The 71,706-nt window shown below is 48.1% G+C and overlaps 3 protein-coding genes across 3 annotated transcripts; 1 reads left to right on the top strand and 2 right to left on the bottom strand.

Moving 5' to 3' along the window:
* Positions 1-18,848: 18,848 nt before the first annotated feature.
* On the bottom strand, positions 18,849-20,549 carry LOC149345906 (uncharacterized). The gene has a single exon (XM_089541219.1). The coding sequence runs from the start codon at positions 20,547-20,549 to the stop codon at positions 18,849-18,851; it is 1,701 nt and encodes a 566-aa protein (XP_089397345.1).
* Positions 20,550-46,048: 25,499 nt separating this feature from the next.
* Positions 46,049-48,323, bottom strand: LOC149345905 (uncharacterized). The gene is made up of 2 exons (XM_089541218.1): positions 46,923-48,323; positions 46,049-46,108 (listed from the first exon to the last, which is right to left on the bottom strand). Exons 1-2 carry the CDS (start codon positions 48,321-48,323, stop codon positions 46,049-46,051), a joined length of 1,461 nt encoding a protein of 486 aa, XP_089397344.1.
* Positions 48,324-66,099: 17,776 nt separating this feature from the next.
* Positions 66,100-66,817, top strand: LOC149345904 (uncharacterized). The gene has a single exon (XM_089585311.1). The coding sequence runs from the start codon at positions 66,208-66,210 to the stop codon at positions 66,652-66,654; it is 447 nt and encodes a 148-aa protein (XP_089441437.1). The 5' UTR covers positions 66,100-66,207; the 3' UTR covers positions 66,655-66,817.
* The last annotated feature ends 4,889 nt before the right edge of the window (positions 66,818-71,706 follow it).

The following is a 71,706-nucleotide window of genomic DNA, read 5'->3' as shown; positions in this document are numbered from 1 at the left end:
TCAAATACCTTATCGAAATATCTTGCAATAAAGATCTTGCCCAGCCTCCGCTGCATTTCTAGAAACTTCGCGAAGAAGACATGGAACATTAAATTAATTGTTGAATACTTCTCCGCTTCAGTCTTTCCTGGAAAACAATACTAAGAGGCTTGTATTAAGATTTCTGCACTCAACAATGAATGAAATGTTTCTACTGAACATGGTCTCAGATTCAAAAATCTCGTTCAAGATTACAGCGGCCCAACTACATTTCTTTATTCTTAGGAGAAAAGCATATCGATTAAGTTGTTACCAAACAATTCTACACAAACACGCATGAATAGCTGAGAAATTGTAGACAGCACATTTACCTCTTGCTGTCTCTCTCAGCTCGAACGTTCCGCATTTCTGTGCCGTTGGTTGGGTTAATCAGGCTCTTGAAAAAGTCAAGAGGCGCATCTGCCGCAAAATGGAATGTGAGCGGTGACGTAGCACGTGTTGCTCGTTTATCAAGCATATTTTGTTTGAAAAGCGTCTGTAAGAAAAAGGCAAAGCTTTATTTCCTTTTTATTCGTGACCGCTACATGCCTCGTAACACATTAAAACTTCGCTGACATGTCGACGACGGCGTGCTGCACTCGTCAACTGTGATAACTTGCGACTCAAAAGAGCAGTTAGTGGAGCCTAATGATTTGACAAAGCTAAAAAAGCCGGTTCAGGTAAGACACCTCATGCTGTGGGTTTCACAAAAAACCGGTATTAATGTTTAGAGAACGCTTTTAGAGCTTAAATGGATTTTTTTAACCATATCGTACTGTCACCGATGGCAGACAGAGAAAAAAAAAGTCAAGACGAGTTGAACAGAAATCTCGTTTACTAAAATGTAATAGTCAGCGCTTTATAACGGAAGGACGCATATCTCCCGCAAACGTGCGGTAGATACCTCGGACAATTATTGAGACATAGTTATGCACGGCTTCTCAAGCATAGCGATAAATGAATATGACTCCCGTATGGAGGCCTTAACGTCGTCTGCAGTTTAGGTTTGCACACCGGGCCAGACGAGATTCCGTCTCACCTTTTATTGGAAGACGGCTGTATATCATGGCAGTTCGATCGGAAAATCGGAAAGTAGTGTCTCGCTTATACTAATATCGCGGGGAATTACCGAATAGCGTGCGCATTTAATCGTACTTGGCCGCTGAGAAAAGAAATACCAGCATAATGGTGATAATCCATCCAGGTATACCTATGCCGCAGGGATACACTGAGTGAGCAGAAATCGTTGTGCAAAAAAAGGCAAAAAGAAACCCAAGAACTTGTTGGGAAATAACATTGTGAACAGTTCAACTTAAACCACCTGATTTCGCGGAGGGCCTGCAGTATAACCAGAATTCTGACGCATGTCGACATTAATACGAAGGAAAGATCTCCATATCTGTATGCGGCTACTGGTTGGTTGGACATAATGCAAAGACGAAATGCTATGATAAGTGCTAATATAGTTATATTTACGCGACAGCGTTAAAGGGAAACTGCGTAGGTTTTAGATATCAACGAGCCTAAGAGGGTCGAACGTGTGAAACTTGGAGGTGAAGCATGCGAAGTCTTCTTGGGCTAGCACTTCAAATAGTGAAGTAATCGCCGATTACAATCCAGACGCCCTTCAAGCTTCTCCGGGGCGTACAACGCCAAGTGGGGGGGAGGGAGGGGGAGGGGCGCATGATGACGTCATTGAAGGTATCGGTGCATTTCCAACGTACAAATGCCTGCTGTGAAGAAAAAAAAACGTCACCGAAGGCGAACCCTGCCGAGAGGTGTTTGGCAGCGCCAGGGCAGGGTGTGGCTGAGTACAGCGATAATTTGAAATAATACCTTCCATGACGTCATGCTGAGTTTTTCTGCACTACTCCGGCGCGTTGAGGAGAAGCGCAGAATTCGATCGTCGATTACGTTACTATTTTAAATGATAGTGCAAAAACACTTGGCATACTTTACCTACAGCCTACAGAGATTTGAATCCTTGAATATCGCGAAATTCTCAAAAAATTGCTGCAGTTGCCCTTTAAATGCCCCGATCCCTAGCATATCGGGTGTAGGCGTGGGCGTTGTCTGCGTCGGTGTTGTGAGCTAAAAATCACTAGAATCGCTTTGGAAAAAGGTCCGCAGAGAGCTACTTAGGAGGCTGGTGGGCACCTAGGTCACGTGAGCTTGCGGCCTCACTCCATCCTACCCACAGTGATCAAAATGCCCACCGTGGCACGTGGTAAAATTAATGATTGGTGGCTCAGGAAAAGCAACCTGGTTTACAAAAGGCCCCACCGCTGGGAGCACCTGTCGTCGCAGGGCAGTGGCGCATCCCTTAACCGCTGCACCACTGCGCCAGGAGGGGTATGAGGGCTCCAAGGGATCTATTAATGTAAAGCAGAGAATGATGTTCTGAATATGTGCGAAATACTCATTACGCTATCGCGTCATGCTGTCGCGTTGTAGTGACGGCAGTCCAGCGGTGAGGAAGACACCAACCAGTCTTGCAAACGAAGCTCTTTATTTGGGCTGACTTGCGCCCGCAAAAGAACTGAATCACTCGGCGGCGGCGTAAGCAACAAACGTGCTCGTCAGTCCTCGAACTACGAATGCCCGCTGCTCGCGGCATCGCTCAATTTAAAGCCGGCAAGGAAACTTCGAGATAACAGGTCGAGATTATCTAGAGTAATCTGGAAACACGTAGATGCAGCTCTTCATGGCTGTGATCAATCGAGATTAGTCCGGTCGCTTCTCGCGTCACGAACAAAAATGATAACACCCCTTTCCTGCGGCCTTGCGCGAACGAACGGACACTACAATGATGCGTGGCAATACTATTAAGGCACCTGCTGAAGTGTACCATTTTTTAAAATTTATATTATGCTGCAACGTGATTGCTGTAGATTGAGCACACCTTAGTGTGCTTTTTATTAACTGTTTTAATTGTTGTGCATAAGAAAATGTATCTTCTTTTAAATGTTTCTAACAAACAGGCTGTACCCTTTGGAAGCCCGAAAGCAAGATAAACGAGGAGAACCCGTGCTGCGAGTTTATCTACGACCTGCTCTGCGGTACATCGCCGAAGTACCATATCTCTAAGAATTGTAACAGAAGTTCTTCTGTGCGTTTGCCGTCGCGACAAGTTAATAGAGAGAGAAAGGAATTTTAATCAGCGGAAAGAAGGAGAGGTCGGCCGATGGTAACATGGCCCTGGCCAGCTACTTCACAGCTACGCGAATGTGCTCGACATTTTTAAAAAGAAGTCTCTTTGGAAATTTGCCCCCGCATTGATATTTAAAGTATTGCTGAGCACAATTCTAAAAAAGTCACTTATTGTCTACAAGCTAAGAGCACACTTTAAAAAGTTATGCAGGTAACTTATGTTTCAATGGCATTCAATAAAATATATTCTAAGCATGCTGAAAACGAATAACGATTTTGTAGCATAACATTAGAACTTTGCTGACGGCAGTAATCTAACGCGCATTGTTATTTCTCCAGAAGCAAAGCAATTCGTTACTATTGTAGAATTACTCACCGTTAAACGGTGCAGATGTGGCAAACATGAAATATTTATTGCGCAGAAATAACCATCGTGCAGCGGTGGTAAAAAACTTTATTGAATGCACTGTGGTGGGTTGAAGAAGGAGAGTGGAGGTTTTGATAGCTCCCTTGCCTGGGTGGTAGACCTTATTGCGGGACACCTTTGGCGGGATTTCTTTTGTGGTTTTCGAGAAAATAAATTTGTGCTTTCCAGAAGAGTTCCTATGTTGTCGATGCTTTTGTCTTCTGTGAATTAAAATCTCGAAACACCGCATGCTGTCACCTTCGTAGCTGCTTTGCGCCCCCTGCTGGTGGCAGCGTTAGCTTGGGGAGATTTTCGAATCAGGGAGAAAATAGGCATTTTAACGTGCTATGTTCAGAACGCTGAAAATGTCGGCAGAACAAATATGCCGTAAAATAAATGCAGCTAATTTTCACGTAGTACATCAATACCATCACAAATATACGAAAATAAATGTATTTTTTAATGATTAGGGGATAATTTCTAATGCAACCTTCTACCACGAGCCTGTCACAACTTTGAGTCGTTTTTGAAAGTGGCGCACCTGTAGAAAGACTCACGTTACTTGAATAATTTTGCATAACAGCAGTCAACCAGCAAACAGACAGAGGCTTATTCGTCAACCCATCTCTTGAAGCTGGCAGTTGAATGTTTTTGAATGTGGAAGCTGTACGATGGTATTTTTTTCCGCAGAGTTAGTTGCTGGGCTAGTTGGTATTCTCGAATTAAGTTCATGTGTTCGTCTTCCTTCCTGTCGTTCTTCTCTCTTTCTATCTTTGGCCTTGTGCCTTTGCGCTGTTTACTCTGAACTTAATGGTAGATTTTCCTACGCAGTTTTAAAACAAGGGGGTTTAGTTTGGAATCCGATAATTTTAAGGTTGTCTGACATGGGGAAACGGGTACGCAACAAGCACTAGGCACGCATAAGGCTTTCTCACTACTGTGTGCTTGGACTTCCCTCCTTCTCTCAGTGCTTTTTCTCAATACCTCCTCAATGTTTTACGCAAGTTGGTTGGCAAAGACTCCGGCTGTGATTTGATATAAAGAAGGGTTATCATGTCAGAATAGAGCCACTCAGAGCAGCAATTCGGAGGCTGAAGGAATTTTGCGAGCTGCAAAGTGAAGTTCTGAGAAAGTGGCGATAGTTATCTGTTGAGCAATTGTAACATTTCACACCAGTATCTGATGCTGGGATATGTTCATACGGCCCGCGTAATATGCCACGCCTTTCATGAGGCGTTCCGGCTCCTAGAGTTTTTGTAAACAGGCGTCGCTATGAGCAAAGCGCAGAGAGAACACCTCATACTCAAATGTGATTGTATCCATCCGGATGTCGATGCAGGCACAGTCACTCTTCCTGAGGCCCTAGGGTTTAAAGATAACAATGGTCATGTAAATAAATCTGCAGTGGAAGTTAGCAAAAAGCGATTGGAGGATTGGTGGCTGAATAGCAGAGATGTGACATAAGGTTAGAAGTGTGGGAAACCGTAGTGAAAAAAGATGGCGAATCTTAATGAGAATTGACAAGACAGTTGAACAAAAATAAAGAAAGAAAAGCTGAGCATGGTGGCAATTACGACCACCCCGTTTCAAAGGGGGCGCTCGAGAGAGGATTTCGAGAGAGCTGCGTGTAGGCAAATCCTGCGATCATTGTGTGCAGGCCGGCTTTGACAAGCAGCTAGTGAGACTGGGTAACGCTGGCTACCCGTATCTGATGATAACAGCGATATGTAAATCTCTGCTACCAGGAATCAAGGTCACCTCTAGCGGTGATACGCAAAGCAAGCAGGAAGACAAGAGGCCTATGGTGGTAATACCGTACATGCATAAGATAGCGCACAATATCAAGAAGGTAGGGGGTCGATATGGTGTAAATGTGTTGTTTCAGCACCATGCAAGCTTGCAAAAATTTGCTCCATGATGAACAGACGACCCCGAAGATGCGCTATCAAACATCAGATACGGTTCACTGAATGCAAGTCCGAAGTCGTATATCGCATACCGCTTCCTACATTGGCCAGACTGGCCGGTGTTTCAACGAGAGAGCTAGCAAGCACAGAAGAACAATTAAAAACAATGACAGGGGCAACCTGCCGGATCACTGTAGGGAATGCAGAGATTGCGGACCGATGCTGGAACAGGCAACGTTTATCGGCAGAGGCAGGGAGCGATTTGAAAGAGAGATTATAGAAGCATATCATATACAGAAAGCTGGGTCTACGTGCATTAGCACTTCATCGATTAAACTTTGCCGCCAGGAGCTGGGTTTCTTAGACGGCCACGTGTAGTTCTAGATTCTGTTTTTTTTTTCGTTCGTGTAGCTTTTTCTTTTCTGCCGATGGTGTTTCGAAATGTGAATTCAAACCATGAATATGTGTTTTTTCTGCTTCCGGTTCGTGGTTGATATGGCTTGCCTTATAAAAGAGGGTGTTTCCGCAATAAACTCAGTTGGTAGTACGCGCTCTTTGTGTCATCCCCTATTTTTCCTGTGTGTGTGTCTTTTGCGCCATTCTTAACTTCAATCATGAACCAACTAGCCCCAAAGCAAGTTCTTCTGCAACGCATTTCAGGTGGGACGGTACAATACCACAGACATCCGGCTGAAGTGCAGGTTCCAAAACCTGATATTCGGGCCACCCAGACAGCTAGCTCTCTTTGAGCTTCGAACAATGAAATAAATAGTTCGCTTTCCTTTTAAAGGCATTTAATTTGACATCAATGGCCGCTAACAATAACGAACCCGAGCCGCTGAGCCTAAAAGCACGCTCATTGGAGATCTAGCAGGTATTTCCAATCGACATGTTTAATTTCGAGAACAAAATATGTAATAAAGGCAGTGCACCCAGAATAGCCTATTCAAGCTGAATTTTCGAAAAAAAACTTACCCTTTCCGAAAGAATGCCACAAAGCCACCTTCTAGGACAAGCCTAGTTTCCACAATTTTCGTAACCTAAACTTATGACCACTATAAAAGACACCTACTTGCACCGAGTTGTCGAGATATTTTTTTATCGACTCTCCATATAAAGTACAATCAGGCGATAAGTATGACTTTACCTCCTAGGATGGGTGTCACGTAAACAAAATGTAAGGACGCGATATTATGAAAAATGTTTAAAATAAGCAAAGTTTCCCCCCAAATTTCAGATGGCGAAACCTTATACCTTGAGATATCAATATGTGTTGTGTTGGAAATATCCGTACTCATCGCGGTGTGCCCGGCAGGATTTCTTACCGTCCGAAAATGGGGACTCTGTTATGCAAATAACACGAAAATGGAATAGAGTAAATGACACCTTCTTGGCATGCAACAAACTGATTTTCATGCTATTCCACTTTCGTGCGGGAAACAGTATGTTGGCCAGACGGGCAGATGCCTGAACTAGCGCCTGAGAGAACATAATATCACTGTTTATAATACTGTTAAAGGGCACCTCGGCATCCACTGCCGAGATTGCGAAAGCAAAACGTGCCAACCATTCTTCCAACAAACAAAAGTGTTAAGTAGACACCCCAATACGCTGACTCGAGAAATCATTGAAGCTGCTGAAATCGCCCGGCTAAATGACGCATGTATCAGTAGTCCCTCCTTATCGTTGTCAAAGAAAGAATTAGAATTTCTATCTGCAAGGGAGTAATGCTGCTGTATCTGTTTGGTATTTTTTTGTGTGCGTGGACAAGTGTGTATCAACCCTATGTGTTCTTTTTGTTGCTTAGAGCCTGATGTATTTATTTCCACGTTCCGAGCAATAAATCTTTAGTTGAAAGTCAGCGCTTGTCTTTGTGTATCTTCCTGTGGTCCTTGTCTTTTCGCGCTGTTCTTCTTGAACATGGCATACCAACTCGCCCAAGCATTAGTCCTAAAGAGCTCTTATTGGACACAGAAAAGTCGTATCCGTGGAGGCGTTATGCCTAATGAGCTAGGCAACCGGAAGGGTCACGCAGGACAACAAGCCAACACAGGGAGTGATGGTCGGTGATTACATTGAAGTGACAGCCCCGTGTAGTTGCGCTGGGCTTTCGTTAGCGTGCGGCTTGCGTAAGCGACGAGGTGCTGGGGGTCGTGCTGGAACTGGACGAGCAGCGCGCCGATGCCCACGCTGCTGGTGTCGGTATAAACCTTAGTGGTAGCAGCCGCATCCAATGGCCTAAAACGGGACCAGAGGTTAACAAGAACGCAGCGTCTTTTTGCAGCAGAGAAGTAAGCGGATGAGCGATTCGGGCGAATCGTTGAATGAAATGGCGGAAATGTCAACTTATGCCCTAAAAGGTTCGTAAATGCTTGACATTTTGAAGTTCTGGAAAGTCGCGCACCACAGCGACCTTTTGTACGCCGGGCCGAATACCGTCCTGGTCCAATCGGAATCCCAGCACTAGGGTCTGTCGCTCATCGAAGTGACACTTCTTTAAAATTCGACCGGCCTGTTGAATGCAATCCAACACAAGGGGAAGCCACTCATGAGGCTCAAGAAATGTCTTCCCATAAATGATTGCATCATCTTGGTAGCACATGCCTACCTCCTTCTTTAAGCCACGCCGGATGGTGTCCATAAATCGTTCGAACGTTGCTGGGGCATCGCACAGCCTGAAGGGCATCTCATTAAATTCGTAAAAGTTAACCAGGGTTCACAAACTTGTGTTTGCTCGGTCGGATAGATGTATCAGCATCTTCGAATAACCATACCGCAGGTCTACAGATGAAAAATACAAAGCGGATTGAAAGCAGCTCACGGCATCACCAATACGCGGAAGAGGGTAGGCGTCGTTCTTTGTAACGGAGTTTAACCGACAATAATCGACACAAAACCTCCACTAGTTATCTTTCTTCCTTACCAAGGTAACGGGGGCAACCAAAGGACTGGAGGACTCTCGTATAACCCCTTCCTTCAACAAGTCCAGGACCTATTCGTTGATTACCCGCCGCTCAGCCGAAGGCACTCTATAAAGCTTCTGCCTGATCGGAGTCGAGTCGCCGGTGTTAATCAGATGTGACGTACGTGAAGCTGGCGGCACAGAAAAAATCGGCTTTCTGGGCAAAATCGAACACAGATTTGTAATGTGTCAGAACTTCACGTAAGTCACGCTGGTTCGATTAGGAAAGGAATTTGTATATCATATGGCTAATAATTGGACTGTAGTCAGGACCCATGCGCGGGCACGCATGAGAAGCCACAGACTGAATGGTGGGAAATTCATAATCGCCGAATGTAGCCGACTTGAGGCCGCATAGTGAACAAACAGGCTCCGCCGAAAGATTCACAGTCCACACGAGGGCGCAATCATCCGCGGCCTCACCAACGCCACGGGCGTGAGCAAATTTTCCTTAGCGGGCTTGTTCGTGTCGGCTTCGATAAATACAGTTTGGATGCCTGCTCGGGTGACAGAACAGTGCACAGGCACAAACATTGCCGCCAGAACTGGTAATAACACATCGTCACTAGCATAAAATATTCCGTCACTAGAGTTAGGTGATTCTTACACAGATGCAGATAGAATATTGCGCTACAGAGAAATTTCGCCAGCTGCGTAATCGACTGTTGTTCCGCAGTAGCACAGAAGGACAATGCCGAGAATGATATCATGCGTAGCTGGTGCTAAAACTGCGAGCTCAACCTGAGAAGTTTTCCCAGCGATGGCGATTGACATGCAGCAGAGGCCCAAAGGGCCCATATTTTCTCCCCGAATACCGCGAAAGCTGGCACTGTGGTCCCGTGCAAACATTACCGTTGGTTCAAGGCGATTTTTTAATCAAAAACTGATTAGAAAGACTGTGGCACCGGTGTCCAATAAAGCGAAAGTATTTACACCATTTACACAAACATGCACTTTGTTCTGCAACATCACAACAGGCAGAGCAATTCGCGAAGATGACTGTTCCGCGACCTCACCTCCATCGGCCGCTCCTGCTAGTTTCCCGGCGGTGGCGAAGGCGAGCGGTGGCGCGGGGACAGGGACCAGCTTCTGTGCGGGGTTGGTGGTGTGAGGCTGCGCTCAGAACCGGGAGATTCACTCCGATAGGCTCCAGAGCGAGTTGGTTGCCGAGGAGATTGATTCCGCGCAGCGTTGTCCTGGAAACTTGGCGAAGGTCTAGTCCAAGAGCGTGCGGCCGGCTGCAGCCGGCACTGACAAACCTGCGGCGGCCGCAGTTGCAACAAATGGGTGAGTCACGAAGCAGGTAGGTGTCGGCTGGTGGAGCGGACGGTGGTCGATAGACGGAAGGAGCTGCAAGGTGCATGTTCGCGTGCCGTGAAAATCGGGTGCCCATAGGCTCAGAGGTGTTACCATAGCTGTAGGAGAAGCGCAGATGTTCTGGTTGGCAGGTCCACGAGGCTGAGGCTTCAGTGTGCGGTGGCTGAACAGAGCATTCGTAGTAGACAGGTGGTGCGCCTACACCTTGCAAGTGCTTAGTCAACTCCTCAGTGACAACTGTGCAGACAAGTGAGGCAAGATTCCCACGAACAGTATAGTCAACGCTAGCGACCATTGTAACGTTACAAAGGCGTCCAAATATGGGTCAAATCTCACCTTTTTCCAGCGCCTCACAAGTGCGGCACTGCTGAACGACATTCGTAGCACTGGCGAAGGTATCTTTTGAAATCACAAAATGATAAACATTTTAATCAATCCCCTATAAAAGCTGGCGAATCTTGTCGTCCTCGGACATGCGCCTGTTCGCGTTGCGGCAGGGCCACAAGACTTCCTCGATTAAGTCGTGCGCCTTTCTCCAGGTAGCTGCGCTCGTTGTTAAATTAAAATATTGGTATTAATTTGTTATTAATTTTGATACGCACTGTTCAGCTCTGCCTGTCAGCTCATTGATCATGCTTTGCAGTTCAACTTTTGAGTGACTAGCAAGGCAATGTGATCAGCGAATCGCTGGCTACTAAGGTATTCCCCGTTAACTCTGATCCCAAACTGTTCCCAAATCAGGCCTCTGAATAACTACTGCAAACAGGCAACGAATAGCATTCGTGATGTTATGTCTGCTTGCCTGACACCCTTCCTTATTGGAATTTATTGCTGATTTTATGGAAGACTGTTGTAGCTCTGCAGCCGTTGTAGATGTCTTCCAGTATTTTAACATACGGGTCTTATATACCTTGATTCGGCAATTCCTGCATGACTGCTGAGGTTTCGGCTCAGTCAAATGCTTTCTCATTATCTATGAGAGCTATATATAGGGATTGGTTATATTCCGCACATTTCTTTATCATCTGACCGGTAGTGTGAACACGGTCAATTGTCGAGTATCTTTTACGAAAAGCTGCGTGATCATATCGTTGATTGAAGTTTATGGTTGTTCTCACTCTATTAGCGATTACCTTGGTGAATACCTTGTAGGCAATGGACAATAAGCTGATCGGTCTGCAATTTTTCCTGTCCTTGACGTCTCTTTTCTTACTGATTAATATCGTGTTAGCGTTCTTCCAAGCTTCTGGTACGCTCCAAGTCATAAGGCATTGCATATACAGGCTGGCTAGTTTTTCTAGCACAATCTGACTTCAGTCCTTCAACAGATCTGCTGTTACCTGATTCTCACCAGCTGCTTGCTCTCTTTGCATTGTTCCTAAGGGGTTCTCCACTTCCTCTTTCTTCACAGGCGTGATATTTCATTGCTGTGTGATACTGCCTATCTTATTCACACCCTGATTACATTGGCTACTGCATAGATTTGGGTAGAACTCTCCGGCTACTTTAACTATCTGATCCATATAGCTAATGACATTGCCCCCTTTGTCTTTTAACGCTGTGGGCTTTTAATTTTTTACTTGGGGAGTGCAATACGTTCTCCTCTGATCAATCGCGCCTTACACAGTCCAAGACCGCCGGACCCCACCCCGCGATCGCGTAGGCCACCGAACGCCCGCCGACTACGGCGGGCCTTGCTCTGAGGGAACAAGGGAACGACATCCTTGCTCGCACAAACAGGCATTTATTGCCACAAGAATAATAACGCCAGCTAGCAACAAAATACGCTAGGTAATCGAAGTCGTCCCGCTCACCAGCACGGTTACGAGCGAGGGTTCGCCCACACCAGAGCAAGGGGGAAACTTCGAGACCGGACGGGACGAGCTGGCGGGAGAACATTCTCACCACGAGGCCTCGCACCGCTGGCGGACAGTGGAGTGCGCCAACACCTTCGTACGCAGCAAAATCCTGAGGAGAAAAGGGCCGTCTTCTCTGCGCGCGCGTGCGCAGCAGTCTCGCTGTCCGTGGTGCTCGCGTCGCTGCGGCACAGGCGCCCTCCCTTGTTAGTTAAGGCAACTAACTATGCTAGGGAGGGTGCATCGCGGAGAAGCTATCCACAGGGGACCGGCTGGGGCAGGTCCCCACGAAGCATACATCTCATTCTTGCCTATGTCTCGTTTCCTGTGTACCACTTCTTGGCTACCTCCGTTCTTAGAGCATGCTGTATTCTATGCACATTAAACTTACATTTTCCGTAATGATTGTGAGATTTTCGTTCATAGCTTTACCATTAAGGTCATCGTCCTCAGTTCTAAAGCGATAGCCTGAATTCTTCTACTTTGTCTCTTAACGTTAACTCGTTATGTGTTAGCGCTTGTGTTGTGTCCCGTCAATTTTGTGCGCTATGGATCCTCATGTTGACTACCCACTAGCCCGAACCCTGACCTTTCTAAGTTAACTCGTTAATGGGTCTCCTCTTCACTAGCTTCTTTCGTTCCTTCATCAAGTCTAAGCTAATTCGAGACTTCTATATCCTGCACGATGCCAGGGTGTGTGCAAGGTGAGGTCTATTTCGTTTTTAGTCTCAGCGCTGGGCCTCTTTCGTTTGCGGAAGAAGGTATTCATGATACGTAAATATTTCTATCGGCGAACTGCACTAATAACTCTCCCATCCCTGCTATTTCTAGAGCTCATGCCATAGTCGCCTACCGCCTTGTCTGCAGCCAGCTTCTTTCCTAGCTTGGTGTCGAGGTCACCCGTCAGTACACTGCAATGTGCTTTGCTTGCTTTTACTTTGCTCTTTGCCGATTCCACGTCTTTACAGAAGCTTCCGACCATTTGGTCATCATGTCTAGATGTAGGTGCGTAAGCCTGTACCACCTTCAGTTTGCACCTAATATTAAGCCTACTCGTAAATGCAGCAGCTGCAGCCCTCTCGTTAATTTTATAGACATCCTGTATGTTGCCAGCTATATCCAGATTTCTGATGAATCCCACTCCTAATTCTCGTATGTCTGCTAATATAAGATAGCATAGTATGTGCCGACTCGTTTGCACTGTAGACACCTCCTCGGTCCTCCTACCTAACTAAGCCCAATAACATCCCATTTAATACCCACTAGCCCATTGTACAGCACTGCTAGGCTAGCCTCACTGGACAAGATTCTAGCGTTAAACATTGTCAGGTTTAGTTTCCGATGGCGGCCTGTACGGAGCCAGAGGTTCTTATAGCAACCTCCGCTGCGTCACAGATCTGACCGCCGCCCTGGTCAGTTGCTGCGCAGCCGCTGTGGACTGAGAGCCGCGGGCTAATTGGTTTAGTGATATAGGAAATTGTAGGCAAGTACTACACCCGGGTGGCGAAATCCTGTTCTGATGAGAGAGCCCGCTGCTGGTTCTGGCCACCGAGATCAGGCCGCATCCCTGGCCTGGTTACGCAATTCCTTCGACACGCGTACTTTTTAAAAAAATCCGGTGCAGAATGGCGCAGCACCAGGATTCGAACCCTGATCCTCTTGCACGCGTGGCGGATGCCGTATCTCTACGCCATCCCTGCACTCCAAACGGGGATATAGGTGGCAGAATAGTTACAGAGGATGCCGGTTGTAATTAATGTTAATAAACGGTACAAACTCAATGAGGCACATGCCTGCGCGCCTGCACTGAGTTATGTTGACCAGACAGTTGGTACCTTTTATGAAAACAGGGAATCAGAAATGGGCAAAGTAAAAATACAGTGCACTGTACTGATGGGCATCTTCAGTACCAATGTATGAACGAAGCAGGCACGGGGCGCGCCAGTCGGTGACTGTAGTATAGGTTCTAGGACTGCAAGGGGGGAGGGGGGGGGGGGTGCGGCGTTCGGTATAGTGCGTATAGCTCGCAAAACAAAATTCTTTAAGGATCATTCAGACCTTCTGCTAACGGGACTACCGAAAATGGATGTGAAAGAGCCCTAATGACGACATTAAAAAGGAAAAGTTTTATATTGGGCCTTCACCCTGGTATCAAGACATCCTTGACCGTCGTTACATAGCTGATTGCCTTTTCTTTGATTTTTCTAAAGCCTTCAAAAAAGTCTCTCATAGGTTACTGCTTTTTATCTAAGCTGATTTAACCAATAATGTAAGATTTTAACTTGGCTTCAACATTTCCACTGTAACCGGTCACAGTTAGTCTCTGTTAACAGCTTGAACTACCCTCTAAAAGCTGTCCATTCCGGTGTTCCACAAGCTCTATTTTAGGCCCCCTGTAGTTCCTTATCTGCATCGACGACTTGACCGAAAGTGCGTCCACTAACATCCACTTGTTCGCGGATCAATGTGTTGTATTTCGCGAGAATAACCAGAACGACGTAATGGTACTCCAAAATGAAATTAAGCCGCCGCGGTGGCTCAGTGGTTATGGTGCTCGGCTGCTGACCCGAAAGACACGGGTTCGATCCCGGCCGCGGCGGCTGAATTTCTTTGGAGGAGAAATTCTAGAGGCCCGTGTACTGTGCGATGTCAGTGCACGTTAAAGAACCCCAGGTGGTCGAAATTTCAGGAGCCCTCCACTACGGCGTCTCTCATAGCCTTAATCGCTTTGGGACGTTAAACCCCATAAACCAACCAACCAAAATGAAATTAATAAGATTTCCTGTTTGTGAAACTTCTGGTAAAGGAACTAAACATTTTCAATTGTGAAGTAATGCGTGTCTCCCGCACCTCTGCTACTCCAATCGCTTACTTTCTCTGTAATAAGACCCTGCAAACCGTTTCTTCATATCGGTATATTAGTGTTTACATCACGTTTAGTCTTAATTGGTCCTCACGTATCCTCACATTAGACAGCAATGCTAACCGTATGCTAGAATACTTGCGTCGTAACTTTTGCACTGTCCATGAGTCACTACTGTTGTACTAATCACTAATCCGTAGCAAGCTTGCATACCGAACAAATCTGGGAAAACATTTTTGAGCGGTAAACCATTTATGAAATTAATTTTTTCATATAATGCAAGATACCGCTATAACAATCAATATATGTGCAGATCAATCAACGACAGTCTTGCATTTTTTTCTATTAATGTTATTGATATCCTCAAAAGCGTTCCCTATTGGCTTTCTATGCTAGCCTTAACTGTTCGATGCGATTGATGGAAACATCTTAAAGAAATGTTTCGCTACATATAAGAAGAATGTACCGTTACTTTCAATATTTCTATAGGATGAAGTATTTTACGATTTTCCGGTTTCCAAAATTTTTCTCCCAGAACGTTGGACACGAAATGCCACGCCCATCTGGGACCGCAGCAGTATCAACTTGGTTTATTCCCTCGAATTAATACAAAATAAATCTGCTTATTTCGTCACCATCATCGCCATCATCAGCTTGACTATGCCCACTGCAGGGCGAAGGCCTCTCCCATGTCTCTCCAACCAACCCTGTCCTTTGCCAGCTGCGGCCACCGTGTCCCCGCAAACTTCTTAATAATGTTATCCGCCCACCCAACTTTCTGCCACCCCCTGCTAAGCTTCCCTTCTCTTGGAATCCCCTCCGTTACCCTTATGGATCAGCGGATCTTTCCTTCGCATTACATTCCCTGCTCAAGACCATTGCGTCCATTTGATTTCGACTAGGATGTCATTGACACGCATTTGTTCTCTGACCCACTCTGCCTGCATCCTGTCTCTTTACGTTACATCTATCATTTTTCTTTCCACGGCTGGTTGCGTTGTCATTATCTTAAGCTGATCCCTTTTTCTTAGCCTCCACATCTCTGCCCCGCAGATGAGTACCGGTTGAAATACAGCTCAACCGGTTGAAATACAAATTAATTTGGATATTCTCTATTAACTCTTATCCGCAACTGCTCTGAATCCAGGGTGCGTAATACCTCCTGTAAACAGGCGGTGAATATATTGGAAGGATCATGGCTCCCTGCCTGACACTTTTCATTAATAGACTTTTGTTGCTGATTTCATGAGGGACTATTGTAGCTGTGCAGTCGTTATAGATATGTTCCGGTATTTTCGCATAACTCTTCTACACCCTGGTTCCGCAATGCGTACATAACTGCTTAGTTTTCCACGGAGTCAAATGCTTTCTCGCTTGTCTCATTCTTCCTAGTTATAGTCACACCGCTATCGTAACTTCAATGATAAACTCAATGCAACATACATCTCCTGCCGAATATTTGCTACACTGTATATTTCAGAAATCTTTTTTACAACCCCGCTTTGGGTAGTGACATTCGTATTCCACCCTTGTATATCTTTCCTCACATTGATCATGCACAAAAATTTGACCTCACTTTTTATCACAGAAAAACTTCCCTTCGTTCATTGCTACCGCGTAGTTCACAGGACTGGAACTGCCTTCCCGGATCGTTCACCTCCGTTGTTGATCCTGCGCATTTTCCCAGTGCCTTAGCTAACATTGTATAATTAGGAATGTAACAAAGCTTCTAAGTTATTTTAGCTGATAATGTATAGCCAAGAAAAAGTCATGCTTGTAATTCTTCCTGTTCCTGTAATTGTTCATTTCATCATTCTATTCTTAATGCCTTTGGTTCTCAGGGTAATTCGAATAAATAAATAAAATGTGGAGGCTACTCGGCCAGGTAAACTTTATTCATTTCCAGTAATTAAAAAAACACATGGGGGCGGGGTGTTGAAGGAGAGGTTGGCTATAAGATTAACCGAAAAGTTCGATGGCGGTTTTGCAGCGGCTGGGCCTCCTCCAGTTTGTAGCGCTCACTCGACAGGCGTATCGAGCGAAGCGGCATTTCCGCATTGACAGAAGCGGGTTGCGTCGCTGGCTGCCACAACATTGCAAACAACACCAAGGGACACGATACAGCTGTTACACCCTACCAGGATGTGAGAACATCCTGTTACAGGCGCCACTTTTCTTCCCACTTGGTCCACCCAATGTCTGTGGCTGGCTGGCGCATGAATTTACTTCGTGATCATTTCAATGAAAGCACACCGCAGCTGGATGCCAGCACTGAACTTTAATATCAGCTTTGCAGGTGCACCTTCCTTCTCGCAAGCTCACGCTTTTGCTGGCATGGCCGGGTCAGCTTTGAGAGAAAGGAATAAGACTTTGTCATCCTAGACATTTATCGCCGTTTTTCGAAGGCTTCTGCCTGTCCAAACTTGCCTCTACGGTCGCAAGGTTTGACCAGTGGTCTTTTCACTCTTTCCAAAAACAATGATAGCGTCGATGTAAAACAAGACACCAGAACATCCTTGAAGAATTTGCGACATCATGCGTTGGAAGGCCGAGGGGGCGGAAGCTAATCCAAAGCATACACAAACACGGGAAGAAAGGTCATTTTACAAATTATAGGCCGATCGCAATACTGTCATCAATAGCACATATTATGGGAAAGCATGTTGCATATGTTATGGAATCCAAGCAATGCAGAAAGTTGGGCGAGTTGGTAATACATGTTGAACTTAGAAAAGCGCAATAAAAAGACAGGGACAAGAAGAAAAAGAAGCACGCAGGACAAACGCTTGTCCTGCGTGCTTCATTCTGTGAAAAATACTCTTTGAACAATGATGCGCAGTTTGGCTTCACAAAGAATAGAAGTACGACTACACTTCTTGAAGAATTTTCTGACTATGTTTGCAATGCGCTAGAAAATAATCACATCGTGTTAGCCTTATTTCTGGACGTAACTTAGGCATTTGACACAATAGACCATACATACACTACTACTCGAAAAATTAAGCTCACTTGGGTTCCGCGGTCATTTTAACAAGTTTTTTATCAATTATTTTCCAGGTAGATTGCAGTGTGTGATGCTTAATAATACGCACGGAGATTTAAAAAATGTTAAATTCGGTGTACCTCAAGGAAGTACACTTGGCCCACTACTATTTAACATATATGTATCCGATTTGGGTTTGTTACAGCTTAAGTCAAACGTTTTTCAATACGCTGACGACACAGCGCTAGCGCTTGAAGCTACTGATTATCGTATAGGCGTGGAGTCATTTCAAACAGATATAAGTGAAGTCGTTGGCTGGTTCTCGCAAAATTTCATTTTTTTAAACGTGAACAAAACAAAACTGACATGCTTTAAAAACCCTCATAAAATTGTTGCTTTCAACCAACCATTGTATCTTCATACATCCCATTGTTACCACTGTAATTGTAAAGCTATGCAAATAGAGCGAACAGTTCTGTATCTGGGCATCCACTTTGACCAACACCTTACATGGAGCGACCACATCGTCTACCTCTCTCGAAAGATAAGGGCCATTGCGGCTATGATGTATCACCTTCGTGGTAAAGCTCCGCTTCATCTTAGGCGACCGATCTATACAGCATTAGTAGAACCTGTTTTAAAGTACGGCATTACTCTATACGGTAACTGCTCCGAATACAAGAAAGAAGCATTAAATGTTATCCTAAAAAGAATAGTCAACACTACATCGTACGGCACAAAACTACACTCGGTTGACATGAAAGAGAGATACAATGAGTTAGGCATCCTTCAAATTCGTGAACTATTCCACTTTGTTGTGTTAGCACGGTATTATTATTCAAATGAACATAAGACTCCCGTAACAAAAAGATGCCACCTTGAGAAAAACGGAACGTTTTTTTAAGCCACGGGTTTACACAAACTATGGTAAAAAGATGCTCAGTTATTATGTACCGGCTCTATTTAATGAAATTCCCGATGATCTATGTATTGCAAGTAAGAAACGTAGGATGATGACTGACCTGAGAAATTGGTGTGCAAATGTATTTAATCCCTGTGTATAGCTTGAATGCTTTCGTATGTGCAATTTTGTGTTCAAAATTTTTTGTTTGTTTTTGTTTGTTTGTTTCTATGTTAGTATGAGTGTTTAGACAAGTAATGTATGCATACTGAGGTATTTCTCCACCTGCTGCCTGATCAGCCAACAAGCAAAATGTGCTTAGGCAGATCAGAATTTATGAATGTGTACGTATAAAGACGAATAAAATTTTGATTTTGATTTTTTTTATACATGCTTGAAGCGATAAAGTCCGTCGTGTGTTACAAAGGCTGTTGAATCACGGCTCTCTGGATGCAGCAAAACTTGATGATAAACAGATGCCAGATTTAACTTGGAAAAGTGTGTTGCACCCACAAGGCTGTGCAACAGTTCTTCAGTGTGGGGAAGCGGAAAATTTTCCGGCACGTCGGCCTTGTTGGCTCCTCGAAGGTCGACACACAGGCGAATCCCTCCATCTTATTTTTTTTTACCACGACGATAGGGGAGACCCTATCTGATGCGTTGACGCGCTCAATCACATCCGTCTCTTCCAGCCGACGAAGTTCTTCTGAGACAAAAGGCCGTAATGACAGTGGTAGGCGGCGAAGCTTAGATGCAGTGGGTTGGACGGATGGACGCGCTTTGACCTGGTGAACAAAAGTCTTAGCCAGACCAATGCCCTTTCCAAATAGACAATGGAACTCTTCTCTTAGGTAGCTGGGGAGCCCAGCATAACACGGATGCGTTTCTTTTACAGAACATCGTTCTTGGCCACCAGCTGCAGTGGCACTTGTCTCAAGGCAACAAAGGGATGAGCCCTCAATTCGTAGATTAAGAGCTCTAATCGCATCGATACCGAGAAGCGAAATGCCCAGATACACGACATAAAACAAAATGGATGCTGTACGAGCCATGTACGCAACCTCAGAGACAAAACATCCATGCACCGGTATGGGCTGTCTTGAATAGTCCAATAACTTAATTAGCGGGGCAGTACAGTGTGCTTTACTGGAGAAATGCTGGTTGAAGAAGCTGTACGACATAATGGAAACTGCTGATTCCGAATCAACTAAGAATGCTAAGCTGGTGTTTCCTACTAAGACATCAATATGAATACCAGGGTGAGTGGATGCGGCCACTACCAGAATGTTTGCAACGTCACTGCGTTCTTCGCTGATCAGTTCCCGAACAGAAGCAACGCGTCGATCCTTATTGCACACTGACCTGAAATGACCGACCCGACCGCAGCAATGGCAGCTTTTCCCTTTAGCCGGGCAGTGGAACGACGCAGCCGAATGCTGATCAGAACCGCAACGAAAGCAGTGGAACGGGGCGTTGCTCTTGTTAGCAACATGCTGTACACTTGTAGAAGCAAAAGCTTGGACGTCTTGAGTTGTCTGTTCTAGCTGAGTGGCCGCAAGCACAGCACGCGAAAAAGAAAGACTCGAGCCATCGAGCAACAGACGCTCACAGACATGTTGCGAAGAAATGCCTGTCACAAACTGATCACGGAGCGCATCCTCAAGCTCGGCGAACGAACAAGCAGCTGCAAGCTCACGTAATGCAACAACATACTCGTTGATAGATTCTCCTGGCTGCTGGACGCGTTTGCGAAAATGGTGACGTTCTACGACGATATTAGTTTGGGTGGTAAAATGGTTCCCCAAGGCTCTAACCGCATCGTCATACGGCGAAGCTGCCGTCTCTGTCTGTTTTGGCAACAGTCCGGTGCTTTCGCCCTCACTATCTGCTGGCAGATACTTAGCGGTAGCGCTCTCACCTTCTTCGGCGTCTTTGGCTGACACAGGAAGCGTGAATAATATTCGCTGGCCTTCGACGCCCAGACTGTGGATAAGAAGGGCTTTGCGACGCTCTGCCGAAAATTCAGACGCTCCCGAAGCCAGCATGTAGTTCTCGAATAGTCGCACCCATTGCGACCAAGGAACAGCCGGGTGACCTGGAACATGCAGAAATGGGGGCGGCTGTGCGAGTCCGGAAAACCTCATGACTGGAAGCGAAAAGGCTGTTACGCCCGCTCTTCCGTTCATCCTCGTCGCCAATGTAGTGTTGGCGTGAAACGCCCTTGAAGACCGTGAACCATGACAGCAAACCCATGGAACGAAACCCGGTTTATTCAGTGACGCACACACATATATATATACACACAACTGTAGCCCCCTGGCGGTGTTCACATTGAAAAGGAAACAAGAACTAACTATACAACAATACGGTGTACATTTTTGCAGCCTAATTGAATTTTCTACCTCTGCCGCAATATGCGGGGAGCGCGTACGAAGAAAATATCACTTCCTACAAATATCTCGGAGTTCAACTAACAAACAACTTTTCATGGCATGTTCATGCGCAGTATATATCGTAACAAAGTAACCGTGTGGGCTAGTTGGAGTATATCAGAAACAACTTCACCAGCGAAGTACGAGACACCGGGAGAAAAACAAGACAGGACAAAACTGGACTAACGACTGAAGTTTAATCGGAAAACGGCCAACCTACCAGAAGACGCATGCATATCACACTAAAAAGCAAACCACACAAAGCAAACAACAACAAACAAGCAAACAACACACTAAACAGCAAACAAATACATATTGCCACGCGCCCAACGCGCCGCGCGGCCTCCGCGCTGAGTCGAAGACGACGACGAAGCGGCGGTGGGCTCTCGTGGCGCGCTGTTCTGTTCTGTGTCGTGGAAGCTGGCTCGATAATTAAAAGAAGGCTCCCGGCCTTGGGTTCTTCCCGACGTCTACCTTCACGGCTCCTCTGGTCGTGACACTGGTGGAGGTGCGGCCGATGCTCCCTACTCCTGAGGACGACTCGACGCGTCCGCCTCTTGTGACCACCCCTGTCCATCGTGCCAGCCGGAGGATCCGCGGCCTGTCCCCCGAGGCCCTTCCTATTGTCAACGCGCCTTCAACTACCACTCCACTCATGGCGACGCCACTGCCCGCCCTGCCTCAGGACTGTCCTCAAAGCCGTTCGATCCGCCAACCTCTCCCTCAAACCAGAAAAATGCCACTTTGGGTTCACCGAATTGAAGTTCCTCGGGCACGTCATTAGTGCTGACGGAATCCGCGCTGACCCAGAGAAGCTTGCTGCCGTTGCTGCCTTTCCGGTCCCCTCCCACAAAAAAGCAGTCCGACGTTTTCTGGGCCTGTGCTCCTATTATCGCCGCTTCATTAGAAACTACGCCCAGCTCGCCAGCCCTCTGACGCTCCTAACCCGTGATGACACGTCATTTTCCTGGGGCAACGAACAACAGAGTGCCTTCGACGAGTTACGACGCCTACTCCAATCACCGCCCATCCTGGCACATTTCGACGAAGATGCCGATACGGAGGTGCACACGGATGCGAGCAACGTCGGTCTTGGCGCCGTTCTAGTTCAGCGGCAAAACGGTGTCGACAAAGTAATTGCCTACGCCAGCCGCGCACTGTCGCGTGCTGAGTTGAACTACTCTACCACGGAAAAAGAATGTTTAGCGGTAGTCTGGGCCGCCGCCAAGTTCCGCCCATACCTCTATGGCAGACCGTTTCGTATCGTCACCGACCACCACTCGCTGTGCTGGCTGAAAAATTGAAAGGACCCTTGCGGCCGCCTAGCACGTTGGGCATTACGCCTGCAGGAATTCGATTTCACCGTCACCTACAAGTCAGGCCGGAAACACACCGACGCTGATACCTTGTCACGCGTTCCCGTCGAACCTCCTCCGCAAGACACCACCGACGATGATAGCTTCCTTGGAGCGGTCAGCACATCTGAGCTCGTTTCCAGACAGCGTGCCGACGCCGAGCTCCGTCTGCTCATCGAACATCTCGAAGGTGGGTGCCCTGAAATACGACGAAACCTAGCTCGCGGACTATCGTCGTTCTGCCTGCGGAGAGGGGTGCTTTATAAAAAGAACTCTGCTTCAAGTCCGACAACTTACCTACTCGTCATACCGTCTGATCTGCGGGATGAAGTCCTCCTTGCCTGCCATGATGAACCGACTTCCGGCCACCTTGGAGTTACCCGCACCTTATCCCGAATCCGGCAGAACTATTACTGGCCCAACCTAACTTCAAGTGTCAGGCATTATGTCCGGACATGCCGGCAATGCCAGCGGCGGAAAAAACCCGCGCTCAAGCCTCCTGGACTGCTTCAGTGCATCGAGCCGCCACAAATACCATTCGACAAAGTCGGCATGGACCTTCTGGGGCCATTTCCTCTCTCGTCGTCCGGCCACAAGTGGATCGTAGTCGCCACAGACTACTTGACCCGCTACGCTGAAACGAAGCCCCTTGCGCGAGGTACTGCCGCCGAAGTTGCCCACTTCTTTATGCACGACATCGTGCTTAGACACGGCGCCCCATCGGCCATCATTACTGACCGAGGCAAGGCGTTTACAGCCCGACTCCTACGTGACATCTTAGAGCTTAGCCATACTGCTCATCGACCAACAACAGCGTATCATCCCCAAACCAATGGTCTAACGGAACGGCTCAACAAAACATTGGCGGACATGATCTCGATGTACGTCGACGTTGAACACAAAACCTGGGATGAGGTCTTGCCGTACGTCACCTTCGCCTATAATACCGCGACGCAGGAAACCACCCAGTTCACCCCGTTCCGTCTCGTGTATGGCAGAGAGGTCCGCATGATGCTAGACGCCATGCTGTCGTACGGCGACGCAGAGCTTCCCCCTGAAGCTGGCCACTTCGTGGAGCAAGCAGAGCAGGCCCGTCAGCTGGCCCGCTTGCACATCAAGGTCCAGCAATCCGCCGATGCCCGCCACTATAACCTTCGGCACAGGGACGTGCACTACGAGCCGGGCGACCACGTGTGGGTGTGGACACCAGTGCGCCGCAAGGGATTGTGCGAAAAGCTTTTAAATAGATATTTTGGCCCGTACAGAGTCCTGCGCCGCCTGAACAGCGTCAACTACGAAGTTGTCCCCCATGGAACTGTGGTCGCCGGCCCTCAGCATCAACGGCCTGAAATCGTGCATGTAGTGCGCTTAAAGCCGTACTTTTCGCGTGACTGAGCGCTGTGTTTACGCTGTTTCGTACCTTTTCCCCTTACCCCACGTGTGAACTTGACTCTCCCTGCATGTTCATCTAGCGCGCGCTGTATAGTTCACCTCACCCCCAGTCTTTTTTTTTTTTGTTCCTCCTCCCCTCACTCTACATACCCCATTCCACATCGAGACGATGTTTGCTTTCGCGGGGGGGAATAATGCCACGCGCCCAACGCGCCGCGCGGCCTCCGCGCTGAGTCGAAGACGACGACGAAGCGGCGGTGGGCTCTCGTGGCGCGCTGTTCTGTTCTGTGTCGTGGAAGCTGGCTCGATAATTAAAAGAAGGCTCCCGGCCTTGGGTTCTTCCCGACGTCTACCTTCACGGCTCCTCTGGTCGTGACAATATGTGGCGAATCACTAGCAATGCTAATCGCACTGTCGGTTATCTGAGTAAGAACTTCTCTCTGGCGCCAAAGTCTCTCAAGCTATTTTTTTCGTACCAAACATTAATTTGACCTAAACTACACTATGCGTCTGCATTCTGGAATCCACATCTTTGTACATTAAGTGACGACATCGAAGGAATATAAAATCGATCAGCGCGCTTCATTCTATCTAATTATCCATCGTCTCGCGGCAAGCATCCTGCAGCCAATCCGAACTGAGTGGGTCCCACGAGACCTCCTGAGTTCGCAAAGCAGCGCAGATTCTGCGACCCGCTTTGTGACCCCAACTTCGCTTCGAGTCCTCACTCTGGATGACACCACCCTCCTTTTAACAAAAAGTGAACACCTCCGGCGCCGCACACGCGCTCTGATCCCTCCATGTGCGCTAACCCTCCTCCGCGGTCTAACCCGCGAAGCGCAACCTCCGAAGGAGGTTGCGCTTCGGAGGATTCGAAACAGGGTTGCCCTATCTCCAGCTGTTACACGAAAGTGGCCGCAATTCGAAGGTGTATATCCCCGCCCGGGTGTCCAGTCTGCAAGAACCGAAATCTTGAGGCCGACATTCACCACCTGCTGTGGGTTTGCCCGGCGTTGAAGCCGACAAGAATTCGGCACCAGACGGCAGCGGATCTTTCGCCCAACAATAGCGCTTCATACAACGCTTGTACACAAGGTCCTCATCATCGTTCGCTGCTCCATTTCATAAGATCAGCGAACCTTTTCTCATTTATTTAGGCATCCTCATCTATCATTACATACAGCTTTATGCCCTGAGGCAATCAACATCGCATTAAAAAAAAGTGTTTCCCTAATTAACTCATAACTCTGTCTACCGAACTTACACGTTCAAAGGAAGGTCTCCCGTTCATTCTTCTTTCACAAAACTCATTTCACTAACCCCTTAATGAAAAGTGAATTCATTTCTGAATCAGCTTACTTATCAACACTTCTCAGTCACGCACATAAAGTTCGCGCCCCACATTGCGTACAAATCTCTTTTTTGAGTGTTTCTTGCAGGGAAATATAACACATTGGAATCACCTGCCCAATTCTATTGTGTGCATTCAAGATCCTGCGGCATTCAAAGATGCGATAAAATTTTCTTTCTGGCCGGCCCGGTTTTTTTATTGTTTTTGGTGCTGTGCCCAGAAAATTTTTTAAAAAGGTTCGTATCACATTTTCAGTGGACGTGTGTGCTTTGTGACCCCCTATGCTTACTTTGCATCTTCAGATTTTGTTCATCCCTTCTACCCAACCGCTCTGTAACGCCTCATAGGCCTTAAAGGTAAAGAAATTAATAAATAAATTAAGACGAAAGTACTTGTTTAAAAGATTTCTATTATGAAACTCTAAGTACACTATTTCAAATGTGCGTGTACGCCCTCGTATGCATACCACAGCGCGCGCCTGTGGTTCAGTGCAACTCGCACGGAACGCCGCGTTCCTGTAGTAAGCTTTACGTATGTACAGCAGAAATTTTCACAAAACTCAAGTGGAAGCATGGCGAGGGAACTGAAATAATGACATAAGGAGGCCAGCAGTACGCCTAACTACGCAGTGCTTAAAGTTCAGCTGCCTCGCGGAAAGGTCAGCGGGTGATTTATCAACGGATGAAGCACGTGTGTCTCATCCTTCCAGTGTTTTCAGTGGACAATATGCCATGGCCATGGAGGATTTCTTTTTTCTCTCGTTCGCGAAATCTTCAGACCACGACAGTGCACCAATACTTCTGTGTGGATGCAATATCAAAACAACTAAAGCATACGTCTCATATTCGACAACGGAGAACGTCTATCGAGTGTACTGCATTGTTTCGCAGTGTTTATCGAAAGTTCGGTTTCTAAAGGATATAACAAAATGACAGATTTACCTCGAGATATACGGCGTACGCGACGGGATGGCTGACTTGAGAAAGGCATTTCTAGGTCAGTCGTGCTTCTTCATTGGAAATCGTCTGCACCGAAGAGTACGCATAACTAACGAGGTTTTCACGTTTATTCAAGTTCGCATTCCCATATAGCTCTCAAGCTGGGAGACCATTTTAAACCGCATAACAGACGGTAAATCGCGAGGCACTGCAGATGCAGCGGAGAGAGCTGTGCACGTGCCCGGAAGATAGAGGGAAAGCGGCGCTGAAAGCAGAAAGCGTGCAGTGGGTATCGCCCGTTTTACTTTTTTTTCTACCCGCCGAGTTGGCGCTGTGGTTAGAGCGCTCGGCTCCTGAGCCGGATTACCCGGCTTCGAACCCGACCGCGGCACCTGCGTTTCGATGAAGGAGAAACGCAAAAGGCCTCCTTGCGCTGTGTGATGTGAGCGCACGTTAAAGATCCCCTGGATGGCGAAAATTACCCCGAAGCCCCTCACTACAGCATCTCTCTTTCTCTTTTCTTCCCTAGGGTAAGGGTGCGGGCTAGTGGGTAATACATGAATAAAAATATAGAGCGCAGCTTAAAACAGACAAGCACAAAGCCGAGGGCAGACACTCGAGCGCTTACTTCCGACGGACGTTTATTGACAGGAACAGTTGCTTATATCCTGAAACCAAAAAAAAAAAAAACCAACAGATATGAGACATACAGGCCTTAACACTTCAAAAATTGCAATTCAGATTCTGTCAAAGGAACCGACGGCGCACTTATACAGGAATCTTGCAGCATGGCTATCTCAGCAGCCTCTACTTTTTCCCGCACTATCTGCTCAAAGTGCCTATACACCAGAGTACTGCGGATAAAATCTGGTTCGCACGCCTTTCGATGCCGGTATCTTCGTCGTCTTCTTTGCATCGACGACGATACGGCCCCAGATTACCGGTGCCGCTTCGCGGGTTACATAATTGTGTTTTTTCAACCGTCCGTCCTAACACCTTCCCGTCTAACCGACGTATACTTTTCCGCAGGAAAGAGGAATTGAGTACACCACGACTTCAACGCATGCAACTAATGTCTCCTGACGCGCTGTGGTACACCTCCTACGTTCCTTATTCCTTCTGTTCACACGCGCTATAAGCTTCTGTACCTTTAACGGGGCCGAGAAGCCAACGTTCAGTCGCTACGGCGTCCAGTCTCCTTGAGTCGGTGCGCCACGTTGTGAATATAAGGAACGACGCCTACTTTCCTTCTTTCCCGCGCTAGCTGGTGTCCATCAGGGTTGCTCGCAGAAGCCTCTTGCTTTTCTTCCTTCAACAGCCATTCAACTACAGACACAGTTGTAGGCGGAGGCTACCCATCGGCATGAAGGCGATCCACCTGCTCCAGAAGACTTTCTTGAATGCTGTGGGCCCCCGACTTCTATATTGCGTTCCTCAGGCACAGGTTAGCGATTTCTCTCTTCGTCAGATTAGAACAAGCCGACCGGAATGGCAGCAGCTTCATGCAGCTGCCCGGTTCATATTTGCAGCATGTGGGGCTCACCGAGAACATGAGCCGGAGGTCTAGAAACCGGAAGGAGCTTTCCACAGAAACCTCATGGGTTACTTGGAGTGGCTTGAGGCATTGCTTGAAGGTACCCACGGCCTCCATGACCAAAGACTGCACTTCTTTTCCAGTTCTACTCCCGAAGATCGGTATTCATCGACAAAGCGAAAAACCTTGACAGCAGCCGTTTGGCTTTTGGTATATGGCAGGAAGCTCGTCGCCTCATTCACAGCACAACAGAACATCTTTAGTGTCTGGCTCTTGCCAATCTGCGGAAAGGATGCCTCAAGCCCTTCAAGCCAGCTACGCGGAGCTTTCACACCAATGAAGTGGATTCCTTGTCAGAAGTGAGCGAGGTTATTGACCTAGGACCTAAGTTCGCCTTAGAACCACAGGCTTCACGGGCTGAGCTTCTGTGCCTCGTGCACCATGTCTCAAGGTCCACTCCAGATGCAGACAGAAGCAGATGCATCGCTGTACGTGTAGATATAATTTCGCACTACAAGCCGCAAAGCAGACAGTTGCCTTTGGCACGTGTCGTATCCTGTAGTAGAGGCTGCTGAGATAGCCAGGCTGCAAGATTCCTGTATTAGTGCGACATCGGTTGCCTTGACAGAAGCTGAATTGCAATTTTTAAAGAGTTAAGGCTCGTATGTCTCATATCTTTTGGATCTTTTTTTTTGGTTTCAGAATATAAGCAACTGTTCCTGTCACTAAACGTCAGTTGGAAGTAAGCGCTGGTGTGTGTTCTCTCTTTGTGCTTGTCTCTTTTAAGCTGCGCTCTGTATTCTTATTCTTTTCTTCCACCTTGCTTCATCCCCTCGTGGTGGTTTTGAGGTGTGCACCAACTGAGCGAAGTCGCGTCATGATACGCGTCAACGCAGCCACCTCAGCTGAAACCTTATCCAGCCATGTCTGTATCATAAACGCGTAGCTATAAATCCACCATCGTCTATTAACGCGGATGTCCAACAATGCTCTCGGACATTCCTCGGCCAAAAAAGCATGCTTATGGAAGCGATTCCTGATATAGTCCGTAGTAGTCCCATCAAGATGGTCTTAATCATTTCTACGGCAGCGAACAAAGATATCCGAACCGAAATTTTGCCATCTGATGTGTGAATTGCTACCAGCAAAAGCTATATGATGTACCGTTGATAGAAAATCATGAGTGAGCTAAAGGCGCGCATGTCTGATGGCGGAAGCTTGAAAATGACATTTCGTGACTGGAGGGTAGACAACATGTGGTGGGTTGCAAATTTATCAAGCACGACATCGAGCTCCTATTTTTTTGTCGGTATGTCACGATCAATTTTAACAGGCCACTCGCGGAGCAGATCATGTGCAAACCCCATCGCGTAATTGCAACTCGTGCTTGGTTGTACGCTCGTGGCATAGAGGCAATAAGTCCGCCGTTCTCCATTCGACCTGAAGCGTAAAAAATGACGGCTCCAAAAGTATCGCAGTGCGCGAGACATGCCGGTGACAATAGGCCACCGCCGGTGGTGGTGGTGAAAAATTTTAATATTCAAAGAGACTTTGAGGGTCAAAAAACCCTGCAGCATGGTCGGTATCCTTAGTCCGGGACACCGCACGACGAGGCCCCGTCTCGCGCCCGCTTTACTACAGCCCTTTGAGACTCCAGTGTGGAGCAGTTGAGGAGGGCAGTCTCCCATGCCTCTTGGGTGGGGGTGGGGAAAGGGGGAAGGAGAGGATTCTGAGTACATGCCCACACCATGTGAAAGATATTGCAGATCTCTCCACAGTGCGGGCAGCGCCAATCTGTGTTCGGATCGAAGTGTTTTGCTATGGCAGGACAGAGAAGAGTTCCTGTCTGCAGGCGCCGCAGAGTTCGCTCCTCCGCCTTACTCAGCCCCTTGGCAGGTGCCGGGTAGAAACGGTGGCTGTCGCAATAATGAATTAGGATTTCGCGGAACCGCAGAAGCGGTTTATGAGCTTCTGAGCCAGGAGAGCTAGGATGAGGAGCCCGGTGTGTGAGCGCTCGGGCGGCCGCATCAGCTGCCTCATTGCCTCGTAGACCCTGGTGGCCAGGAGCCCAGGTCACTTTTGTGCGAGTTGGATCGGCGGGAGCGCGTCTTAGAATTTGGGAGGCAAGAGGTGATATTTCGCCTGCAAGATAATGTTCACAGGCCCGGCGAGAGTCTGTGATAACCGTTCTCGATTTTGGATCGGCGGCAGCGAGAGCTATTGCGACTTCCTCCGCTGGTGTTGAATTTGGGGCCCGAAAAGATATCCCATGGACATTCATTCCCCGGTGAACTACGGCAGCCGTGAAGAGTCCCGCGGGCGACGGCCCTGTGATGTCCACGTAGTAGACGCCCTCTTTATATCCATATTGCCTCTCAAGCGTGCGAACCCGCGCTTGTCGTCTGCCTTCATGTGAAGCCATGACCATGTTACGCGGGAGCGGAGCGACCCAGAGCATGTGGCGCCACAGCATCGGGATGTTCTCCGTCCCCTCTGGTATGCATGTGTGTTGGATGTGTAAGCGGTTTAGCAGGCATCGCCCAGGAACCGTCTGCGATAGCCGCGTATATTGGTTCACAAGGTGGGCCTCCCGCAACTCCTGATAGGAGTTTACCACTCCCAACGCCTTCAGTTTGGCGTTGGAGGTAGCCACCGGGAGGTCCAGTGCTCGCTTCGTTGCCTTCCTGATGATGTCGTTAATGCGCTCGTCTTGTTGTTTGGTGGTGCGTAGGTACGGCACGGCGTAGAGGATCCGGCTGGTCACGAAGGCATGGGCGAGCCGTAGCGCGTCCCTGCCCCGCAGACCACCCCGCTTGTTGGAAACACGGTGGATCATGCGCCCTATGGCTGCAGTTCCTCTTAGTGCACAATTAGACGTTACTCAAAAGCTTGCCGTGCCGTACACCAGTGCAGATGTCCCCACAAGGCATGAGTTTTTGACGGCAGCATCTGATAAAACTGCGCCGTTTTTCCGGCACTGGCTCGCCTTTTTGTAATGCGTTCTGGGTTCTCACGTAATTGTCGATTGAGGGTGGCACGGACGCCCGGAGAAGCTCTTCCATCGCGTTTAGCAGAGCCGCCATTTTTTCCACTCCAGGACCGTGTTTACTGCCCTTTCACGTTCGTTCCAGCAGGGTTACACAGTTGCTGTTATTCGGTGTATCTAAGTCGCAGTACCATTGGACTAATGCATTTGTTGACGGAAGCCCCAGCGTCGTTGGTAATAAGTGACAGCAGACGATAGCTGCTGCCGTTACAAGTGGGCTCGACTGCCTTTTCCATATTGCCGTTGGCCAGTAAATTTGCATCAGAATCACGGCCTAACAACACGTGATATTTATTCATATTTTAAGGCAGTACTTCACCGACCAGGTTTGTTCCAACCTGCAGCCAGAGAAGAGATCCGAACGAACAGCTGAAGCGATGACTATTAGTATACACCAGTGAGAAAGGTAATGTCGCATAATGATAGGTGATAAGGACGAAACCGCATACCGTGCTCACAATATTTATATATTTTAAGAAGGCAAGCACATACGAAAACAGCTCGGGGGTTCTACCTTAGGGAGGTCAATAATATGCAACTAACACAATTCAGCCAGGAATAACACAACCATTCTACAACCGTAAGTCGCTACAAAAATTCTGTCCAAGGCTCACAGACGAGTTACTGCTTCGCTAAAAGGCAGATGCCACCTTAACAGCCGATTGATAAGCTCGTTAAAAAGGAGTTGTAACAGGCAAACAGCATTATATTTTAGGGCATGTATACCATGTTTCAGTAGTAATAACTCATTCGGCATTCATCCATAATTAACAGGGCAGACACGTTCTGAAGGTAAAAAGATTTATTCTTCGCAGAAGTGAAAATATAAAAGTAAAGTTTGATCACAAAAGAAAGGTTCACTTTTGATTTGTTTGATTTGTTCTCTCCACTGCAACAAAAACATTTCAGCGAAATTATAATTCTCCGCTGTTTCACGGCTTCAATGCCAATAAATACGCTTCAGAATATTCACAAACCTGCACAATCAAGTCGCAATTGTCAGGATGATGCCCCAATAAAAGCTGCCGCCGCCAATGCACTGTGGTGGCCTGTGCACTGCGCGATGTTAGTGCACGTTAAAGAACTCCAGGTGGTCGAAATTTCCGGAGCCCTTCACTACGGCGTCCCTCATAGCCTGAGTCGCTTTGGGACGTTAAACCCCCGTAAACCGTAACCAAGCGATACGTAAACCAAGCGATACGTAGGTAAACAAGTCTTTCTGATTATTATAATGATGAAGTATTTTTAATTGCTGCCATTATGAACAATCTACGACAACACTAGGCAGTTTATTCCATATCGCTATTTTATCAAGAAAGAAACACCAACTTAAGTCTACAGTTAACGCAAGTAGGAACAAACAGCTGCATTATAATTTAATCGTTTACCGTTTAGTTGCGGTTGCACATTTATTGGTTTATTTATTTATTTAAAATACTGCCAGTCTCTGGTTGAAAGTTTAGCAGGTGGGCATTACATGTATCATAGTTAGCAAAGGATAACATTTCTGAAAGAAGCTCTGCAAAAGACAATAGTAATCTAGACAATATATAGAACAGAAAAACTGAAAAGGAGTTAACAGTTACGTTGTATTCTTTCAAGTCGTGAAATATTAGTTGCTGACTAAGGAAATCAAACAGTGCTAGCATATCCTAGTACAGTTCTAACAAACGTTTTAGAAGCTAAAATTTAGTTTCTGCTGATGCAAGGCGAGAACACCTTTCAAGAAAAAACAGCTTCCGTAATGCATTTGAAGTGATGTTGTCGCGGTGTTTGCCCCATCTAAGGTCGTTAGTTTGTGTAACGCGAAAGTATTTGTGTTCGTTGACGAAGGCCAGTGGAGTACCATTAATTTTAAGCAGCAAATTTGTGGTTGTGTTTTCTAGTTACAGCGATTGCTAAAGATTTCACCTTCTTAATTTACATTTGCCAGTCATTACACCAGTCCAAAAGTTTTTGTTATGATCTGTTAAATATGGCGTGATCTCAATGGCTTCTAATTTCTCTGTAAATTATAGAGTCCTCTGCAACGTGTTTGATGTCACTGGTAATGTCATTAATAACTATGAGAAACGAATGGCCCAAGGACAGAGCCTTGAAGAACTGCAGATGTGACAGCAAATTCAAGCGGGAATTTTGTAAATGCCTATAATGCACTAAAGAAGCAGTAAACAGCGAAAAGATTTATATTTACACCACGTTTGCAAACAGCCAGCACATCGCCGTTATAGGCGAAAAACAGCAACGAACCAAGCATCAAATATTCGCCACCTATGGTGTTGGCGTACACATCCAGATGTGTAGATGCTATCATTACACGTAACCTGTTTACTGCTAGCCGCATAGGCATCTGTTCATTTGTAAGCATCAACAGGGTTTTTTTTTCGCAAAGCTAGAAAATAATTCATTGCGCGGCTGCTTAGCTAATAATTTCCCAATGCCTATGCCGATAAAATCCATCTGCTCACAGCCTTCTAAAGCTTTGGCGGAACCGTTAATGATTTTAATAGGCTGGTTGACGTCGAAAGCCCGCTGTGGAAGACTTGGTAATGCTTACAGAGTAATTTTAGCACCAGTTTTTCAGCACGGAACGGCAATGCAGAGATTTTTTTTTCTTTCAAAAACAAAAAGAACGTAGAAAAACACTCCATGTGCAGTTTAGCGGGTTCAGGTGAAATCACGAGGTTCAGGTGAAATCACATCAAATGAAGGGAACATCCGAGTGAGAAGACATCAAATAACCAGGAGGAGTAACGGTGGTAATATTTAGAGGGACTCAGGTTGCTTTACCTTGGAAGAAAGGATCAGGGATCACTAGAAGCGCTTTGTTTTCATGTGGCTCTAATTTTCTTGTTAATTATAGTTATCTCATATATCATATAACAGCTGAATTTTCAGGCACAGTACAGCTCTGACACTGAAACAAGTGTTTTAAAAGTGGTTTCCAGAGTAATCTATTCACCAAAAGATGAGTTGCCGTTCTCTAGCCGCACATACTTTTTTGTGCATATATTTTCGGTATGTTTTCAATGCTATATTTAACCGTAATGAGCGGAGCTGTCTCTTTTTATCGAGCAATCGGCAGTGATTGTCTTTTTTACTGTACTGCTGTTAACAGTGAAAACAAACTTAGTTTCCACGGTTTATGAATATTGCCTTGACCATTTGTGCTGCTCCTTTAGTAGCCTTCTTTAGAATGATATTAGTTATTCTCATTCAAACTATCGTCACTACAACTATCTGCAATAATAATAAACAGTGACAGGACTGGCTTATAATATGCACCAGTGGATATAGCCGAGACTAGCGGGAAGTCTGTGTGGATTACGGAAAACTCTTTTCCGCGCACTAAAGCAGCTGCAGTTGCCGAGTGCCTGTGCCAACTTTTTAATGTTATAGAATTACTGACCCGTTGCGATTATTGCATTTACAGATTAATATTGCGACGGCCCTCCGGTGAAACACGACTGCTGCTACCAAGTAGCACTTGCTGCGCCTCGTGCCGGATAAGCGAAATGAACAGTGAGCATAAAGATCCTCGCGAGCAAAATTTCTACGAAATGTCAGGCTGCATGTACCACGCTTTCGTACGAGGTACGACACATGCCTGATGACAAGTCTTGAGTGACAATGTACCGGAGCGGGCAATTTCTGCAGCTGCCTTATGCGTCAGCGCCCGAGTTCGCCGTGCTTCGCTTCACGGAACTGACAGTCGGCTGCTTCACATCCTGCTATGTGTGCAGTTCGGTGCAGTTGCGTCAGCATACGCACTGCCCCGCAACCACAAAGAAATAAACGGAAACCATGCCTGCGTCCGTTACAACCACATCTTCAGACGTATGCAGCACACTACGCCGGTATAAAAGGCAGCCGTTTCGTGTCAGTTTTTTGCTTTCTCAACGAACAGACCGCAACAGACGTTTGACTGGCCGGAAGTCTGCAGGTACGTAATGGGCTATGTTTTGTACGTTAACGAAAAAAATTCGAACGGATAACTCTTGCAGGCACCTGTAAATCGACGTAGCATAGCCGTGACAAGTGCGAAGTGCGTGTAAAGGAAATGATTCGGCTAATTTCACTCGACTTATTTTAAGGAATACAACTTTAGAAGATTTGACGCACTAGCAACTCTATAGTTAGTGTCTGGAAAACGTCGTGCTCATAGTCAGCCTCCTAGAGGCAGGTTTATTACACACTCATTCTCCTAGAGGCAGGTTTATGACACACTCATTGGGGGGAGGGGGGGATTTCGTGGAGAAAGGGAGTACGGCGGGATTACTTAAACGAAGCATTTAAGTTTCCTTCATACAATTGGACAACTTTTTCAAGGCGCTAAGAAAGCACGAACAATATGTTTTGTTCGAGAATCACGCCTGATTTCATGTAATTTTTCTATATTGTGCTGGTTAAGTATGTTGATAAAAAGTGTCTTATGAGAGATGAGATCCTTAACGCGTTATAGCAGTGCTGTTGATGAATGTGCATATGGTGGGAGGAGAGAAGAGGGCCGACACGGCCTCAAGAGTATATTGCTTTTATGTCAACGTCCTATCCGCCATTCCTGTGTGAATGAAATACTTCGATTTCGTCAAAAAAGAGGTTTGGCTCGATATGGCTTTCCCACGGAATAATTTTCCCTTTATTGAAGGGGGACGGGAGCACGGGCGGCCAGCATGGCCTTCTTAAGTCCGCCCACCGGGGTGCCTCAGTACTGAATGTGTGCGGAGGCGCATTCACCCAAATGTGACCTTCAAGCCATATTGCTAGAGCTACGCGAATAATACTTTTTCCCAACCGAATAGAATACGAAGAGCTCAGTCGGGAACCGAGTTGAATACGCATCGAATTCTGAGAACCGAACCGAATACGAATGTAATATTTTTACGAATATTAGCTGCTTGTGCGAGTAGGAGCAATGGTGAATGAGCAATCGTCAGAAAGAGCTAAGCGCCGTTTTCTCATTTAGAGCTGTATCTGGTAAAACACGCAACATTGCTCCATTTGGGAGGTCGCAACACGAAGTCAACATATTCGTATGTTGAATATGTTGGATAAGATCGTTCGATCTTATCCGAAGCTAAAGGTCTGTCTGCCATCCACTTCAATGCTCGTAGCCTACGGAAGAATTACGATAACATAACCGCTTTGCTTACTTCCCTTCAGCATCAATTTTCCATCATCGCATTTTCTGAAACTTGGCTATCATCCCTTGATAAAGATTTGTATGCTTTTCCTGGCTATTCATGCGAATACGCACACCGTGTTGATAACCCCTATGGTGGTTCGGCTATCTACATTTCAAAGCACATTGCTTACAAAAGACGTCTTGATTTGTGTTTGAATGTGAGTAAATGTGAATCGGTTTGGATAGAAATTGATTGCCGATCTACTGGTGGCACAGAGAAGGTTATATGCGGCGCTATTTATAGGTCTCCTTCAAATGATGCGTCTGAATTTTGCCGGGCTTTTGAACTAGCACTCCATAAACTATCACTCGAAAATAAAAACGTCTTCATTATGGGAGATTTTAATATCAATCTGCTAGACATGACTAATCCCATCTGTGTCGACTACACGACCTGTTTCTACAGCTATGGTTATGCAAATTTAATTAACACGCCTACGCGTTGTACTGACCATGGCTCGCATTCATTACTTGATCATATTCTTTCGAATTTTCCCACTGCTCCTCCGGTTGGCGTGATAGAATGTGATGTCACTGATCATTTTCCTGTATTTCTTTGCGCACTATCATCTCGCTGTAGTAACAACATGTCCACGAGGAAGTCAGTTTTTGATAGCGGAAAATATTTTGAAGCCATATCTAATACTGATCTTTCATACATTTTGGGTCTCTCGAACCCAGAAGTGGCTGTACTTGAGCTGTCGAAAATAATTTCATCAGCAATCAATAAATGCACATCGCTCCAATCATCCACGAGAAAATATGTTACCCCCATTTCCCCATGGATAACTACTGCTCTGTTAAACTCTCTGAAAAAAAAAGAAAACATGTATAAGAAAACTAAACACCAGCCGTTCAATCTGCGTCTTAAATTGAGATATAAAAGGTATTCCAGTGTACTAACGTCGCTTCTAAAGAAAGCTAAACGATGTTATTATCAAAACCAGTTATCCACACATACTAACAATTCTAAACGAAAATGGCAGCTGCTTGACGAATTTCTGAATATTCGTAAGTCACCTAGTGTTGTTAAATCTATTTTCCATGGTGGTGTTACTTTATCTGATCCCGAGGAAATGGCGAATACATTTAGCAATTATTCTTTTCAATTCACCTAATTATCCTTTCTCTTCGTTATGCACACCTTCTCTTGAGCGCTGCCCTCACTCCTTTTTTCTTACCCCCACGTGTCCAGACGAAGTTCTATCTGTAATTGCTAATTTAAAGACGACCGGCCCCGGCGTTGACAATATCCATGGAAAGCATGTGAAAAGTATCCGGTCATTGCTTGCACCTGTCCTCAGCCACATCTGCAATCTCGTTTTTAAATCTGGCAGTTATCCCAAGCAGCTGAAGATAGCTAAAATAATACCGGTCTTCAAAAAAGGCGATCCAGCTTTGCCAAATAATTATCGTCCGATTGCAATTCTTCCTTTTTTTGACAAAATTTTAGAAAAACTAATTGAAGTAAGGTTGTCTAGTTATATTGAAAAATTTAACATATTGACCGATAGTCAACACGGCTTTCGGCGCGGTCTATCTACAGATACTGCAATAGCGTCTCTCATAGATTACGTTAGACTAACAATTGATAAAAGAATGTTCTCAGGAGCAGTTTACATAGATTTTAGCAAAGCATTTGATTCCATTGATCACTCCATCTTGTTTCACAAATTGGAATCTTATGGTATCACTGGACCTCCCCTAATGCTCTTGAAGAGCTTTCTCTGTGACTGAGAGCACATAGTCTCTATTAATGACCATACATCTAACATAGCTTTAATTAACAAGGGTGTTCCACAGGGCTCAATTCTTGGCCCTGTATTGTTCTTACTCTACATTAATGATTTACCATCCTGTTTAAAGAATTGCAATAGTATACTATACGCAGATGACTCTACCATGCTATCATCGCACCAGGACATTAATCAGCTGATTCTTAACCTACAGAATGATCTTAATTCTCTTGAGCGTTGGTGCCACATTAATCGCCTGTCCGTGAACGTCACTAAAACTTGTTTTCAGATTTTCCATCCCCCTCAGAAGTCATTGCCCATCACACCACTTCTATACCTCAATTCTACTGCTATTTCACCGCAAGATCGCGTTTCTTTTCTTGGTGTTATCATTGACCCTCACTTAAAATTCCATCATCATGTAGCTGAAACGTGCAAGAAAATTTCTTATGCGTTACGCGCACTAATTAAAGCCCGAAGCTATTTTCCAGTCCAAACTTTATTATCTCTTTACTACGCATTCATCCACAGCCACTTAAACTACGGTATCTCATCTTGGGGTAACGCCTATCATATTCATCTCTGGCCTTTAATAAAACTGCAAAAGCAAGCCATGCGCATCATAACCAATACCCCTCGAATGTCACCCTCCCGCATTTTGTTCATAGATTTAAACGTTCTACCTATCTCGGCCCTTTATTTTTACAACCTTGGTATCCTATTCTTTAAGATTCTTCATCATTATCTCCCGCTAAGCATATTTTCTCTCGGCACGATCATGAGCAACATCGTCACACGTTTTGCGATGCGTAATAACTTTTTACTACCTAAGGTCAGAACTAACTACGGCAAACAATGCCTTCATTTTTCATCCGTATCATTTTGGAATTCTTTGAACATAGACGTCAAACAAACTAATACGCTTTCTTTATTCAAGGTCAAACTAAAGCTTTTCCTTCTTAATTTGTGATTTTTTTGTTATGTTATTGATTCTATGTATCGCGGCATCTGTGTTTTATTTTACATTATCGTGCATTACATTGTTTGTATTTAAATATTTCAGTAACTAATATTACATTATGTGCCCATATTTATTCTGTTTCGTCGCTAATTAATGTGTTGTGTATTTTATATTATGTTGCATATTGAAATTTATTTTCATGGGAGGTCCCGCCCGCGGTCTTGTACCATGGGACCTCTCGCTGTATACAATTGTAACATTTATTGTATTACTCAATAAACTTTCAACTTTCAACTTTCAACTTTACCTTTACTGTCGCCCCACCGCGGTGGCTCAGTGGTTGCGGAGCTTGGCTGCTGACCCGAAAGACGAGGGTTCGATCCCGGCCGCGGCGGCTTAATTTCGGTGACGGCGAAATTCTAGAGGCCCTTCTGCTGTGCGATGTCAGTGCACGTTACAGAACCCCGGGGGGTCGAAATTTCCGGAGCCCTTCACTACGGCGTCCCTCATAGCCTGAGTTGCTTTGGGACATTAAACCGCAAGAAACAAACAAACCTTTAGTGTCGGGATGTTTTGCTCACAGCGAAAGTGCCTTTTTCTGTTGATAACGGAACAAAATAGACTAGCGCCCCTTTTGATGGCATGAGACGGGCTAGAACTGAGGCATGCCCTTCGAGGTCAGGCAGAGAGGCCGGGTTTGCTGAATGGGTCTGGGCGCTGGTGCGCCGTCGAATCTTTGAGGCTTTATATCAGGACTATGAACATCGCTGCGCAGATGGACCGCGCCGTGGCGCTGAACCCTCCATCCCGCGCTTATCGTTCGCGGCAGCATGGCACGCGGCGTATGGTCCCTGCTTTTAGGATTAGTCGTTGAAGAAAAATACGGCAGGCCTCATTAGACGTTAGCGCCAGTTATACGAAAGGTATTCGAATACTGGGGGTCATATTTGATTCGTTTCCAATGATTTTTAACATACTCTTTTCGATTCGTTCGAATAATCGAATACAAGGACACTCGATTCGGTATTCGGAATTTCCGTATATAACTCTTATGATATCAACTCTTGGTTTTCTTCAGCAGGGATAAGAGTGTTAGAAATGCATTCTAAAGGTAATTTCATGTTTACTTCTTTTATTTTCAAGAGCGAAATGGCAAGATTCCTTCTGGTCGCTCTTCTGTTCACCGTGGTGGCTTATGGTAAGACCTTTTGATATGTGTCAGGCATTTTTCGAACAATTGAGCCTGTTGTCCGTCGCTGACAGGGAAATATGCGCACAAACCAGGTGTTTCGCAAACACTATTAAGGACCGGATGTGGTACTGAGCGCCCACACTTCTCAGGGTCGCGTCTTCGCTATGTTGGTTAGCTTTGAACCAAAAGTAAAAGACTGCTATCTACACCTCAAGGAAATTTTGTACACTTCACGCACTATGTACGTGCCACATATGTTGCGTTTTGGCAATAAGATAGGAAGCCATTGAGCCCGTAACATGTTTCATTTTTTGTCGCTTGTGGTCTTTTTAGAGCGCCGTTTATGAATAACTATCCACTGGAGCGAACAACCGCTAAGAATGTACGAGAGCTACGTTTCATTTAAACGCTGCAGAAGCAGAAATTCTTTTTTTTATGCGATAGTTTTCTCCAAACTCTGCACGGAAGCAACAAGTCCGACAAAAGTATTATTTTATGTACGGTGCTTTTGCCGACTGTACTCGTACCAACAATTGGTTCTACTAACGCATACCGATGAAACGTGAATACTCATCTTTCTAATGAGCTGAAACTTGTTTTTCTGTTTTTCGAGAACTTGTTTTTCGGGAGGGCTTAGGGATCGTCAAACAATCGCAAATGGCCCCTGGGGAACCTGGCCTTAAGACACCAATCCCCCCGCCCTCTACATTTTTCTTTTTACTGACATCTACAAGAGATGCCTTCACATTAACTACGTTATCCCTGATGATAGAGGGGGCGCTCTCGAGAATGTGTCCCCTAGCCGAGGATCTGATGGGTCCGGAAGTAGTTGCTTTCTAAGGGTACGCGGTCGTACCAGCCGCAAAACTCCCCTTAGGGCTCACGTAACAGAATTCGGCTGTCTTATTCGGCCAAAAGTCGCAAGTTAACGACTGTAGCGCTATATGCCGTGTTCAAACGAACAGCTCAGCGCTGCTAAAAACAGGAACGTGGAGATGTAATAGAAATTTCTGGTGCTCGACTACTGACCCGAATGAAGCGGGTTCGATCCCGGCCGCAGCGTTTGAAATTCTCATCTTGAAATTCTTAATATCCGTAAAGAGACCACAGGGAACGCCCGGGTTTCAAAGGGGAGTTTCGTAAATTCTTTGGTCACTGAGTTCTGGTAGTATTCATTGGTGAATTTTTTGCGCACATTTATCGTTAACGCTAATTAAGGCTTGTGAATTCATGCAGGCATCCTGTGCTACTCTAGCCCCATACCACGTGGTCGAGGAGAGAGTGGCCAAGGAACTCCTGACCCGTCCGGAGTGGCGCACAATGCATGCGGCGGTGCTGAAGCCTTGGGAAAAGCGGCTGATGCTGGCAATGTCGAACAAGGCCGAGGGATTGTGGTTACGGCCATAAAAGTAGCCAGAATTGTCAGGAAGGTCGTGAACGCTGTGAGACGTTTTACGAAGCTGTGAAAGGCGCGAATGATGCTTGGAATAAAACTAATTTGCGTCGATAAATTATACAACTGAATTATGCGAATAAAGCAACAACCTTTACTTTATAGATCCGTAGTAGAGTGTTTAACCAGAATTTTTAGGGTTTGGAAGGGTGCAAACTCGACTCCAGAGGAACCCTACATTCCGGTTTCATTCGAAGTGGTGCGAACCGAAATATCTTGTTTCCTTGTCTGGTAGAGAAGATGTGGATAACCTCCGGCACAGAACAGGTCCTGTGCAAACCAGAGCTTGTGGCTAGTTTTCCTTCCAACAGCCATGTTTCTGGTGATCGAGTTGTTCATTTTAAGGCGAAAGCCTTTAATAGCTCATACTGTCGTGACTAAGACGTGTTAGCAAATTTGTCCGCCTTTCAGATTGGTCGAAATTGTCATGACGCCACTGCGCGTGAATTTTGACGGGTGTCCACCGAAATATGTGAGACAGTTACTGCGTAATGTCCTTTCCTCAAATGCAATTTTCAATTTCTTCATTACGACCCCTCTTTCTCTTTCTTCTTTCACTTCCACTTCCTCCCTTCCTGTACGGTGCGGTTCAGGTGTCCACCGAGATGACAGAAAAGTACAGCGCGATTTCCTTTCCTCAAAAAGCTTTGGGTTCAAAGGGCAACGCATCGCGCCGAACGGGTGGTGGCGTTCCGTGGACTCCCTGCCAGCGCTACAACACGCTTTCGCGTTCCACTCCTAAAGGCAAAGAGGCGATCATTGTTAATAACCAGCCAACGCAGGAGGGGTGGGAGGGGTTCTGGGTGGGGTTCTCATTGCGGCTGAGACGCGCCCGACCAGGGCCTTCTGAATCACCAGGTCAGAGCAACTGAGCAGGGCCGCCTCGCAGTCCTCCTGGGTAGGGTTGGGGATAACGGGAAAGTGCGGCGTCGACTAGCATACCCACAGGCTTGTAAATTTTGCGCACTGATTGAAAACTTCATTTAAACAAGGGAAATTACTGGAGCCTTGGGTGGTCCGCCTATTCCGGCAGCCCATTGGCCTGCGCTGGCTGCAGCGGGGGCCCTGCGCACCAGTCCTCGTTGCTGGTCGAGGTCATCGCTGTGCAGAATGGCCTCCCACTGCTCCAAATTGGGATTCGGAAGTCTGTCTATGGCAGGATTGAAATGGTATGCCCCCACCACGTGAAAAGTTGTCGCTGTGGGCACTCTGGTTTGTAGAGTGAGGGGCGACATTGGTAGAGTTTAAGTGGAGTTACGAGATTGATTGTAGTCGGCGAAGGGTGTGTTCTTCTGCCTTGTCTAGAGTTTTGTGAGGTGTGGGGTATGTCTGTCTGGCCTGTATGTAAGTCTCTGGGTGTTCGACGAAGCTGATTATGGGCTGTATAACGTGTTCCTCTGCCTCGTCGGCTAAGGGGGAATCCCGGTATAAGAGAGCTCGGGCGTCCCGGTGGGCGGCATCATTCCCTCCCATGTGTTCCGAGTGCCCTGGAAACCATATCAATGAGGAGTGGTTATGAGGATGTTTGTTTAAGAGTGTGAGACCTGACTGAGGGATTAGTCCTTTGTTTATATTTCTGCAGGAATTTTGGGAATCTGTGAGAGCATTAGGGTGCAATGGTTACCTCCTCTGCGTGAGTGGGGTTGGACGTGCGCACTCATGCGCAGTTGATCAGTTTGCTCTCGGGATTCGTTATAGCGACGGTCATTCGCCCTTGGATTGGACCCGCTGCATCCACGTAGACCGTATCTGGGTGGCTGTCCCAATTCTTGCGCAAGCGTTCGGCTCTGGCGTTTCTTCTCTCCGCGTTAAATGTGAGATGAATATTCCTGGGTATTTGGTGGACATGGATCTTCTTTCTGATCGATATAGGAAGTTCCGTCCGTTGGTCGACCGTGTTGGGTACTGTGAAGTGCGCCTTGCTTAGAAGGGTCTGGCCGGTTCGAGTGATGGCCAGGCGGTTAAGCTGTGACAATCTTTCAGATTTCTCCAAGATTTCTTGGAGCGTGTTGTGAATAACGAGAAACATGACGCGCGATGTAGATGCTGTCTTTGGGAGACCCAGTGCTGTTTTGTAGGCCGCCCGTATTAGTGACTCTAGTTTTGCTGTTTCCTACTGGGTGAGGTGGAGGTAGGCAGTCCCGTACATAATTCGTGAGACGACAAAAGCTTGCACCAGGCGAATTGTATCCATCTCTTTTATGCTGTGATGCTTGTTGGAGATGCGGCTGAGCATCCTGGTTTTCTGCTGTGTAGTAGTTGCGAGCTTTTTGACGTACGCGGTGTTTTGCCGGCCTTGTAGCAGGATTTTAATTTCGGATGGCTTGGGGTTTCGTGTCGATCGATTCGGATTGAGGTGTTTTGGGCTAGAGGTTGTCTCGGGTTCTTCAGTACAAGCAGTTCTGACTTCCCTGAGGAACACTGTAGATCTCAGGTTTTTGCATACTGGTGGACCGCGTCGGCTGCTGCCTGTATACGTTGTTCCACCTCTGCGTCATTCCCGGAGCGGTACCAGATCGTGATGACATCTGCGTAGACGGCATATTGTACGCCTTCGATTCTCTGAAGGCCAAATTCTAGAGGCTCGTGTACTGTGCGATATCAGTGCACGTTAAAGAACCCCAGGTGGTCGAAATTTCCAGAGCGCTTCACTACGGCGTCCCTCATAGCCCGAGTTGCTTTGGGATGTTAAACCCCAATAAACCAAACCAAACCTTCTATTTTCTGAAGCTGCGACGGTAGGTCCTACGACGGTAGCAGGGGCGACAGAACTGCCCCCTGCGGGATTCCTGGCGGGCCAAGTGTGATGGGCGCAGATCGTTAAGATCCCAGGTTGAGGATGGCCTGTCTCGATGTTAGGAAGTCTCTAATATAGTTGTATGATGTCTGTATGTATAATTCAGTTGACATCGGCTAGGCCACTCAGATTACTCGAGTGGAAGATGTTGTCAAATGCACCTTTTAAATCAAGTGATAAATGGCCCTGGATTGGGTTTTTGGTGGCGCGGTAGCCATGAAACAACTGACGTTTATTGCCCGCTCACCGGAAGTGCCCGAGCACGTTGCCAGACTGGCTGGCGTGCACCGTACAGTTTTAGCGGTCACCGATACATCCTCCTTTGTTTAAACATTGAGAAGGTGACTATAGAGTAAGTCCTTCACAATAGGGAACGGGTGATATGCAGGACGGGGCGCCTTAATTCTGGTAGGCCAACCGGCGGGGAGGCCTTCTGAGTCTTGACGACCGTCTTAGTTCTGCACCAACCACTCTAGTCGGTCCAGAGGATGTAGTGTGTTCTGTCGCAGTCTCTGCTGCTCCCCCTCGAGGTTGCACCGGTGGCTGCTCCCGTGTTTGTTGCTTGGGCGACACGCTTGGTTCGGTTGCACCCAGCACTCCAGCTGGCCTAGGGGGTGTGAGAGGAGCAAACTCTGCGGAACCCCTTTCTCCTGCTGCTGGCGAGGATGCTGTAGGCGGTCTTAGTAGTCTAGGTGGTGTACACTGCTCCCTTGCTGGGGCTGTTGATCTTGCATTCGATAACGGAGTGTCAACACGCATGAGGGCCTGTTGGGGTCTTGTCGCTCTCTGCAACACTGGGCGACTTTCTACGTCTCCAGCGTTGCGTCCTGTAGGATGAAGCTGTTGTGATGTTGGGTTGCAAACCTCTCTCGTTTTTCGCAAGTCTTGACGGTTCCTTCTAAATTCGCTTCCATCCTCTGTTATTACTCTGTATGATCGGGGGGCCACAAGATCTAAAACTATAGCTTTTGTGCCCCACTTGCTTCCAGACCTAATCCGAACGCTGTCTCCAGGCTGTAATGGCGGGAGCTGCTGTCCTTTGTTCGTATCCTGCTTATGTTTTCGAGGTTTTGAGAGCAGCTGAGCTGAATCCGAGCAGGGGTCCGGGAGCGGCGTTCTGCTGTCGCGACCCATGAGATACTTGGATGCTGAGACACTGTCTTCCAGCGGAGACGCACGATAGTTGAGGAGGCCAAGCCAAAACTCCTCCTTTGATGATCCTGCCTTCTTGAGTAGCCTCTTGATTATTTGTACGCCTTTCTCCGCGAGTCCATTCGATTTCGGATAATAAGGGCTGGAAATGATGTGTTCAGAGTCAAACATCACTGCAAAGTCTTTAAATTCCTTGGCTGTGAATTGGGGACCTCCATCAGTGCAGACTTCGTGGGGGATGCCATAACGTGCAAATATCCGAGATAGTTTGTTTATGACCTCAGTAGTTGTGGTGCCGTTCAACTCCTCCACCTCCGGATAGTTAGAGTAGGCATCGTACACAACAAGGTAATGCTTCCCAGCATGCTCGCACAAGTCAGCTCCCACCCTGTACCAGGGGCGACTGGGCGTATCCCGTAACAGCAGAGGTTCAGCAGGCTGTTTGTAAGCATGTATCTGACAAGTCGGACACCGCTCAGCCATTTCTCTTATTTCAGCTGCCATCCTGGGCCAGTACATGAGGCTGCGTGCTCGTGATATGCATTTCGCTATGCCCAGATGCCCTCGATGCAACCGACAAAGCATTTCCTTTCGAAGCTCGGAAGGAATGACAACTTTGGTACCTTTCAACAACACACCTTCCACCACCGAGAGTTCACTGGTGTGCGTTTTCCACTCCCCGTTCAAAGACTGTGACGCCTGCAATTTTGCCATGATTTGCTGCAGCTCCGGGTCCCTAGCCGTGGCATCTTTCAATTTGTCCATACAAATTGAAAGATGCCACGGCTAGGGACCCGGAGCTAGGGACCATTGTTCTCTTGCTCACCCGGTCCTCCAAGACACTTATGGCGTGTACTTCCAAGTCATCTGAGAAGTTATCTGACAAGCGTTTCCCTTGCATCCTGGAAAGAGTGTCAGCAATAACCAGTTTCTTCCCAGGAACAAATTGCAACAGGTAGTCGTATTTCAGCAGTCGCAGGAAGAGCCTTTGAAGTCGAGGCGGGATGTCTCCTAGTCCTTTCTTCGAGATAGATATCAATGGACTGTGATTGGTCTCTATAGTGATTCTTCGGCCCAAGACAAACTCATTAAACTTCTCACAGCCAAACACTATTCCAAGGGCTTCCTTTTCAATCTGCGCGTATCTGCGCTCAGTCTCTGTCAGGACCCTTGACGCATAGCCCACAGGCCGCCAGTCGCTACCATGCTGCTGGGAAAGGGCTGCACCCAATGCAAAGGCGGATGCGTCAGTGGACAGCTTTGTAGGTAAAGATGGATCAAATATAGCAAGTACAGGAGCTTGCGTGAGCATTTCGTTTAGACGGGCCCACTCGATGTCGTGTGCTCTAGTCCATTCAAAAAAAGAGTCCTCCCGCAACAGACCACGAAGTGATTCTGTCTGACTTGCTAAGTTCGGCAAGTACTTGCTGAAATAGTTGACTGCTCCAAGTAGCCTCTGGACTTCCTTTTTCGTAGCTGGCTTCTGGCAATGGGCTAGACACTCTATCAGTTCTGGGTTTGGTTTGATGCCTTGTTCACTTATTCTGTCTCCAAGGAAGTCGATCTGTTTCACTCCGAACCTACATTTGTCCCAATTAAGAGTTAGGCCAGCAGCACTGGCCGTTTCCAAGGCTCTGTACAGTCTTTCCTGGTGCTCTTCCCATGAGGCACCCCAAACCAAAATGTCATCGATGTAGATACGTACCCCTGGTAGTCCGTCGAAAATCTCTGTCATTGTCCTTTGAAATATCTCTGGAGCCGATGAAATACCAAAAGGCAGCCTTAGGAACCGGTAACGACCAAATGGACTGCTAAATGTGCAAATTCTCGAGGACATGTCATCAAGCGGGATTTGGTGGAATCCACTATTGGCGTCAAGCGTGCTGAAATATTTCGCTCCTGCCAGTTCACTTTCTATCTCTTCCCTGCGCGGAAGCTGAAAGTGTTCCCTCTTCAAAGCCTCGTTCACTTTTTTGGGGTCCATGCAAACGCGAAGTTGGCCGTTCTTCTTTCGAGCAATAACAAGTGGGCTTACCCAGTCAGATGGCTCTCGCACCTTAGCAATGATGCCTGCAGCCTCCAGGCGATCAAGCTCCTCTTTCAGCCGCGATCGAATTGCGTGAGGTACCCGCCGCGCTGGCTCGGCGACTGCACGGGCGTCATCTTGAAGAGTCATGCTGTATTCCCGCTTCAGTTTTCCGATGCCCGTGAACAACTTGGGATACTGCCGGCGAACGCACTCGGACAAAGCCTCATCTTTTTTTACTGCTCTGATTCTGTTGACAAGACCAAACTGCTCACAAGCCTGCAGTCCCAAGATCGCCTGACGGCCCTTCTTCACAACAAAGAATTCCACTAGTCGAGTGTCGGCGCCAATCCGAACCGGGAGGCATACCTTTCCTATGTGCACGATTTCATTCCCGCCGTAGCTGCGTAGTACGGCCCTGTCTGGCTCTGGCTGCTGTTTAGTTCCCAGGGCTTCAAACAAGCCGCGCGGCAGCAGGTTGGCCTGCGCGCCGGTGTCGACTTTCAGCCGCACTTCCCGTCCCGAAATACGAGTCGCTACCTCCCAGTCGCGCGCATCAGCAGCGCTCGCTTTCTTGCATGCTGTAGATACGTGCGGGACGGTAAAGCCGTCGTCGTCGTCCGGCCGCTCGGCAACCTCGTTAACATCCGCTGCTCTTGCTCTGCAGCAAACTGCGAAATGATTCTGCTTTCCGCACCTAGCACATTTTTTCCCATATGCTGGACACTCGCGACGCCTATGCGAGCGGTTGCAGTAGCCACATTTCTTTTCTTGCTGTCTCTCTTTGCCGTAACCCAGCGCGTCGTTCCTGTGCTGCTGATGCTTGTTTTTCTCCTCACCCACTGCGTCGACGCTTTTGTCTTCACTCCACACTTTGCTTTGTGCGGCAGCGATTTCCTCAGCCTTTGCCCACTCGACGGCTGCGGTGAGTGTCAAGTCCTTTTTGGCTAGAAGCTTTTCCCTCAGCGTCCTACTAGATGTGCCGTACACTATTTGGTCACGCAGCATAGATTCCCGAAGGGTGTCAAAATTGCAGGTCTTCGATTTCAGTTGCAAGTCTCGATAGAAGTGCTCGAACGGCTCACCTTCGGCTTGCGTGCGGTTCCGGAACACGTAGCGCTCGAACGTCTCATTGCTCTGCGGTAGGCAGTAGGCTTCAAAAGCTTGCACTAGCTTGTCGTAGTCCTTCTTGTCTTCAGCGGTAAGATCGAAGGTGTTGTAAACATCTATTGCCTCTTGACCGGCGAGGTGAAGCAAAATGGCGGCTTTCTGGGCGTTGCTGCGTTGTCTGCCTGGTTCTGTTGGCTCAGTGGCGATGAAATAGAGCTCTAATCGTTGCTTGAATCGAGTCCAGTTGTCCGCCACATTATCCCCAAAACGTAACGGCTCTGGAGGCGGAAGCTCCGTCATTTTTTGGCGCGGGAACTGGTCACTTCTGACACCATGTATACAAGAGACCGACACGTGCGGTAGCCATGAAACAACTCACGTTTATTGCCCGCTCACCGGAAGTGCCCGAGCACGTTGCCAGACTGGCTGGCGTGCACCGTACAGTTTTAGCGGTCACCGATACATGTATAGCAGGACGTTTTGCGTTGAGAGGTGCGGCCGGAATCCGAACTGCGTTGGCGGCAGCAGATTGTTGCCCTCCAAGTATCTAGTAAGTCTGGTGGTGATGACCCTCTTGAAAAGTTTGCCCAGTCATGACGTTAGTGAAATCCGACGAAGGTCTTCTAACAACAGGTTTGCTTGGTTTTGGAATGAATCGTATCTCAGCCAACTTCCAGGACGGTGGCAGTTCTCCCGCATCCCAATGCTTCTTGTTGAAATATTTGACTAATGATGTTATTTGGTCGTCGGGGAGATTGCATAGAAGCCGGGCGGTCACCTTGTCTAGCCCGGGTACGGTGTTTTTTTTTTGTTTTTTTTTTGTCATGGAAGCGATTTCCGCCCTGACTTCTTTCGCCGTGACCGGGGCATCAAGGGCCTCGTTGGGCAGACCAGCATACCCGAGAGGGGGTATCTGTGGGTTTATGCATAAGTAACTCTCCTGCAGCTGCTTTAGTATTCCCTCGTTGGTGCCCGGGGTGGTGTGAACGCTCTTGCTCATCTGATCCTAGGTTTCGGATTTGCTCTTACTAGGGTCGATAAGGGATATTAATAAGTGCAACGTTTCAGACACTACGAGAGTGCGTTGGATACTGTCGCATAGCGAATTCCAGTTCTGTCGGGCAAGGGCTTGGGTGTTGATGTGCTGAATGCGGTGCCGTAACTTGCGATTATGTCGCTGCTTTCTTCATCTCTTGGTGAGACAGCGCCGTGCCTCCCACAGATGTAGGAGATGCGGGTCGACCGCGAGACAATCTTTGGTCGTGCGGACCTCTTTTGGGAACCTAGTTAGGCTGTTCTGGATGTCTTGAGTCAAGTCGTCTATGTCCGCGATGGGACTGCTCGAAGAGGGGCAAGATTGCCTCCATTTGTGCGAGTCCCTGAGTCGCGCAGTTCCGATCTTTTTTTTTTGTATCTGCCTGCAGTGAGGGTGGAGGTGAGGATATAGTGGTCCCTACCAAGGTGCTGGTCCGCAATGCTCCAATTCGGATTACCTGCGTTTTTTCACAATTGTAAGTCCTGGGCAGGTATCCCGGGAGAAACTATTGCCCAGTCTGACTGGTAACGCAAGGTTCCTTATGATCGTCAGCGTACCCCACACAGAGTGCGAAGCATTGAAGCCCCCCCCCCCCCCCCCAATCACACAGGGAGCCTTGCCCGCCAGCGCCAGGAACCTTTTAACAAGATGGCCTAGCCTGGGGTGTCGGTCCTTAGGTGGGCTGTAGAGGTTGAATGTAGGAATGCCTTCCTCGCCTCTCCGTACCGGCAAGAGGGTGATGTAGCCTTGTGTTATGTCGTCGAGTATCTGTTCGTGCATTACGGCTGTGTATGATTTGTTAACTAGTATGACAGAGAATTGGTCGTGTTGGTGCGCTCTGTAGCTCATGAGTTTTAATCCAGTCGCAAGTGGTTCCCGTACCAGTATGGCTGCCGGGTGCTCTTTTTCTTGCGAGATGTAGAGGCTAAGGGCCGCTTGCTTCAGCTTAAAGGGACCCTGAAAAACTATTTGCTAAGGTTAGCAAGAGCGCACGAGAGATCGGTATTCCATCACTTGTCACCGCACCGCAAAAATTATTAAGCGAGTTTCATCAACACCGAAGATATCGCTGATTAAAAATGATGTTCCTCCTCTCCCCCACCTACTACCCTCAACTCCCACACGCGAGGCTCGCTCCGAAAAAAAAAGGAAAGAAAAGACGGGGCGATGCTCCGCCCATGAATACGTCAAGCAATGGCGCTCGGCTTGTTTACTTCCTGTGGTCGCAGCCATATTCCCGCGCGTGAGTTTCGTCGTTCAGCTGCTATCGCATAGCCTCCTGTCTGGGGACACGTGCGAAAGGTGAGTGCGATTCACTGCGGCGCGCTGTTGCGAACGGCGTCGCAACGTCCAATCGCAGCTCGTCGCCTGCGTCCAACTTGCTAGATGTCAACGACGAGCCGCGCGCGGCAAACGCAACGACGGGAAGCGGGAGCCAATGCGAACGCGGAGAGCAGCAGCGTCGTGATGACGTTCAGCACGCACCTCAGGGCGCTCGGGGCCGAGCCACGCCGGGCCGGCCTGCCAGCCTTGATGCCTGCCGCCGGCGACTGAAAAACGCTCTAGTGATGTTTGTTCACGTTCATAGCAAGCCCTGGGATAGATGCATGTCAAAAATGCATAATTTCTGACGATTGTTGGCCAATATCGAGTTGCTGGTAAGAGCGATGACTGCAATACAAGCAAATTTCATTCCATAGCCGCTTTGGTGCTGCTGCTACTTGGTGCGGTTCGCCTTCCGTCTGCTAGCTCCGTTGCTGAAGGCGTCGTGGAAATCAAACATATCTTTTATCGTGGGACGAGTCCGGAGTAAAGCGATGTGAAAAGTAGGCCTTTCAATATAGCGCAGGCGTCTTCCGAAGCGCCGTCAGATGCGGCTTCGATGCGAAACCAGTTAAGCCTAGCGACGACTAGGGCAGCCTGGGACCAGCGCGCAGTTCGTCGCCCGGCGTTGCCGCAGTAGGGGTCGTTGCCAAAAGATCCACTATTGGGCAGGCATGTTGTCGTTGCTCGAATCTAGGAAGCGTCCTCTCTGGCACCATGGCTGTTTTGTATTGTGCGAACGTCAAGTACGGAGCATGCCGGCCGGCCGGCCGGCCAGCCAGGATCACGTCTACCGGCGTCATAAAAAAAGGTCCAGAGAGTGTTCTTGACGTAAATAATTAACCCTGGGATAGGAAATGGGAAAAATGTGTCATTTTTGAGGATCGCTGACCAACACTGAGCTACTGGTAAAGGTAACAACTGTGATACGAGCAAATTTCTTGCCACAACCGCCTCGCCGCTGGCCCGACATTGGGGTCCGGCTCGCCTGGCGCCCGCTAGCTCCGCTGCTGAAAGCGTCGCGGAAATTGACCATACTATTATTTTATTGTGAGATGATGCTGCTGACAGTAAAGCGATGTGTAGAATAGGCGTTTTATTATAGCGCAGGCGACTTCCGTAGCGCCGGCCGCTGCTAGCGACGACCACGGCAGCCAGGCAGCAGCAGAGCTCGTCGCTCGGAGAGCCCGCGAGCGGTACCGTTGCCGAAAGCTCCCAACAGAAGCAGGCATGCTTTGTCGCTGCTCAAGTATAGCTGGCAGACTTTCTGATAGCAGGGAGATCTCATTTTTTCTTGTGATATTTGTACACCGTCCCAAGCAGCGCTGAGGTACTACTGCACGGCAGCGAAGTCCGACGCCTTTTGTGGGCGGAGCTTGGGTAGAGCGGTGCAGCGATGCTTACCGCTCCGTGTGTCCCTGCTTGCTGTGGGGCGGCAGTTCGCAAGCGACGATCGGTGCGGCGCGCCGGCCAAGTTTTCGCACATGTGTCCCCTGCTCCAGCTGCTCGAAGGGCATGGATTCGGAGCTCGAAGCGCGGCTGCGTGCAGCCACCACTGAAATGGGCGTCGAGCCTTATCAATACATGCCAAGACCGACAGGACGACGACAGTGACGACAGCAGCGACTCGTCGGCGGAGCTAGGAAATTCGCAAAGGCAGGCGCAAAGACTGTGAGCGGACAGATTTCCTTCTCCACCGGAAGAACTACGTTACTTTCAAGAAATGCGCTGGATTCTTACCTCTGCGGACGTGTTTGTAAAAATTGTTTGTAAATTCCTGGTTCCACGCGCAGCTTTCTGAATCGGACTAGAATAGTCGCAGAGACCACCTCCACAGAGTTCTTGCAATAAAATATTGTCACGGAAGTAGCGAGCACCACACAAGGTAAAAGGCAAGCGGGCACAGAGTCAACGGCTGCTCTCAATGGAAAAGCACACTCGGAGAGCGCGCGCGTCTCTACCTTCTTTGTCTTTCTGACGCCACGTGAAACCACCAGGTGGCATTACTCCCCCTCTTAAAAAAAAAAAGAAATGCACATGATCACAGGGAATGTTTCAGATGTGGAGCGCTGCGTTCAGCGGGTGTAGTACGGCTTCATGCGAAGTACATGCACAACGTCAGATGGGTGTTGTCGACTAGAACAGGCACAGCTCTGTCTGGAACAACTTCATAATTCACATCTGATATTTGGTGCAGCACCCTGTAGGGTCCAAAGTAACGGTTGAGAAGTTTTTCCGACAAGCCTGGGTGGCGGACAGGTGTCCACACCCAGACTTGGTCACCGGGCTGGTACGATACGTAGCGGTGGCGGTCACTGTATCGGCGTGCATCTGTTACCTGTTGTTTCGTAATGTGGGTACGGGCGAGTTGGCGTGCTTCTTCGGCATAGGTCGTGAAATCCTCTGCGTCAGGTGCAAGCACCTGGTCGTCAGCCACGCATGGCAGCATGGCGTCAAGCATGGTCCGCACATCTCGTCCGTAGACTAGACGAAACGGAGTGAATCGAGTGGTCTCTTGGATGTCGTATTGTATGCAAATGTGAAATAAGGTAGGATTGCATCCCAATTTTTATGCCGCGCGTCGACGTAATGGCAAGCATGTCTGCGAGTGATTTGTTTAAGCGCTCAGTAAGACCATTAGACTGGGGATGGTAGGCAGTAGTCTTTCGGTGAGATGTCTGGCTTAGTTGGAAAGTAGCACATGTAACAAGTGAAGGCGGGCTACTTGGTGGTTGACAATGGAATGCATATTGCAACCGCGCAAAAACGACGCAGGACAAGAAAGGAAAGCACAGGACAAGACGCGGAACTTCAACTGAAGTTCAGCGTCTTGTCCTGTGCTTTCCTTTCTTGTCCTGCGTCGTTTTTGCGCGGTTGCAATATGCATTCCATAGTTGGAAAACTCCATCAAGAAGCCGAACTGTAAATGCCTTGCCACGATCAGTGGTTACGAATGAAGGGGCTCCATGGCGTAGAACAATCTGGTTCATGAAGAACTGCGCCACCTCAGGGGAGGTTGCACGTGGTACCGCAATGGTTTCTGCGTAACGTGTCAGATAGTCCCTGGCCACGATAATCCACTTATTACCAACTGACGATAGAGGAAAAGGACCGAGGAAGTCCTTACCTATTTGGTCGAATGGGGCCAGTGGTGCTGGGATGGGCTGCAGAAAACCCGCTGGCTTGAATGGTGGGATCTTGCGTCGCTGGCATTCGCGGCAACCTCTAACATACCGATGAACGGTGGCAGCAAGTTTGGGCCAGTAGTACGCCTGACCTACTCTGGCGAGAGGGCGTGCAAATCCCAGGTGACCAGAGGAGGGTTCGTCATGGCAAGCAAGAAGAATTTCGTCGCGGAGATCTGCAGGGATGACCAGACCATAGGGTCGGTCGCTGTTCCTTGCGCTTTTCTTGTAGAGGATTCTGTCGCGTATACAGAAGGAGCACAGGTTTTTGGAGAATTGTCGGGGAATTGTAGAATCCTGGCCCTCCAAACGATCGATCACGGGTTTTAGGTCTTTATCGGTACGTTGCCGGGCCTTTAAATCAGAGGAATTCATGGTGCCAAGAAAATAGCTGTCGTCGTCCTCACTATCATGCGCCAACTCCGCGGGTGCACGTGACAGAGTGTCAGCATCTTCATGTTTCCTTCCTGACTTATAAACGATGGAGTAATCAAATTCCTGCATACGGAGGATCTATCGTGCAAGGCGTCTTGATGGGTCTCGAAGACTGGCCATCCAACACAACGAATGATGGTCTGTGACAATTTTAAATGCACGGCCGTAGAGGTATGGTCGAAATTTGATAGTTGCCCAAACGACCGCTAGACATTCCTTTTCAGAAGTCGAATAGTTTGCTTCCGCCCTAGAATTAATTGAAATAATTGATTTAACCTGAAATTCTTTTTTTGTCACAGTTTTCTGTTATTATGTACTTTGTATGTAACACGATAGTTTTTACTAACACTTGATGTCCGAAAGTTCTTTTTGCATGTCATGTTTTCAAAGCTATTTTCTTTCTTTTGCCGCGCCGAATGTTATCTACCAGTGTTATTTAGACTGCTTTGCTTTTAATCTTGTACAACGCTTACGCTTTTCTGTATATGTCCGCCGTTTTTGAATTTGCTTTTACGTGTTTCGTGTACTTGGACCCGAACTAGCCGCTGGCTATGGGTCCAAAAAGTGTTTGTATTTCCTGTAAAAGAAATTCAAAAATAAATTGAAATTGAAATTGAAATTGAAAAGGTACGGCTGGCATAAGCGATCACCCTTTCTACGCCGTGCTGGTACTGGACGAGGACAGCACCTAGACCGACGTTGCTGGCGTCAGTGTGAATTTCGGTGGCGGCATCCTCATCAAAGTGCGCAAGAACAGGTGGGTTGTGAAGGCGTTGGCGCAGCTCGGTAAATGCATCTTCCTGCTCGGTAGACCAGACGAATGGGATGTCATCACGTGTAAGACGCGTCAGGGGTTCGTCAGAAAGACTTTGTCTTTCTGAAACCACGTGAAACCACCAGGTGGCAATATGATTGTAGAAATCATTCCAGGGTACCTTTAAATCCCCGGCAGTTCCACTGCACAGCGTTACTCTTGAATCAGCTGATATGTTTGCTCACTCTCTGAGCGATCGTCCGAGATCGCTGGTCAAGTGAGCCGATATTTTTATATTTTTCTTACAGTTCCTCGCGGATGCCTGAAATTGCAGTTTCCATGTAGTGTTTGGTGTTTGCAATGCTCTCGCGCGTTTCAGCAGTTTGGTGTTCTACGCATTGTTGGTAGGCTCGGAACTCTTATCTGAATGGTCTTAGTTCTTGAATGATTCTTGGTATATCTCCCCGAGCAAGGGTTGTGTTGCGGGTGCGTTTTGAGGCTCAGAATTCGGTGGTGGATTCGGGTTTGTGTTAATGCGCATGTTCTGCTCTATGGCGTTGAGGCGTGTGGTGAGTGTCGTCACCATTGCCTGTAATTGTTTGTTTTCTTGCCGGAGTGACTCTATAACGTTGTCTTTCTTTGAGGAGGGCGAGCAATTGGGGAGGAGAGGCCATTCTGCCTAGCTCACCTCGGTGTCCGTAGCCCGGCTCATGGGTAGCTGGGATTGGCCCTGGAACCGGGAGGGTGCCCCGAGGACGTCTGTTTCTTTGTGTTCCAGTTGTACGGGCGTTCTTGCCCTTCCTGGCGCTCTCGGCCCTTAGCTGCGTCTCGTGGCCTCGAGTTGGATCGCTTTCTGCTCGAGGAGCCGGAACCGGAGAGGGACTTTGATGACGACGTGCCTTTCTTGACGGGTGGCTGTTCCCTTGTCCGTGGTCTCCCTCGCGAAGATTCATATAAATTACCTCGAGGGTGTTCTCTTCAAACCTGCGAAGGTGAAGGTAAGGAGCCGAGCACAAGACTCGGCTAGATACGCACGCGTGCGCACGCTGCAAGGAGTGTTTGTACCGTAACCCCCCCCCCCCCCGGTTATTGGAAACCCAGCAGACCATTCGGCCCACCTGGTCCCCCACCTTACGCAGTTTGCACAGTGTTGTGTCGACTCGGCGGTGTTTATTAACAAAGAGACCCAGTACTCTGATCCCATCGTGTTCTGGAATGGGTCCGCTCGCTACAGGTAAATTTCGATTTTGGTAGCGCACTTCGGCGAGAGGCGAATGTGCACAAATTCATAATTGGCCGGGGAGCATAAAAGGCCGCAGCGGCCGCCGTAGGCGTCCACAACCTCCGCCGTTTGCTGCAGGCAGGCTCAATCTCTCCTTCCGACCCCTGTTAGCCCATAAAATCACAATCGCAACGGATACGCATAGCGGCCAAGTCAGGGCTGCAGCCCGTTTGTGCTCTCTTCGGGCTGTTTTAAGAGGCCTCCTAGAGACTCCGAGCGATCTGTCCAACGAGCAAGGCGCCACGAAAAACGAGTGGTGGTGTTCTGTGCACTGCCTGGCAGCGCTGCAACACACTATCGTTTTCCACTCTTCAAGGCGAAGCTTAGGGGTCCAAGTTTAGTACACTACTGTAGCTACGCCAACCGCTTCACCTCTTCAGCATGCTCGCACTTTTGCCGAGGTTGCACCTCCACCCTGGTGGTGGTGGTGAAAACATTTATTCAGAACGGACAGGAGGTGTTTGGATCAGCACGTAAGGGCTGATCGAAACACTACGTGGAGTCCACCAAACACTAGGTGGAGTCCGCCGCCCGGGCGCACCTGACTAAGGCTTCTTGGGCCTGTAAGTCGTGGCAGCCGAGCAGGGTCGCCTCCCAGTCCTCCCGGGTTGGGTTGGGGATGGGGGAATGGCCGGGTTGGAGGGGCAGGCCCACACCATGTGATAGGTGTCCGAAGACACCGCACTACAGTGCAGGCAGTTGCCGCTAAAGGAGGGGTCGACATGTTTTAGGGCTGCCGGGCACAGTAATGTATTGGTGAAGAGGCGGGGAAGGAGCCGCTCATCCGCCTTCTTGAGGCCTTTACATGGGCTAGGGTAAAGGCGATGGCTATCTTGATAGTAGGTTGCGATATTTTTGAACGTAAAGACCGGATTAAAATGGGGTTCCTGATCAGGTGGGGAGGAGAAAACAGCTCGGTCAGAGAGCGCGTGGGCGGCTGCGTCTGCTGCCTCGTTTCCTGCCAACCCCTGATGAGCAGGGGCCCATATGAGGTAACGGTGTGCGGGGTCCGTATCCCGTATGCAATTTTGGCATATTCAATAGGCTAGGAAGGGAGTGCAGCCTTGTTCGACGTTCCGACAGGCCACTCGCGAGTCGGTGATTATGTATTTTGAATTGGAATGTGAGGCCGCGAGAGCAATCACGAACTCTTCTGCTTGTGTTGCACTGCGGGCTCTGAAAGTGAGGCCGTTAACTGTGTTGCTGTTGTGAACTACCGCGGCCGTGTACCATCCCCCGTGGTGAGGGCCGGAGGCGTCCACGTAGTATACACCTGTTGTGTTGCCATAATATCGGGCTAGCGCTTCCGCTCGTGCCAGGCGCCGACCATTATGGTCTTCATGTGACATGTTTGCTGGAAGAGGCCGCACGTGGAGGGCACGTCTCCACAGTTCCGGGATGTGAAACCTGTCTTCCATTGGAGGAGTGTGTTGGATATGGAGTCAAGCAAGAAGGCGGCGACCCGACTCCGTTAGCGACAACCGCGTGTACTGATTTGTAAGGTGCGCCTCCCGGAGTTCCTGGAAACTATTCACCACCCCAAATGCCATAAGCCGGCTATTTGAAGTAGTGATGGGGAGGGCAAGGGCACGTTTAACAATTTTGCGAAGGATGACCTCAAGGGCGTCCTCCTCTTGTTTCCGTAGGTGGAGATAAGGAGTCGAATAGAGAATTTGACTAGTTACGAAGGCGGTTGCCAGCCGCAAGGCATCCTTACTTCGTAACCCTCCGCGTTTGTTGGAAACCCGGCGGCCCATGCGGCCCATCTGGTCCCCCACCTTACGGAGTTTGGCCAATGTAGTGTCTGGCCGCCTGTGTTTGTGGATGTAGAGTCAGAGTACCCGTATCTCAACACTTTCGCGTATGGGACCACTCTCAAGAGAAAGAGATATTTTAGTTGTGCACTTTTGTGAGGGGCGGAGGTGCACAAATTCCGATTTTTGAGGGGAACATTGAAGATCGCAGCGGCGGGCGCAGCGGTCTACTATCGTCGCCGCTCTTTGCAGGCTGGTTTCAATGTCTCCTGTGCTGCCCTGTTTGGCCCATAGGGTGGTCATTGGCGTACAGGGCGTGCTGCACGCCGGCGACACCACCCAGCTGGGCCGGCAGGTGCATCATGGCCAGATTGAAGAGCAGCGGGGAAAGTACCGCGCCTTGGGGGTTCCCCGCGTGCCGGCTAGGCAAGGACCATGCTCTCTATCTTGAATTCGAATGTAGGATTGACGATCCATTAAAAATTGGCTTATGTATCGGAATGTGTTGAGGCCGCAGTCGGTGTGACTTAGGTTAGTGAGTATGATCTCATGTGTTACATTGTCAAATGCCCCTTTAAGATCCAAGGCGAGTACTACCCGGTCATTATGGGGGCATTCGAGGGGGTCAAGGACTTCCCGATTGAGTTGCAGGAGGACATCCTGTGCGGATCTGTGTGGGCGGAATCCGAACATGGTGCTCGCAAAGACATGTTTGTGTTCAAGATATGTACCGATCCCGCACCATAGTCTCCATTAGTTCGCACCGATTTTGACCAGTTGCCTGGGAAGCGCCGCGGTGGACACCCGAACCGCACTATACAGGAAGGGAAGAAGTGGAAGGGAAAGAAGAAAGGTTGGTTGGTTGGTTGGTTTATGAGGTTAACGTCCCAAAGCGACTAAGGTTATGAGGGACGCCGTAGTGAAGGGCTCCGGCCGTAATGAAGAAAATGAAAATTCTAATTGAGGAAATTGGCCGCCGCGGTGGCTCAGTGGCTATGGTGCTCGGCTGCTGTCCCGAAAGACGCGGGTTCGATCCCGGCCGCGGCGGTGGAATTTCTTTGGAGGAGAAATTCGAGGCCCGTGTACTGTGCGATGTCAGTGCACGTTAAAGAACCCCAGGTGGTCGAAATTTCCGGAGCCCTCCACTACGGCGTCTCTCATAGCCTTAGTCGCTTTGGGACGTTAAACCCCACAAACCAAACCAAACCGAAAGGAAATTGCACAGTAACTGTATCGCATATCTCGATGGACACCCGTCATCTGTTTGTAGAGGAAGGGAGGAAGTGGGAGTGAAAGAGGAAACAAAGGAGAGCTGTAATGAAGAAAATTAATTTTAGGAAAGGAATTACGCATTAACTGTGAATCCACGTCCAGGGACGGATATGAAAAAGGAACGCTCAGTGATACACAGCGGCGAAATGACTTTGCAATTCGACTCAGCAATTTCCCTTCGGCCAGCTGTAGCTATCGCATCACTCCAGGTTTAACCAGAGTTAAAACGCAGCCAATTTCAAAGCGAAATTCTGAAGACATAAAACTACGCAGGGGACAGGACACAGAAAAGATGCAGACAGGACGAGCGTAGTCCTGTCTGCATCCTGTCTGCATCTTTTCTGTGTCCTGTCTCCTGCGTAGTTTTATGTCTTCAGAATGTCTAACCAACTAGCCTCTCATCACACACTTCTATAATTCAAATCGAAAGCCTGTAATGGCTTATGCTCGCGGTGTCCGTTCATGCTCGCGGTGTCCGGCCTTGCACTGGAATCGTGCCAACTGTGAATCGAGCCAACGCGCGGCTGCGCCGAAAGGTCAGGCGGCGGCGACGCCTGCGGCCACCTGCGCCGCGCGTGACGTCACTCGGTTTCGCGCATGCGCAGAACTCGCCATTCGGTGTCACGGCATACGCAACGCTCGGCTCCGACCCTCGTAGTGAAGCTTTTCGCTTCAAAAGGAAAACAATCAACCAAACATTCGGTCGAAAAGCGGTTGGCGTCGTAGTAGTTGTGAGCACCGCGCGTCCGAAAAAAAAATGAGGGGGGGGGGGGGGCTTAGCTTTGGTTAAGCCTGGTAGGTTGCGAAAGCAGGTGTTTTGGATGGATGGATGGATGGATGGATGGATAGGAGCGCCCCCTTTGAAACGGGGTGGTGGCAATTGCCACCATGCTCAGCTTTTCTTTATTATTTTTTTTTTGTTTACTGTGTTGGCAATTCTCATTAAGATTCTCCATCACCTTTGCCTACGGTTTCCTACAATTCTAACCTTATGCCACATCTCTGCTTTTCAGCCACCAATCCTCCAATCGCTTTTTGCTGACTTCCACTGCAGATTTATTTACATAACCATTGCTTTCTTTAAACCCTAGGGCCTCAGAAAGAGTGACTGTGCCTGCATCGACATCCGGATGGATACCATCACACTTGATTATGAGGTGTTCAATTGTTTCCACAGATCTACCACACACTGCACATGTGTCATCTTCTTCGTTAAATTTCTTTTTGTAGCTGCGCGTTCTAAGACACCCTGATTTAGCTTCAAAAAGTAGGGCACTGCCTATTGAGTTATCATAGAAAAATTCTTTCCTGATCTGCCTTTTCCAGAATCGATATAGATCTACACTATGTTTCTTTTCCATTGAATTCATCCAATTTTTAACTTCCGCGTTTTTAACCTGTCGTTTAATGCTCTTTCTTTCTCCGTTCTCATGACCGGCATACTCACTGGTTAGTTTTCTAGTTCTTTTCCGCCACTGTGAGTCAACGTTCTTTCTGTATAAATATTTAAATACCTTAGCTGCCCATCTGTTATCGTCCAATTTCCTCAGGCGTTCTTCATATATTATTTTACTCTTAGCTTCCCGTGCCTCGAACGATGCCCAGCCCATATCCCCTTGTACTGCCTCGTTTGTGGTTTTACCGTGGGCACCTAGTGCTAATCTTCCAACAGCTCTCTGATTTACGTCTAATCTCGACTGAACTTCTGCCCTTAAGCACAGAACCGCATTGCCGAAAGTAAGTCCCGGCACCATTATTCCTTTCCAAATACCTCTTAGTACTTCATATTTGTTGTACCCCCATAATGCCCTATGTTTCATTATCCCGGCGTCTCTTCGTCCTTTTGCCCTAAGAGCCTGTTCATGCTTTTCCGTGTATATCTGCCCTTCGTTTAGCCATATCCCGAGGTATTTGTATTCGGCCACTTTGGGTATTTCGTGGCCTTGTATTGTGAGCACCTGATCAGTTGTATCGTTAAAAATCATCACACCTGATTTAGTTGCGGTAGAACTGAATCCTAGAGCGTCTCCTTCGTCTCCACAGCAATTAACCAAAGTTTGCAAATCTTCCTGGCTATCTGCTAACAGTACAATATCGTCCGCATACATTAAACCCGGGAGTCACTGCTCAACTACATTTCCGCCTAATCTGTACGATAGATTATAACCCAGATTACTTTCTTCTAGCCTTCTTTCCATATTTATCACGTAAAGCATGAACAGCAGCGGTGATAGAGGACAACCTTGCCTTAATCCTTTGTGCACCCCCACAGTTGTGGTACTTTTTTTCCCTTCCCATGTAATTTCAACTTCATTATCTCGGTAGATTTCCTGTAGAAAATCAATTACCTCATCACTAATACCTAAATCTTTCAATATGCTCCACAGGAGTTCCCTGTTCACGTTATCGTATGCACCGCTTATGTCCATAAAGCCTAAAAACAGAGGTCTATTTTCCGCCTTAGCTATTTCTATGCATTGGGTAAGCACGAACAGGCTATCATCTAACCGCCTACCCCTTCTGAACCCATTCTGAAGTTCTCCGAGTATCCTATTCCCTTCTACCCATGACTGCATTTTTAATTTCACCGCCTGCATTGCCAGCCTGTACATAACAGATGTTATCGTAATCGGACGGAAGGATTTTATGTTCATCTTATCTCCTTTCCCTTTATAAATCAAATTCATTTTACTCTGTCTCCAGCTGTGCGGAATTTGCTGATTTGTTATGACTGCCTCCAATGCTTTTATCAGCGCGCCCTTGCTTCTTGGGCCAAGTTCATTAATCAGCTTAATTGGAATTTCGTCTATCCCTGCGGATGTGGTTTTAGGAATATTCGCTTCCGCCTTTTCCCAGTTAAGACTAGTCAGTTCTAAGCTGTTCTCTTTTGTGCTGTCCTGTGTTGCCGCCTCACTTGGGGAGATTACCCCATTGGCGTTGCTAAAAGATGCAGCTATAAATGACGTAATGTAGTCCACAGCATCGTCTCCCTCTAAACATTTTCCCTCAGCATCTATAATCTGTTCCTGCTTTCTTTGATTTGTTTTTCCCAACCAGCTTATATGGTTCCAGAATTTTCTTGGCCCCCCTTTATTTGCCTCGCGAACTTCAGCCAGCCATTTATCAGAGGACTGCTTTATTTTAGCCTGGACTAGGACCTGAACTTGCTGTTTCTTTTGTCGATAAGATTCCCATTTTTTTCCTATTTCCTCTACAGATAACTGCGGCTTCTTTGCTTCTCTGTGTTCCCTTGAAGCCGCCCGTTGTTGTTCGATGGCCTCCTTAATTTCCATATTCCACCAGCTTCGTGGCTTCCTCTTTCCTCTCCAGCGGTTAACTCCTTTCACTTGTTTCATTTTTGTAGCGATGAGCAGTTCCAACTGATTATAATCCCAATTTTCCATGTGGCGTTTCTCAATTACTTCTGCTATATCGGCTGATATTAGCGCTATTTGTTCATCATTTAATTTTGCGTTGTCTTTTGGACTTCGTTGCATTTCTCTTTTGACTAGGGCTCCCAACTGTAGACTAATACGTTTGTGATCACTTCCTAGGCTGTCCTTCCCCTCTTCGTCTATTTCCATTATTGCGAGCTTGCTATAGATGCCCTGCGACATTAGACAGTAGTCAATGGTTGTTTGCGTGTTACGGGATTCCCACGTGATTTGTCCCTCACATTTAGTTTCTCTATTGACAATAACTAAGTTGTGCCGCTCACACAAGTCTAGCATTAACTTCCCGTTACAATCTGTGTATCCATCCAGATCCTCGATGTGGCCGTTCATGTCTCCAAGCAAAATAATATCGACACCGTCTCCAATCTGCTTTATATCGTCATTGAGGCACTTAACTAGATCCTTGTTTTCTTGCCTGCATTTGTCCCCGGTTCCTAAATAAACTACCCCTAGCCATGTCCTTTTGCCAGCAATTGTACCTGATACCCAGACACGTTCTTTGCAAGTTGATTTTATTCTTTGCCAATTTGTTCCTTGATGTATCAGCATACCTACTCCTGCTCCCTTCTTCTCCGTTGTTGTTCTGTTGCACCCTTCCCAGAGATAGCCATCGATGAAAGGTGGATCTTCTAAATCCCTCAGATGTGTCTCGCATAGACCGTATACACCTACTGCTTCGTCCTTTAACTGCTGTTCTATTTCTAGCCATTTCGCTCTCTTTCTACCCCCTTGCATGTTTATGTAACTAATCCTGGCGTTAAATTTCTTTTTCGTAGTTTTCTTTCTGGGCCTCCTAGTGGCCATTTTGTTGGGATCAGCCGCCATTGTTACATTTACATTAATCCTACCTACCCCTACGCCCTGAGCCACCGTGGACCCCCTAAAAAAGCTACCGCTCGGCCTGCCAGGCGCCTGCCTATCTCTTCTCCTACCCTTCCACTGAAATGGATGCCATCTCGTCCAAAGTCTCTGCCCGAGCCTGCTCTGTGCACTTCCTTGTTTATTTCTACCACCTCAAAGCCTTTCTCGAGGCCTAACTGCCTTATCTCGCGATTAAGATTCACAACGTCTTTAGCAACCTCTACATTCCTTCCTTGTACCTCCGGCACTTTACACACCACGATCTGCGCTTGCTGTGCTATCGCCCTTATACCGTCAACTCCCTCAGCTAATGTTTTCCCTACTTGTGCGGCGTTACCATTCAGGACATCATTTAGCCCCGCAGCTACCACTACCAAGTTACGCCTTGCAGCCTTCTCGGAAAGTTCACTTTTAGTCGCTCTCAGAACATCGTCCATTGTCTTTCCTGGAAACACCCCGACTGCTACCCGCCTATCACCCTTCACCAGGTTCAGAATAGCTCTTTTGCAGCGCCCCATATTTGAGTCACCAGCGATAAGCACTAGGGTACTCTGCCACTCCCTCCTAACTTCCGGATCTTGCTGCCTCTTATTAGCGACTGTGACCTCATTTCTTGGAAATAGCTCGGACCCCTTCTCAGTACCGCCTCTCGAATTCCCAGCTGCCACCTGTGCGTAGCTGTTCCTGCCTGAACATGTCTGACCTTCTGGCCTCTCGCTGTCCATGCCAGTGCAAGCCCCATCCACGTGGGTGGCGCTGGAATGCCCGCCATTGTGGCTTCCAATGGCGGTGTCAGCCGTTTTTGACTCCAACTGACAAAGCTGCTCTTGAAGCTTACGCTTCTCTGCCCTCTCTATCTGTAACTCTGTTTCTAGAGCATCCATCCTTAGCACTAGTTCGCTGTTCGCCTGTTGAGCCCTGTCCAGGCGTGCACCTAATACGCAGAATTTGCACATAAAATCTGCGCCTTCGGCCTCCTCCACTGAATCGAACCGCGTTTCTTTTAAATTCACCGATTCCTCACACTCCATACATCTAACCTTCAGTAGCTTAACCATCGTAGCAACACTCGATTATTGCTTGCACCAAATGCCCAGATATCTACACGCTCAAGACAAAAACACTTGAAAACACGTGCAAAATTAAAATAAAATTCTGGCTACCGCAAATGCCGATCAATCACTTGGAAAAAAAAGCTATCTCTCTAAAAGTTAACTCACAAAAAAACACTGAGACAACTGCCGGTCAAATAGTCCCGGCCGAAATTAGGTCACTGACCTAAATTCTATTCCTTAACCTGCACTTCCCCTAACAGCCTGAAAAAGTAAACGCACTTTTAAAACTATTAAAGGAAAGTACTCATCTATTTTACGCAGTCGCTCTCGCAGTCTGTCCGGTCTCGGTCTCCACGCGTGATCCGAAGAGCACCAAAACGCACGTCCGCACGGCACGGCTGTCAACTCCTGCATATGCAGCGCCTCTAGTGGGAAGAGCGCGGTGCGCCATGCCAAGCGGCCGCCGTTACCCGACGAGCCGAGTTGGTAGCCCGTCTCTCGCTCCTGGTATGACGTCACGCTGTGACGTCACTAGGCATGGTATGACATATCTCAGTGAAGCAGCGCAACGGCACAAGGCCAAGGGAAGAAGAGGACAAACACAGCGCTGTGTTTGTCCTCTTCTTCCCTTGGCCTTGTGCCGTTGCGCTGCTTCACTAAGATATGTCAGACCAACTCGCCCACCAGTTCATGGTATGACGTCAGGGGTCATTCTAAAGGTCAAACGTGCCAAGTGGCCGCCGGTACGTGAAAGGCCTTCTTTGGAGTAGTATTGCTTTCGCAATAAAAACCACATCATGCCAACCGTTTGCCGCAGAACGTATCGGATGTGTCATAAGATTCAGCGTTTCGTGCACCATAAACTTATCATTTAAGTTAGAGCCTAGCTTGCGGCAAGAATTCGAACCAGGGACCTACAATCGGAGTCCATATGTGATATATGTGACAGTTGCTGCATCAGTTCCATTCCTCAAATCCAATTTTCATTTCGTTAATTGCGGCACCTCTTTCTCTCTTCCTTCTTTCACTAACTTTCCCCTTTTTTGAGGTGCGGTTCGGGTGCCCACCGAGGTGTGAGACAATTACTGCGCATTTCCTTTCCTCAAAAATGCGTCGCGTTCAGGGCTGTTTTCAACGGGCAAGGCGTCGCGCTGAACGGGCAATGACCTTCCCTGGACTCTCTGACAGAGCTGCAACACGCTGTCGCGATCCACTCCTAATGGTAAAGCTTAAGCGTCCCACGTTTTTTTTTTTTATAAATACATTTGTCGCTGCCTTAATATTATGCCCGACAGAACTGGGAGTTCGGAATCGGCTGTGTTCGTTGCTTCAATTTTTTTATATTGTGTTCCATATTAAAATTTGGCGCAAAAAATGCAGTGAAAAGTATTTTTTGTGTTTGAACTAAATGGATTTAAAAACCCTTTCGATAATGAAAGGAGATTTGCATGTGATCTAGTGTCCTCTGTTGCGTCCTCCATCAGAACGTGACATTCTGGCATGAGATTAACCGGCTGCAATCGCAGTGAGTCTCACTGGGATGCCAGGATTAATTTGAAATGTGATTCGTTAGGACTTTGATTCCTGCGCGTCTCGGCCTTTTGGCTGAGCGGACGTGTCGCGCTGCTGCACCGCTCGCGACAGCTTTCTGCGTAGGCTTCGGTCCCGGCGGGCGGCCCGCCCGCATCCCGCCCACCCTCCGCGACCTCGGAGGACCTGCTGCTCCTGCCCCGGCGCCAGGCCTGCTGCCGTGGTGTCCAGGGCTCCGCAACATGGCCCTCCCGCCCCCCGAAGTGCGCCCCACGAAGGCGCAATGCTTCTATTTCCAAGTGCCGGAGCCTGTTCCGGCAGACGACTTAATTGATTCCATCGAGGCGGTCGTCGGTGTCGGGGGGCTGCAGTACCTGCAGCACCTCGGCGGAACAAAGTTCCTATGTGCCGTGAGCTCCATGGCTCAGGCGTCTAAAATGGTAGCGGCGGGGAGCCTCCTCGTCGCTGGAAAATCTGTACCGCTGGCGCAGATGGCGTCGCCAGTGGTTTATGTTACGGTGTTTCGGCTGCCACCCACCGTCTCGGACGACGCCCTCGCTCAGGCCCTGAGCGCGTACGGCAAGGTGCGGGCAGTGTTGGAGCCCGTTTTCAAGAGCCGGGGCACCATCCGCAACGGCTGCCGGACCGTCAAGCTGCATGCTGTTCATACTGCATGCTGTTCTGCATGATGTGTGCAAGTAGCCACATAGCGTTCGAACGGTTGCATCGGTAGCTGGTGGACGCTTCGGTGTGTGTTCCGGCCGCCGGCTTGCGTCGGTGGCCGGTGTGTGACCTTTCGACGTACTGTTTTGTTAAGGTGTCCTGCGGCTGGCGGGCGCCTCATTATGGTGAGCCAGCCACCTACAAAGGCTCTGGCCTTTGATGTTGTCGTCCCTGAGGGGGCTACTCCGGAGGATGTCGTCGATGCGACAGCCTCCGTTGTTGGATTGGAGGAAGTGTACTGCGTCCAGCACTTCGGTGGACGCAACTACCAAGTCACTGTGAAAAGTGAAGCCGCCATGGCTAAAATCGTTGAAGCTTCCTGCATCACCATCGGCAAGGAACGCGTCGCCATCGTTCCCCTGAGCCCGCAAGTGACCCAGGTGACTGTTCTTTTTCTGCCCGCACGTGTACCCAGTGACGCCCTTGCCAAGGCTCTCTCCCCTTTCGGCAAGGTGCTGCACATTAGTCGCGGCGTCATGGGATCGCGTCCCACTGTCACCACCGGGACCCGCTACGTGCGGATTGAAATGAAACCAGAGTCACCCGTACCCAACTACATCAAGGTCGCGGGCCACCGCGTGACGTGCGACTACTTGTGACGCTTAGTCACAAGAAAATAAAGCTCCCAGGATCGTTACGGGGGTGTAACGCATATGTTTGAGCGTTTGCTGTGCTGTGAGAAGGCGCAGGACAGAAAGCTGCGTTTAATTCATGGTTAAAGCTGTTGCAGCCTTCTGTTTCATCCCTGCGTTTCCGTAGGCAACGTTGTCAAGGTATGTTGGTTTATTTTATTTATTTATTTTATTTATTAGGCCCTTTTCGCACTTTTTTTATTTTCGCCTAGTAGAACTAATATTTATTTCTGTTTTGATAATACGGCGCTGAAGCTTGCTCCGAGTCTCTAAGCGTGAGGGGGGTTTAAACTTGAAGTAAATATGTGACCTGAAACTGCGTGCCTGCAGCGTACGCCCATCTCGTCTTTTCTTTTGTCACGCATGTTGCTCTTTACATACGTTTGCTTTTGCGTGTGCACATCTGCTTTTGTAGCCCTTAGATTGCTCGTTTAAGGTGCATCAACTTTCAGCCTATATTCTGTTTTACTTGCTTCATTTCGCAGATTTCTCAGTGCTGGAGAAAAAAGTGGCCATCATTATATGCATGGTGCCGTAGTGCTATGTACACTGTGTATTAAATGGTGCATACGTTTGCGTCTGCTGTTTGTATTCATTGAGATTTGCGCCGTTACGCGCAAGTTTTGTTCGACACGGACTTTCAATTCGGTCTGTATTGCTTTTCTTTGACTGAAACATGACTGCAATTTGATTGTGGTGGCGTATGGTGCGGTAGCCGATATGGACGACAGGATGCAATTCGTGCTAAGAGCACAGCTAGTAAACTGATATTACTTCTGTATGGCGCTGCTATTTGCTCTTATATGGGCCAAATCGGGTGACTTTCTGAATTCATATTTCCTTTGTGTGTAAAATGCTAGGACATTTCACGTAAACGGATAAGTGCAGAACGGCCGAGCCAGCACGCATTCACACAAGTGGAAAGGTGTATTACACCACCTGTAACTTAAGTATGCGCCTGAAATTTTGCACATATGTGCGCTTGGATGCCTGCAGGCTGTATGAAAAAGGAGGAATAATTTTATTGAACCAGAGCCGAGAAATCGAGCATTAACCTCTTGGGGCTTTCCATGGGGTGCACAACTTTTTGGACATTGCTAGTTGTGGGGACGTTTTTTAGATGTATTCGGGAAAAATGAGCGCCTCCTGGGGAGATTCCAGATGTCCCGATGGGTCATTTTTGGGAGATATTGAGGAGGTTTTGTGTTTGTTGGGTAATTCCCGAACGAGACAAGATACGTGTCTTGGGAATGTGGCTGCAGAGCAACCAGCGATGCGGCCATAAGCTCGCCCTTCTCAAGCAGTCGACCACTCAGGTCGCCAGAATGATCACGCGCGTGCCGCAGAAGCGGAGCGGCATGTGAGAGGGGGATACCCTGCGCCTGGTTCAGAGCCTGGTGGTCAGTCGCGTGGGTTACGCCCTCCCGTATTTCAACCTCAACAAAGGAGAAGTGGGTAGTGCAGATACCATACTCCGCAAAGCTTACAAGATAGCCCTGCATCTACCAATGAACACCTCTAACGCAAAACTACTGGCTCTTGAAATTCACAACACCTTTGAAGAGATCAAAGAAGCCCAACTAGTCACGCAGTTAGCCAGGCTCCAGCAGACTCCTACCGGGCGCTCGCTTCATAGGCGACTGGGGCTAGGCGGAACTGCGGAAATCGAGAATCGTACTGCGAGCATACCGGACGCAATTCGCCAGACGATAAAAGTTCGCTCCCTTCCCCGGAACATGGACTCCAACTTGCATGCGGCCCGTAGGGCAGCCCGGGCGAGGTATGTACAACAAAATCTAGCTACAAAATCCACAATGGTATACACGGACGCAGCTCCGTATACAGGAAGCTCACATAACAGCACAGTGGCGGTAGTTATTGATTCCAACCTAAAGAAATTAGCTAGCGCGTCAGTGAGGGATTGCACGGTAACCGAAGGGGAGGAGCTGGCCGTAGCTCTAGCGGCGGTAGCCGGTTATGGAAGCAACATGTCCCTTACCATCCTTACAGATTCGAGAGAAGCGTGCCGTAACTACATGAACGGCCGCATAGGTCGCGCCGCGCTCCGGCTCCTCCAGAGCGCGACCCCACCAAAAGTCACACAGCATTTACTGGGTGCCAGGACACACCGATATAGCGGGGAACGAACGCGCCGACGAGGTAGCTCGAGGGTATAAGAGCCGAGCTTTCTCCCAATCGGACGATCTACCCGACCGAGTCGGCCCTACGTACTCAGACATTCTCAACTACTACAAGGAGGTACGGATCCGCTATCCGCCGCCTCATCCTGATCTAAATCAACTAGAGGCAGTCTATTGGCGAAGATTGCAGACAGGAACATTCCCAAACCTGCATATCCTTAGCAAGATTTACCCGACCCAATATCGGGACACTTGCCCGTGGTGTGGCTGCAAACCTCGTTGTACCACATCACGTGGGAATACGGTAAGGACGACAGCTTTCGAAAGACCCGAGTGCAGAACAGTGGAAGAGCCGGCTCTCCAGCGGCGATCTGGGTTGCCAACAAGGTCTGATACAGCACGCCCAACGAGCAGCGAAGCTCAGCGGAGCCCTGGAATAGGGTCACCGACCCTGTGAGAAGAAGGAAGATGGACCTGTTCTTTCTCGTCTGCTACTAGCACCTTTCTAGAGCAATAAAAGTCTTTCCTACCTACCTACCTACCTGCCCGACTTAGCATACCAGTCCCTCCTCGACTACATCAATGCAATTTAGCGCGGAGACACCCTCCTGCCAGTCGACTGGTAGCTTTTATTACTAAAGCAGGAAAACCAATTCACACAGATAACCTCCGCCCCATCTCTCTCACCTCCTGTGTGGGCAAACTAATGGGGACAATGATGCAGGATCGGTTCTCTGCATATCTTGAACACAAACATGTCTTTGCAAGCACCATGTTCGGATTCTGCCCACACAGATCCGCACAGGGTGTCCTCCTGCAACTCAATCGGGAAGTCCTTGACCCTCTCGAATGCCCCCATAATGACCGCGTAGTATTCGCCTTGGATCTTAAAGGGGCATCTGACAATGTAACACACGAGATCATACTCACTAACCTAAGCCAGATCAAGTGTGGTCTCAACACATCCCGATACATATGCTAATTTTTAATGGATCGTCAATCCTGCATCCGCATCCAAAATAGAGCATGCTCCTTACCTATTCGGCAGGCGGGGAAGCTTTCAAGGCGCGGTACTTTCCCCGCTGTTCTTCAATCTGGCTATGATGCACCTGCCGGCCCAGCTGGGTGGTGTCGCCGGCGTGCAGCACGCCCTGTACGCCAATGACATCACCCTATGGGCCAAACAGGGCAGCACAGGAGACATTGAAACCAGCCTGCAAAGAGCGGCGACGATAGTAGACCGCTACGCCGCCGCTGCGATCTTCAATGTTCCCCTCAAAAATCGGAATTTGTGCACCTCCGCCCCTCACAAAAGTGCACAATTAAAATATCTCTTTCTCTTTAGAGTGGTCCCATACGCTAAGTGATGAGATACGGGTACTCGGACTCTACATCCACAAACACAGACGGCCAGACACTACATTGGCCAAACACAACCACACTACATGGCCAAACTCCGTTAGGCGGGGGACCAGGTGGGCCGCATGGTCCGCTGGGTGTCCAACAAACGCGGGGTTACCAAGTAAGGATGCCTTGCGGCTGGGAAACGCCTTTGTAACCAGTCGAATTCTCTACTCGACTCCTTATCTCCGCCTACGAAAACAAGAGGAGGATGCGCTTGTGGTCATCCTTCGCTAAATTATTTAGCGTGCCCTTGACCTTCCCATCACTACTTCAAACAGCCGACTTATAGCTCTTGGGGTGGTGAATACTTTCCGGGAGCTCCGGGAGGCGCACTTTGCAAACCAGTACACGCGCTTGTCGCTAACGGAGTCGGGTCGCCGCCTTCTTGCTCGACTCCATATCCAACACACCCCTCCCATGGAAGACAGGTTTCAGATCCCAGAACTGCGGAGACACGCCCTTTACGTGCGGCCTCTTCCAGCAAACATGTCACACGAAGACCATAATGGTCAGCGACTGGCACGAGCGGAAGCGCTAGCCCGACATTATGGCAACAAAACAGGTGTATACTACGTGCACGCCTCCGCTTCTCACGACGGGGGATGGTACACGGTGGCAGTAGTTCACAACCGCAACACAGTTAACGGCCTCACCTTCAGAGCCCCCAGTGCAACACAAGCAGAAGAGCAGAAGAGATGGAAGCTTTCTACATTTCCTCGCACGGTAATTGCGTGAGTAAGCCGTCAATGTCGCTTACGAAGAAGGAAATAGGTTATCTGCGTAAATTTTGATTTTGTTTAGTTATAACATGAAATCTTAACTGTTTTTATCTTTTCCTACC

The sequence above is a fragment of the Amblyomma mixtum genome, chromosome 4 (genome assembly GCF_055824585.1).
Source record: "Amblyomma mixtum isolate Tamu chromosome 4, ASM5582458v1, whole genome shotgun sequence".
In the NCBI taxonomy this organism is placed as follows: domain Eukaryota; kingdom Metazoa; phylum Arthropoda; class Arachnida; order Ixodida; family Ixodidae; genus Amblyomma; species Amblyomma mixtum.
The sequence above is the reverse complement of the archived record's forward strand: the minus strand, read 5'-3'. Positions and strand labels throughout refer to the sequence as shown.

Excerpts from the sequence above, each read along its gene's own strand:
- LOC149345906 (XM_089541219.1), bottom strand. The coding sequence starts at position 20,549 with ATGAACGGAAGAGCGGGCGTAACAGCCTTTTCGCTTCCAGTCATGAGG.
- LOC149345905 (XM_089541218.1), bottom strand. The coding sequence starts at position 48,323 with ATGACGGAGCTTCCGCCTCCAGAGCCGTTACGTTTTGGGGATAATGTG. Across the intron at positions 46,109-46,922 it reads TGCGAGAGCCATCTGACTGG|CCCTTTCCCAGCAGCATGGT; the intron begins GTAAGCCCACTT and ends CATTGGGTGCAG.
- LOC149345904 (XM_089585311.1), top strand. The coding sequence starts at position 66,208 with ATGGCCCTCCCGCCCCCCGAAGTGCGCCCCACGAAGGCGCAATGCTTC.